General features: G+C 35.4%; 3 protein-coding genes across 6 annotated transcripts; 2 read left to right on the forward strand and 1 right to left on the reverse strand.

Annotated features, from left to right (window-relative positions):
* Positions 1–16,812: 16,812 nt before the first annotated feature.
* On the reverse strand, positions 16,813–20,412 carry LOC122047359 (calcium-dependent protein kinase 4-like). 2 transcript variants are annotated; one of them, XM_042608575.1, is made up of 6 exons: positions 20,075–20,412; positions 19,443–19,992; positions 19,134–19,329; positions 18,925–19,032; positions 18,295–18,357; positions 16,813–17,227 (listed from the first exon to the last, which is right to left on the reverse strand). In XM_042608575.1, the coding sequence occupies exons 3-6, from the start codon at positions 19,248–19,250 to the stop codon at positions 17,096–17,098; spliced, it is 420 nt and encodes a 139-aa protein (XP_042464509.1). In that variant the 5' UTR covers positions 19,251–19,329; positions 19,443–19,992; positions 20,075–20,412; the 3' UTR covers positions 16,813–17,095. The 2 variants fall into 2 exon arrangements, with proteins under 2 accessions (XP_042464509.1, XP_042464510.1); XM_042608576.1 differs by having other exon boundaries at positions 18,298–18,357; positions 19,443–20,409.
* Positions 20,413–25,905: 5,493 nt separating this feature from the next.
* On the forward strand, positions 25,906–30,956 carry LOC122047361. Its single transcript, XM_042608580.1, has 5 exons — positions 25,906–26,600; positions 27,094–27,561; positions 27,681–28,058; positions 28,128–28,195; positions 30,551–30,956. The coding sequence occupies exons 1-5, from the start codon at positions 26,034–26,036 to the stop codon at positions 30,756–30,758; spliced, it is 1,689 nt and encodes a 562-aa protein (XP_042464514.1). The 5' UTR covers positions 25,906–26,033; the 3' UTR covers positions 30,759–30,956.
* Positions 30,957–31,301: 345 nt separating this feature from the next.
* Positions 31,302–51,307, forward strand: LOC122047360 (protein PSK SIMULATOR 1-like). 3 transcript variants are annotated; one of them, XM_042608578.1, is made up of 14 exons: positions 31,302–31,507; positions 31,589–31,783; positions 31,937–32,426; positions 39,351–39,676; positions 39,846–39,938; positions 40,024–40,114; positions 42,575–42,668; positions 44,870–44,967; positions 45,187–45,256; positions 48,109–48,212; positions 49,924–50,040; positions 50,174–50,250; positions 50,340–50,384; positions 50,494–51,307. In XM_042608578.1, exons 3-14 carry the CDS (start codon positions 32,139–32,141, stop codon positions 51,002–51,004), a joined length of 1,914 nt encoding a protein of 637 aa, XP_042464512.1. In that variant the 5' UTR covers positions 31,302–31,507; positions 31,589–31,783; positions 31,937–32,138; the 3' UTR covers positions 51,005–51,307. The 3 variants fall into 3 exon arrangements, with proteins under 3 accessions (XP_042464512.1, XP_042464511.1, XP_042464513.1); XM_042608577.1 differs by having other exon boundaries at positions 31,946–32,426; XM_042608579.1 differs by having other exon boundaries at positions 31,302–31,783; positions 31,946–32,426.
* The last annotated feature ends 20,782 nt before the right edge of the window (positions 51,308–72,089 follow it).

Genomic DNA, 72,089 nt, shown 5'->3' on the forward strand with positions numbered 1-72,089 from the left:
TTTAAATGATATTGTTTTGAGGAATCAATATTATTTCAAATTCAGAAGTTTTGACCGAATATTTGATCAAAGACAGATCAACTATTATTTTATTTGTCATAAAGTTAGGATGACGAGATAATAAAATTAATGAATAAAATCTCCTCTTTGATTTTGTATACGTCCACACTATCGTGGCATACAAAATTCATGGGGATTTTAAGGTGTTGGTCTTGACCAACTATTTTTGTGATTCTTAGGATTTAAAATGTTTGTCAATCCCCTAGTTGTTATACTATAGAATAGACTTAGTAGTCCCAATTGTAATGATTGGAAATAGGACTTGAGCATTTAGGTAGACTGCCCTCTTAGAACTAAGAACAAAATAGGTGTATTTCATTCATTAGTTAATACATGATTAGTAGTGTTATCTACCGGTACCTGGTGTGTAGATACGAGAGCCACTGATCATGTATGCAATTCATTGCAGAGGTTCCAGGAAATCCGATAACTATATGAAGGGGAAGTCACCGTCTACATGGGTACTGCTGCAAAAGTGGTAATTGTTGTAGTGGGAGATGCTTATCCTATGATAGGAATAAAATATGGATTTTTAGAAATTGTCTTTACGTACTAAGTTTAGAAAGAATCTGATTTCGGTTTCTAAGCTATTAAAGAATAGATATTCTGTCTATTTTGATAACAAGCTTGTTATCAAGAAAAATAGAAAAATTATCTATTCTGGTACGTTGGTTAACAATTTATAATCTAATAACTCCCAAGATGCAATAACACATTTTCTAAATAAGAGAAAGTAACCTTCGGAAATTAACCAATCATATTTTTGGCATCTAAGGCTAGGTTATATTAACTTGAGTAGGATTCAAAGGATAATAACCAATGAACTCTTGGGTTCATTGGTAGTGGAAATCTTTTCAACCTGCGAGTCTTACTTAGAAGGAAAAATAACCAAGAAGCTTTTAAGTCTAAGGGGTATGGAGCCAAAGATATGTTAGAATTGGTTCATTCTGATTTGTGTAGACCTTTAACTATCCAAGAAGAGGTTGTTTCGAATATTTCGTCTCTTTTATAGACGACTATTCAAAATAAGGATATATTTACTTGACGTGCCACAAGTCTAAGTGTTTTGATTAGTTCAAAGAGTACTAGGCTGATGTGGAGTAATGTCAAAGTAAAAGTATCAAGACACTACGGTAAAATCGTAGTAACGAGTACCTCTTAGGAGAGTTTAGGAGTCACTTATCAGAAGTCGGGATTTAATCCCAACTAACTGCACCTGGTACACCCCAACAGAATGGTGTAATAGAAAGAAGGTATAAGGCTCTTATGGAATAATTAGATCGATGATGTGTTATTCAAAAAATTACAAAATTCGTTTTAAGGATATACACTGGAAACAGAAGTGAACATAGTACCTTCTAAGTCAGAACTCTCTACTCCCATAAAATTGCAGATTGAGCGTAAGCTTAGTCTGAAGCATATTCGGATTTGGGTGGTCTGCACATGAGAGACACTGATAATATTGGACATCAGTTCACTAGTTTGTGAATTATCTTAGAAAAATGAAAAGAGGTTTTTTAGTCCTTAAAATCGAAAGGTCATTGTTGGCACCAATGCCCGATTTTAGAAAAGGACTATACTATGAACCACGAGCCCATGAGTAAAAATTGTTCTTAAGGAAATTAAAGGACACATCTAATCTAGTACCAACTGTGCAAGATGAAATATCACAAGAAACTGCAACACGTATCACAAATGATACACAATTGTAGAAAGTGTCTCGTCATAGTGGGAGGGTTGTTAGGCAACCTAAGAGATTCATGCTTTGGGAGAATCTTTGGACTTGATCCCTGGTGGACATAAACCTGATCCCCGGATATATGACGAAGTACTCCAAGATAAAGATACAGTATCTTTGCAAAGAGCAATAAATACAGAATTAGAATATATGTATTCTAATAGAGTCTGGGAGCTTATAAAATCACCAAATGGTGTAAAAGTCATTGGGTAAAAATAAGTCTGCAATAGGAAAAGAGGGATAGACAGGAAGGTGGAAACTTTCAAAGCAAGGCTTGTTGAAAAAGGAAACTTTTTCACTGGTAGCCATGCTTAAGTCTATCCGGATTCTTTTATCTATTTAGCAAGTGGATGTCAAGTCAGCTTTTCTTAATGGAAGTCTTGAAGAAAACATCCATATATAGCAACCAGAAGGGTTCATTGCAAAGAGCAAAGAGTGTTGGTGCGGTTAGCACTAACGATTTAACCCAGGTTTTGATGAATGACAAATAGGTTAAGTTAGTTTTGTTGTTGTCTGACACTTTGATCGAGTGTGCAGGAGAAGTCCAGCTAGGTCGATGGGCTGACCGGATAGCTGGCGAGAAGTCCAAGCGGGTCGACGGGCTGACCAGACGCTTGGCGAGAAGTCCAGCTAGGTCGACGGGCTGACTGGATAGCTGGCGAGAAGTCCAAGCGGGTCGACGGGCTGACCGGACGCTTGGCGAGAAGTCCAGACGGGTCGACGGGCTGACCGGACGTCTGGCAGGTAAGTGAGGTAAGTCACTGGAGGGGAGTGACTGCGAGGACGCGTTCCCGGGAAGGGAACATTAGGCGTCGATCCGGCTTAGATCCATTTCGGATGTCTAAGTCGAGATCGTGACTAGATTCCGGTCTCGGAAAGACGGAATCTAAGTCATACTCTTTGCTATTACTTTGTTGAACTTTAATTGTGCTAACAATCTGTTTTACAGGATATATATTTGCCTCCGGACTAACGTTTGTCGTGCAGGACGGATTCTGCGGGAAAACAGGGTCCGGGCGCCCGGAAGGAATCCAGGCGCCCGGGAGGCAAACTTTATCCTAATTGCGCATCGCCACGTGGAGCATCTCGGTTTGAGCAGCTACGTCACATTCCAGGCGCTCGGAAGGGATCCAGGCGCCCGGAACAGCATATAAAAGAAGCCCCAGACAGGAGCTTCAGAATAATTAATCTGAGAACTCTTATACTGCTGGTCTTGCTGCTCGACGTTCAGTGCGATGCCAACAACGCTCCGACAAAGTGCTCCTTCCGTTTTGATTTAATTTCCTTGTCGGTATTGCTTTATTTTCACTAGCATTTCCTGTACTTATTCTGTAATCATATTTCGACTTGTTAGTGATTGCCCAACGAAAGTGGTCAAGGACCACGGGCCTTCGAGTAGGAGTCGTCACAGGCTCCGAACGAAGTAAAAAAACATCTGTGTCTATTTTACTTTTCCGCTGCGTTTATACTCTAAGTTTTCGAATCGATATTCACCCCCCCCTCTATCGAATCTAACGGTCCTACAAGTGGTATCAGAGCAGGTACCACTCTGATTTGGTGCAACCACCAATCAGACCGGGGGTGAAATTTTTTTTCGATTTTTCAGTTTTACACTCAAAACTTCAAACTGGTTTATAACTTTCTATTATTTTTTTGGCTAAATTGGTGCAACATCAATCTAGATTTTTCTACTATTTCTCTCTTCCCGCACTACTAATCCAAGACCAAGTCTTGGGATTTTTTTTCTTCGGTTATTTACCTGTGCACAGAATGTCCCAACAAGAAGGATTCAGCACAGTGCGACCTCCACTCTTCAACGGGGACGACTTTCCGTACTGGAAGAAGCGCATGGAGGTTTACCTCAAAACAGACTTCGACCAGTGGATGAGCATTACGAGACCCTACAAAATTCCAGTGGACAACTCCGGGAATCTAGTGGATCCTGAAGACTGGACAGCAGATCTGAAAAAAAAAGCATCAGCAGAAAATAAAGCGATCAACACTCTACAGTGCGGATTGACAAGAGAAGAACTGAACAGAGTCGGTCCACACAAAAATGCTAAAGAGCTGTGGGACAAGTTGATCGAGCTGCACGAGGGAACGAGCGACGCTAAGGTAACAAAATGAGACCTGCTTTTAAATAAAATTTTTAATATAAAAATGCAGGAAGGAGAAACAGCGAATCAACTCCACGCGAGGATCAAGGACATCCTCAACGGGCTTCATGCGATAGGCCACCAGATGGAGAACAGAGACTTAATAAGGTACGCATTAAACGCCTTTCCACGTAATAGTTTGTGGGCATCAATAGTGGATGCCTACAAAATTTCTAAGAATCTTTCTGAATTAAAATTAGACGAGCTTTTCTGTGAATTAGAATTACACGAACAAACTAATGCTGGAGCCGAGAAAGGTATAGCTCTATTTGCAGGTTCCTCCAAAGAAAAGAAAAGCAAGCCTGAATTTGAAGAAGAATCTGACCAAGACTCCGAAGACGAAGAACACCTGGTGAACTTGGTAAGAAAAATGTTCACCAGGAGAAAGAGGAGCTTCAGCAAAAAGGATCTTCAAAAGATCAGCTCTCCCTCAGAACAAAAGAACGTGACTTGCTACGGCTGCAACAAAAAGGGACACTACAAGAACGAATGCCCAAAACTGAAGTTCGACAAACCAAAGCCAACCAAAAAGAAGGCACTCAAAGCAACGTGGGATGACTCCTCGGACGAATCGGAGGAAGAAGAGCAGAAACATCAGAGCCACCTCGCACTGATGGCCCGCGAAGCCGAAACAGAAAATGAGTCGGAAGATGAAGACGGGTCTGAACCCGAAACAAGCCACGAGTCCGTACTCGTTTCCGAAGGCTCGAATGAGGTATATTTTAATTTAAACAAAAAGTTTTTTAGAATCATCTCTTGTTTAAATAGTAAATTAACTAAAGTAGAAAATCAAAACAAATCACTTCTTGAGGAAAATCAAAACCTCAAGGAACAAATCAAAAATTCAAATCCAACTCAAGATCTAACACTTGAGGAGGAGAATCTATCATTAAAAAATGATGTTAAAAATTTAAAAGAAATGCTAGAAAAATTTACAACAAGATCAAAAAATTTAGACTTAATCCTAAATAATCAAAAAGCATGTTATAATAAAACCGGACTAGGATATAAGTCGAATTCAAATAAAACCTTCAAATCATTAATAACCCAATACAAATCAATCAATCTAGCTTGGGTTCCGAAAGCGTGTCTGACCACGCAAGTAGGACTTAATCAATATTATATACCTAAAGAAAAAATACATTATATAAAATCGAATAAACCAAACCAAAATCCAAAATACAAACCTAAATCAAATTCAAAATCTAAACAGTTTAAAGATCAACAAAATTACCACCAAGTTAACCATAACTATAAAAAGAATCGACACAAGCCTAAAAACAAAATTTATTAAAGGCCAATAATTCAGGGGGATGCTCCAGAATAGCTGGCACCTACAAAACTAACTTACCCGACAGGGTAACCCAAAATTTACCAACCCGGCAGGGTAATTAAGATTAGTTAAAAAGAGACCAAGTTTAACTTGAATCATGGTACTGGTGAAATTTTTGGATGATAGTACGTTAGGGAAGCTTGGGCATTGCATGTCTAGAAAGATATGGCTTCGATCTGGTGCATTTGGCCAAGTGGAACTGACCGAAGCTACCCTTAAATGAATCTTAACCAGTTAGACCAAGATTTAGTACTAAGTTCCGTGGATAGGACTATTCGGAAAACCTCGAAAGGTTGGTTACTTCTAATGATGTCCATGTGACTCACCAAGCTTAGAAGTTTATCCGAAGAATGCCTATTTGTGGAAACCAAAACTAAATCTGAATCTAACACACGTTAAACCAAAACTCCATAATTAAAAATCCAATTTCATCTCACGAAATCATAAAATTCCCTGATTGAAAATATAGATCGGGTGAGATGAATAAGGCTTCAAAAATTTTAATTTTAAACTTAAAAATTAATCTCAAATTTTTTAAAAAAAAATTAATTTCAAAAATTCTAATCTTAAACTTAAAAATTAATCTCAAATTTTTTTTAAAAAAAAAATAATTTCAAAAATTCTAATTTTAAACTTAAAAAATTATTTACAAAATTTTTAAACTTAAAAATTATTTTCAAAATTTTAAACTTAAAAATTATTTTCAAAATTTTAAACTTAAAAATTATTTTCAAAATTTTAAACTTAAAAATTATTCTCAAAATTTTAAACCTAAAAATTAATTTCAAAATTATAATTTTAAACTTAAAAATTATTTTCAAAATTTTTAAACTTAAAATTTTTTTAAATTAATTTCAAACTTCTAATTTTTTTATTTTTAAAACTTAAAAATTAATTTCAAAATTCTAATTTTAAACTTAAAAAATTATTTTCAAAATTTTAAACTTAAAAATTATTCTCAAAATTTTAAACCTAAAAATTAATTTCAAAATTCTAATTTTAAACTTAAAAAATTATTTTCAAAATTTTAAACTTAAAAATTATTCTCAAAATTTTAAACCTAAAAATTAATTTCAAAATTCTAATTTTAAACTTAAAACATTATTTTCAAAATTTTAAACTTAAAAATTATTTTCAAAATTTTAAACTTAAAAATTATTCTCAAAATTTTAAACCTAAAAATTAATTTCAAAATTCTAATTTTAAACTTAAAAAATTATTTTCAAAATTTTAAACTTAAAAATTATTTTCAAAATTTTAAACTTAAAAATTATTCTCAAAATTTTAAACCTAAAAATTAATTTCAAAATTCTAATTTTAAACTTAAAAATTATTTTCAAAATTTTAAACTTCAAAATTATTTCCAAAATTATAAACTTAAAAATTATTCTCAAAATTTTAAACCTAAAAATTAATTTCAAAATTCTAATTTTAAACTTAAAAAATTATTTCCAAAATTTTAAACTTAAAAATTATTTTCTAATTTTAAACTTAAAAATTATTTTCAAAATTTTAAACTTAAAAATTATTTTTAAAATTTTAAACTTAAAAATTATTCTCAAAATTTTAAACCTAAAAATTAATTTCAAAATTCTAATTTTAAACTTAAAAAATTATTTTCAAAATTTTAAACTTAAAAATTACTTTCAAAATTTTAAACTTAAAAATTATTCTCAAAATTTTAAACCTAAAAATTAATTTCAAAATTCTAATTTTAAACTTAAAAATTATTTTCAAAATTTTAAACTTAAAAATTATTCTCAAAATTTTAAACTTAAAAATTAATTTCAAAATTCTAATTTTAAACTTAAAATTAATTTCAAAATTTAAAAATTAATCTCAAAATTTTAATTAAAAAAAAAAAAAATCAAAAACCAGGGGCGGGCGCCCCTGGTATTCCCCTCCGGGGCGCCCGGAAGGAGATCCGGGCGCCCCGCCCTAAAGCAACCCCGGGCGCCCGGAAGGGATCCGGGTGCCCGGAGTCCCCTATAAATAAGGGGCAGCAAGCGCCCCCAACCTTTGCCCCACCAATTTCCACTTTTGCCAAGGTTCACTCCGAACCTCAGTGCGAAAGTACTCTAAAACAAAATTTTCTTACGGTGAAGACGCTGTTGCGATTCAACCGAGGTCGTCAAGTCTATATTTGTCGATGGCTCCTCGGTAAATATTCTTCCCCTCTCTATAAAATTTTATTAGAATTTGTCTTCTCATTTTTTCTTAGAATATTCTTTTATTTATATACAGTAGGAAACGAACAAATACTGGTGCTGGACCCTCCAATGCTAGTACAGACCCTAGGTTTCCCACAGACGAACTTAGGATTAAGTTTGAGTCAACCATTTATAAGGCCATTAGGACTACCTGCATAGATAGATCGTTCTTTCTAAGGTCATGTCCCTCCGCTTTAGAGGTTATAGGCCACTATAACTTAAGGAATCTTGTCGAATGTACCAGTCCAATAAACATAAGTCTGTGTGCCGAGTTTTGCAATAACCTAGTGAAAGTAGACGATCTCACCTATACCACTAGGGCAGCAGGCACTGATATCACATTTTCTCCTACGACTATCCGAGAGTTTTTAGAGTTGCGTCCATCTACTTGTTCTTTTTTGTGCTATCCTCCGAGGGATCTACCATTCGGAGATCCCTACACACATATTACTCTCGATACGATTTATTCGTATTTTTTTTTGGGAGAGAGAGATCCCACTGTGACACAGTTTAGGTCAGTAGAACTTCGGGTCCAGGACTACGCTCTTTATAGGGTTGTAGTCCTTTGCATTTTACCACTGACTACTCGGGACATCGCTGTGATGCGTCCATTCCGTTCATTCTTACTCTATGCCATGATTCATAGGTTAGACATTGATATCAGCTTACATATCTTCTCCACCATTATCTACTCAGCTAGATTCGTGACTGATAGACGAGTCCATATGCCATTTGGTCACATTCTGACAGCCTATATGTCCTCGTTGCACATTGATGTCACTAGAGGAGACATTGCCCATATGACCGAGTTCGATGTTATAGCAGCTCGGAACTTCTCCCTAGCCGGTATCCAGATAGATAGAGATGACGGGACTATGTCTTGGCGGAGGGGGGCACAGCACCAGCCCGATCCAGACGCACAGATGGGCGAGTTCATGCTCGCACTATTTCCAGAGGAAGCCGCACCGGCTCCACCACCGCCCCGAGCTCGAGCTCCACGTCACGCTCCCCGTACTCTAGCCGACCGTATGACCGGACTAGAGAGAGCTATGGTGAGTCTCCAGCAGGAGAACTCTGATTTTCATCGGGACATTCGACGAGAGATAGCCGAGTTACGAGCTGCCGGGAATACCCGACACACTGAGCTGATGGCGCTTCTCCGATCCTTGGGATCTGGACCACCCCCTTCATCATCTCAGTAGATATAGTTATGACTCACTTCTGTAGCTACACTACCTGTAAAATATTTTGAATCTATCTAGTGATATTTCAGACTTACATCAATTATGTTCTATCTTAATAGACTAGGATTCTTTTTAAACTAATTTTAAAATAATGTTTTTTAACTAATAGGTTAAACTTGTCTGTTTTCAAAACTTTCCATTTTTAGATTTTCAAAAACAGTTTTGGCCTCAGACTAGTTTTGAATCCTTAGAAAGCATGTACCCATAGGACTAGTTTTTGAGCATCTCACCAACACCTTAGGCTTACCTTGCTTGTGTTTGACAAACATAGAAAGGGGTGAGATGCATAGGCCAACTGTCTAGACTTAAGATGTTTATTTCAGTGCATCAGCATAAGTCTGGACGTTAAATACAACTCAGATATTAATCAGATTAAAGTTCATCAGTCAAGTCAAACACTGACTGGTTATAATCAACTTAATCTGACTAACCAAGTGAAAGCTACTATCTTCTGATAGTTAGTTAGTACCTAATTGGTTAGACAGCTGGTTACATTTAAGTATCAAGTTCAGGGGGAGAAATTAACTTTATATATTAAAAAAAAAAAAAAAAATTTAAACTAACTTATCTTTAAAACACCAGTTTTCAAAAAGTTAAAATTAACTAAGTTTAATCCCACCTAATTTTTTAAACCTGAGTTTAAAAGTTGAATATAGCAAATTTAAACTTATTCAGTTTTTGTAACATATGCTTGAAAATTCAACTTTCCAAACTTAGCTTTTATCAAATTATCCTTAAAATTTATTTTGGCAAAAATTTTACTTCTTGAAAATTATTCTTACTTGTTTAAATTTTTGCTTTGTTTTTTAAATCAAAGTTGAAAATTTAACATGAAAAATAAATTTGAAAATCCTGATTTGAATATTTTTACACACTTGAAAAGTTAAACTTGATTAACTTTAAATTTATACTTTTCAAAATTCAACTTGTCTCCCCCAAGTCAACTTGACTATTTTTTAACTTGGTGTTAAAAATTGAACCAAATTTAGATATGTTACAAAATCTGATTACTTTTTACAGTAACTCTACACTATGATTGTTTACCCTTGCTTATTTTTGATGAATGTCAAAGGGGGAGGGTTAGGTGGTTAAGTTAGCTAAACCAATTTGAAAATACAAACTAACTTTAAAACCACATAAATGCATGTTGTTTCTTGCATATGTTTTCACTAACTTAACCAGGTTGTCATTCCATCAAAAAGGTGTTGGAGTGTATACTGAAAGCCTAAGCTTTGTAAACATTCACTATGAATAAAGAATCACATTTGGTCAAATTGTCTACATTTGTTTGTAGTTGTTCATTTAATTTATATTGTAGATAACATAATATGTGGTGTCACATATAGAAGATGATGTTATCAGTACCTTATAAATTATAAACAGTAGCTCACGACTAAAATGGAAAGGAACAAACTATTAGAAGGTCGTAGTGTAATTAGGTATTAGTTTATCTTGACTATATAATTACACCAGTACACTGAGAGTGTATTGAGTAGGACCATTTGAGGTCGTTTCTTTTATACTGACTTTATAAAGGAACAAAGACCTCAGTTATTATGGAAGTGTGTGCTCTTAATCCTAATATAATAACAAGCACATATGTTTGATATTTATTTCTTTAATTTATCAATGGGTGAGATTTAGTTCGATGAATCAATAAACTCGATAAGTTGGGAAATGGTATCACTTATAGTGTGTGTTGTTGATTATAGAAGGAAACTGTGTCCTAGAGATACTAGGTTGATAATGTCCTCAAGAGGAGCTCATGAAGATTGTCATGTTAAACCCTGCAGGTGGACTTAGTCCGACATGATAATAAGGTTGAGTGGTACTACTCTTGGACTTAGATATTAATTAAATGAGTTGTCAGTAACTCACTTAATTAGTGGACATTCGATATCTTAAACACAGGGAGACTAATACACTCATAATAAGAAGGAGCCCAAAAATGTAATTTGGGATTGGTGCGGTAGTTCAATGATAGTTCTCTAGTGGAATGAATTATCATTGATAAAATTAAGTTGTGTGTTCGGGGCGAACACGGGATGCTTAATTTTATCGGGAGACCAAAACCAATTCCTCCTCTCGGTCCCTATCGTAGCCTCTTATTTATAGAGTTCTATACCCACCTATACCCACCTTCTATACCCACCCAATAGGGGCCGGCCAAGCTAGCTTGGGAACAAGCTAGGGCCGGCCTAGGTATAATATTGGGTGGTCGGCCCTAGCTTGAACCCAAGCTAGTGGGGGCCGGCCAAATTAAATTAAAAAGGGATTTTAATTTTAGTTTTTATTATGTGGAAGAAATAATTTTTTAAAGAGAATTAAATTTAAAATATCTCTCTTGTAAAAGATCTACAAAAGATTAAAGAAAGAGATTAGATCTCTTTCCTTATTTGTAGATTGATGAGTTATTTTATTTTCTCTTTAAAAATTATCCACATGTTGATAAAATTAAAATTATAGAAATTTCCTTTATCAACCATGAAGAGATTTTTAAAGAGAAATTTTATTTTTAAAATTTCCGGAAACAAATTAGGAAGTTTTAATTTGTTGATTAAAACTTGTCTAATTTATTTCCTCTAGAAGTGGCCGGCCATTAGAGATTAATTGGGGAAATATTATTTTATTTTTCTCAATTAAATCATGTCAAGGGAATTAAGGAAATTTTATTGTAATTAAATTTCCTAATTTGCCTAGGCCAAGGAATATAAAAGAAGGGGTGAGGGTGCCTTCACAAGACACAACCTCTATTGTTTTCTCTCCCTCTTTTGTTCCTTGGTGTGGCCGGCCATCCTCTCTTTCTCTTCCTCTTGTGGTGGCCGAATCTCCTTCTTCCATTGGAGCTCTTGTGGTGGTCGGATACTACTCGAAGAAGAAGAAGAAGAAGGAGAGAAAGCTAGCATCTCTTGGAGCTTGGTTAGTATTTTGGTTTTTCTCCTTGGTGAAGTTTTCCTTTGTGGCCGAACCTTGCTTGGAGGAGAAGAAGGTGGTTGGTGGTTTCTCATCTCGGTAGATCGTTGCCCACACAACGTCTGAGGTTAGAAGAGGAATACGGTAGAAGATCAAGAGGTTTTTCTACAAGGTATAACTAGTAATTTTTCTTTCCGCATCATGCTAGTTATTTATGGAAATAATACCAAATACAAGAGGCTTACGTTCTAGAATTTCGAATATGTTTTTCGAAGTTGTGTTCTTTTGTTTTTTTTCTTTTCCTTGTGATTTGATTGCTCTCTTTGGTTAACCTAAAGTTATTTTAGGAAATTAAATATTATCTTTCTATAAAAGGTTTTGTCTAGTCGGTGGTGGTTGCTCCCATATCCAAGAAGGCCATGTGCCTCGCCACGTCAGTACTGGGAACCAATTATGGAAAATAATATTTAATGGAATTAATAACTTAAGGAGACTTGGGTCGAACGTGTTAAGTTCCGCAGGAGATCCAAGTCAAAACCTAAAAGAACAAATAGATTAAGTTTTGGATCAAACGTGTTAAGTTCCGCAGGCGATCCAAAATTTAATTTAAAAGAATACATGGTAGCTAGGAAAAGGTTCAGACCTTTGTACAAAATTTTGTACAGTGGAACCTATAGGTTTTCCGAGTAGCAACCAACAAAAGAGGGAGATTGTTGGTGCGGTTAGCACTAACGATTTAACCCAGGTTTTAATGAATGACAAATAGGTTAAGTTAGTTTTGTTGTTGTCTGACACTTTGATCGAGTGTGCAGGAGAAGTCCAGCTAGGTCGACGGGCTGACCGGATAGCTGGCGAGAAGTCCAAGCGGGTCGACGGGCTGACCGGACGCTTGGCGAGAAGTCCAGACGGGTCGACGGGCTGACCGGACGTCTGGCAGGTAAGTGAGGTAAGTCACTGGAGGGGAGTGACTGCGAGGACGCGTTCCCGGGAAGGGAACATTAGGCGTCGATCTGGCTTAGATCCATTTCGGATGTCTAAGTCGAGATCGTGACTAGATTCCGGTCTCGGAAAGACAGAATCTAAGTCATACTCTTTGCTATTACTTTGTTGAACTTTAATTGTGCTAACAATCTGTTTTACAGGATATATATTTGCCTCCGGACTAACGTTTGTCGTGCAGGACGGATTCTGCGGGAAAATAAGGTCCGGGCGCCCGGAAGGAATCCAGGCGCCCGGAGGTCCGAGCGCCCGGAAGGGATCCGGGCGCCCGGGAGGCAAACTTTATCCTGATTGCGCATCGCCACGTGGAGCATCTCGGTTTGAGCAGCTACGTCACATTCCAGGCGCCCGGAAGGGATCCAGGCGCCCGGAACAGCATATAAAAGAAGCCCCAGACAGGAGCTTCAGAATAATTAATCTGAGAACTCTTCTACTGCTGGTCTTTAAGCTCGACGTTCAGTGCGACGCCAACAACGCTCCGACAAAGTGCTCCTTCCGTTTTGATTTAATTTCCTTGTCGGTATTGCTTTATTTTCACTAGCATTTCCTGTACTTATTCTGTAATCATATTTTGACTTCTTAGTGATTGCCCAACGAAAGTGGTCAAGGACCACGGGCCTTCAAGTAGGAGTCGTCACAGGCTCCGAACGAAGTAAAAAAACATCTGTGTCTATTTTACTTTTCCGCTGCGTTTATACTCTAAGTTTTCGAATCGATATTCACCCCCCCCCCCCCTCTATCGAATCTAACGGTCCTACAAAGAGCATCTTATGTGTAAGCTTAATCAGTCTATGGACTGAAGTAATGCTTCAAGGACTTGGATCATCTGGTTTAATAAAGTAATTCAGACCTATGGATTTATAATCGAATGAGTTTTGTGTATACAAGAAGTGTGATGGAAACGTGATGGTATTTCTTGTACTATACATAGATAACATTTTTGGTGGTTGGAAACAATATCAAAGTGTTGTCAGTAGTAAGGGTATGGTTGTTCAAACAATTCGATATGAAGGACTTGGGAGAATGCATATATTCTTGGGATCAAAGGGATCGCAAGAAAAGAATATATTTTACTTATCCCAAGCTTCATATATCAAAACAATCCTTGCTCGTTTTCAGCATGTAAAACTCCAAGAAAGGTTTCTTACCTTTTAGGCATGGAGTAGCTTTATCTAAAGAGATGCCTCTGTAGACATCAAAGGAGATAGAAGAAATGAAGGCAGTTCCTTATGTTTCGGTTGTTGGAAGCCTAATGTATGCTATGCATGAGATCAGAAATCTGTTTTGCCGAGCGCATAGTTAGCAGATATCTAAGTAACCCTGGACAAGGACATTGGGTTGCGGTAAAGCATATATTGAAGTACCTTAGAGGCACTAGAGATTATATGCTAGCTTACAAGGCAGATAATCTGGTCTCTGTGGGTTGCACGGATTTTGACTTCCAATCATATAGGGACAATAGTAAGTCAACCTCGGGGTTTTGTGCTTACTTTAGGAGGTAAAGTCATAACTATGGAAGAGTGATAAACATAGGTGCTTTTTCGGACTCTACCATAGAAGCTAAGTATATAGCAGCCTCTGAGGTAGCCATAAAAGTTGAATGACTTAATAACCTCAAGATGGACTTAGATATGAGTTTTGGTTTATCCAAAGATTATTACAATTTATTGTAATAATAGTGGTGCAGTAGCAAACTCGAAGAAACCATGAGTCTATAAGGCAAGTAAACACAATAGAGCGCAAGTACCACCCAATACAAGAAATCATATAAACGAGGAGAAGTTGTTGCCGCCTAGATTGCATCAGATGATGACCTATAGATCCTTTCACTAAGGTCCTTAAGGCAAGAGCTTTTGATGGACATGTTGAAGGGTTGGGAATCAGATGTATGACAGCAGATATGGCAGCTTAGTCTTTTAGTATAAGTGGGAGATTGTTAGGATGTATACTAAAAGTCTAGCTTTTGGTATAAACATTTATCTAGAAATAAGAATCACATTGGTCAAATGTCTACATTTATGATAAATGTAATTGTTAAATTAATTTATATTGTAGATAACATGGTGTGTAGTGTCACACACAGAAGATCATGTTATCGGTTCTTTATAAATTATAAACAGTTGCTCACGACTAAGATGGAAAGGAACAAACCATTAGAATAGTCGTAGTGTAATTAGGTATTAGTTTATCTTGACTAATAAATTACACTAGTACACTCTAAGTGTATTGAGTAGGACCATTTTAGGTAAGTTCTTTTTATACTGGCTTGATAAAAGAACTAGACATTCGTTATTATGAAAGTGTGTGCTCTTAATCCTAATATAATAACAAGCACATATATTTGATATTTATTTCTTTAATTTATCAATGAGTGAGATTTAGTTCGATAAATCAATAAGTCCGATAAGTTGGGAAATGATATCACTTATAGTGTGTGTTGTTGATTATAGAAGGAAACTGTGTCCTAGTGATCTATGTTGATAATGTCCCCAAGAGGAGCTCATAAGGATTGTCATGTTAAACTCTGCAGGTGGACTTAGTCCGACATGATGATAAGGTCGAGTGGTACTACTCTTGGACTAAGATATTAATTGAGTTGTCAGTAACTCATTTAATTAGTGGACATTCGACATCTTAAACACAGGGAGACTAACACACTCATAATAAGAAGGAGCCCAAAATGTAATTTGGGATTAGTGCGGTAGTTCAATAATAATTCTTTAGTGGTATGAATTATTATTGATGAAGTTAAGTTGTGTGTTCAGGGCGAACACGGGAAGCTTAATTTCATCGGGAGACCAAAATCAATTCCTCCTCTCGGTCCCTATCATAGCCTCTTGTATATAGAGATTTATACCCACCACATACTCACCTTCTTACCCAACCTATAGGGGTCGGCCAAGCCAAGCTTGAAGCTCAAGCTTAAGGTCGGCCAAGACCCAAAGGTTGAGCCAAGTTAATTGGTTGGCCATAGCTTGGAGCCCAAGCTTGATTGGTCGGTCATATTAAAAGGGAATTTATTTTTAATTAAAATTATTTCTTATGTGGATATCATGGTTTTAAAAGAGAGTTTAAAATGTAAATCTTTCCTTTTATAGCTTTCTACAAAAGATTAAGAAAATATCTGAAATCTTTCCTTATTTGTAGATTGAAAGGAAATTTTAATTTTGAGAAAACTTTCCTTTTTAACCATGTTCATGATTTAAAAGAGAGTTTAAAAATTAAATATTTCTTTTATAAAGCTTATACAAAAGATTAAGAAGAGATTTGATATCTTTCCTTATTTGTAGATTAAAAGAGATTTTAATTTTTTAGAGATAACATTCCTTTTATCCACATGTTTAAAGATTTTAATTTATAAAATTTATTTTTTACAAACCATCATAAAGGTAAAATTATTAGAGAAATTTTTTATAAATTTCCGGAGACAAATTAGGAAGTTTTAATTAATTAAAATTCTCCTTGTTTATAGCTTAATAGTGGTCGGCCATTACAAATTGAGAAGAAAAAATTATTTTTAATTAAATAAATTTTCCTTTTCATGGCATAAGAATTGCGGAAGTTTTTATTTAAATTTCCTTATTTGTCAAGACCAAGGATTATAAAAGAGGGGGTAGAGGTGCCTTCATGGCTAACGATTCTATTCTTTTTCTCTCCCTCTTTTCCTTGGTGTCGTCGGCCATAGAAGTTCTCTCTTCTTCCTTTTCTTTCTTCTTCATTGGTCGAACCTCATCATCTCATGGAACTTGAAGGTGGCCGGATTCTAACATGGAAAAGGAGAGAAAGGAAGCATCCCTTGGAGCTTGGTGGCACTACAAGAAAAAAACTAATAGACAACGCTTTAAAAGCGTTGTCTATGTGGCTGAAAAAGCGTTGCTAAAAGCACTGTTGTTAAAAGTCTGCTCAAAGACAACGCTTTAAAAGCGTTGTTGTTTGTAGCAAAGACAACGCTTTAAAAGTATTGTCTTTTTTTACAAAGACAACGCAAAAAAAACGTTGTCTTTGTTAAAGACAATACATAAAAAGCATTGTCTTTTTTAGCAAAGACAACAGTTTCACAACTCATAAAAAAACGTTATCTTTTTTAGCAAAAGACAAGAGGTTTTAAATTATAATCTTTTAATACCAAAGACAAATAAAAGATAAATGAAAATGAATCTACTTCAATCAACAACATATTATTAAATAAACAACCAAGATAAATATACAAATTATCATCCTTACACTTCTATAACAAACATAATTATTCGCATACAAAGAAATTTAATTAGGCGACATTCAAAGCTACTCCTATTGACTACATCTTATTACATGAACTTAAAGGATATTGATAGATATTACTTATCCTCTTGACTTGAATGTTCTTTACTTATTGGCTTTAACCATCTTCTCGCTTAAATCCTAAAGCCTTCTTGATAGTTATTCATCAAAGTACTTCCCAGTCACACCCCTGAGGTTCGGATGCAGTGCCACATAACATGCCACTTGTGAGAGTCTTGCTCCATCTGATGCACATGCAAAGTTGCTGCAACAAATTCTCTGAAATCAACAAGTCCATCGGTGTTGCTATCTATCTGTGGAATAACATAAATCATCAGTCCATCAGTTTCGACAAATTGGTAAGGTCGTGTACTGACGCTAGAGAAGGGTTACACGAATAGCAAACGAAAACATGGAAGCAGAGATTTAAGAATGGATAACAAATAGAAATCGGTTAAGGTATGTTAATCACAGATTAAAACTGCACGAGTAAGCACTAGCCACCAAAATAGCAAATAAAATACGGAAACAGAGATTTCTGAAACGAATAATGGATAGAAATCAGTTAAGGTTTTGTATGTTAATTACACATTGAAACTATGAAAAATAAGCTGAAACATTAATCATCCAAATTAAAAAAATGGAAGCAGAGATTTAAGAAATGCATAATGAATAGAGATCAATTGAGGTTCATTTGTTAATTGGTATCGACATTAATTTAAGATGGGTTCTTTTGAGCTTAGGCGGTGTACCTCTTTGTTGTTATGACGCATGCATGATTACTTATTAACAAGACGATTCATTGACTTCAAGAATTTAGGGTCAGGGCAATAGGCCTAACAAGTTCATTTAATTTCATCCTTTTGTGCATAATCATGCGATAGGAATGTGCTGGTGATCCAGTAAACCATTAAAGAATGCCGCAGCTTGCCTTTTGTTTTCTTTTTCATATATATATTTTTTTATATAAAGTTGCTTAATTTTCCCCCAAAACAAGGGGAAAATGTAAGAATGTTGATAAATAAAAATTTTGGAAATAAAATAAAAAAAACTGTTTCCAGTTTGTTTAAACAAACATTAATCACATATAGTGACAGAGATATACATTTTAGAAGTAATGCTGTAAGAAAAGTAGTCTCAGCGCAAAGCAAGTGATGGAACTATCAAATGTACAAACATAGTTTACGATGAATCAAAGAAATAAAAATTATGTATCTATAGCATTCCAATTTGCTAAAAAGAACTACATGTGTTGTACTAGCAATTTGTGAAGTAGTCCATAACAGATTGCTATCAGTATTAAATGCATAATTCAATAGAAACAGTATAGTAGCTGAATCAGCAGACAACTATAATAATGATATTGAACTGAGAGACTTACAACCTGAAGAATCTCTGGTACGCGTGGTCCTCTTAATCGCCAAGGCACATCCTTTGCAAGAGCCTGACCATGACCAAAAAATCATTAACAGCAGAGTCAGAGATAGTACATTTTCCAAATTGATTCTAATTTATGTAATGCGAATGGACCACTATATTGTGTAACACTTAGTAGACACTGGACAATGGAGAGAAGGTAGTCTGAAATGAAAAAAAAGTAAACAATGGAGAGAAGGCAGTACTAAATGAAAAAAGTAAGTACAAGAGTGGCAAATAAAATCAAGAAATATGTTAGACTTAGAGGAACTAAATGCTGCTCGAAGTCATGAGTCTCTCTCTCTCTCTCTATAAGGCAAAACCATGAAATACCTTTTAAGTAAAAAATTATAATTAAAACAAGAAACTAGTTACAATATCAAGTTCCAGTAGCAATGATCCACATGATTGATAAATATATTATTTTTTTTGCATACCAGGTTGTAAAAAATATGCATTATATATATATATATATATATAAAAGCAAAAAAAACCTCAAATCTTGTAAAATAATACTCATAGAGAATATCAGTGTCATGTTGATGCCTAAACCAAAGTTTCCAAAGCATGCAAGAAAAAGTTTATCAAGTCTAACCTGTTTCATTTCTTCAAAACTTATTAAACCACTTTTATCAACATCAATTACTTGAAACTGGTCCTTGAGATCAGCTAACTCTTCTTCATCCAGAATACTAGCTATTGCCTGCATAAAATAAATTAGCGTCTCAGCTGAGAACTTGTTTATAAAAAATAAATAAACTCCTGAGAACAAATATCTACCCTTTAACAGATAAATCATGCTACCTCAGAGTATGCCATGTCTTCAAGAGCAAAGACACAATAAACAGTGATTGCAGAAATCTGCCAATTCCTAATCAAGCTTTGCTTAGCTTCCATGTACCATAGTTTCTTCAGTTTCATCACTAGTTTCTTTTGCCTCGTACCCAATCAAGGAAGCCTCTAGATCATCAATTTTTTCATGGTGCTCGTGCAAAGTCTCCTGCAAAAGAATGAACCATAAAATACAAAGATATATTGAGATGGATAAAGTGATCCTCTAATGATACATTCTCAGCAATAAAATGGAATCAGAGATAAGCCAAAAGCACCAACTTCAATAAGATTGATCATCCCCTGATGAAATGAACTCAGTTTGCCATCCCTATTAGGTCATAAAGGTTCTTCACAGTTATCTGGTCGGATCAAAATCCCTCCAATATAAGTATGTCAAATAGAATGTGGTTCCGACAAGAAATTCTCAAGCTCCATCTTGGTCAGGTAAATGAATCTAGACAACCATTATTTATACTCCTTGATTCTGCGATCTTGATGTGGCGATGCAGTTTTGACGCCCAGCACCGCCTCGTCTTCCTCGGAGGATGCTACAATTGCAAGCTAAGGTGTGCGTAGTCAGATGCTGGATTGGCGCTGTCAAAGTGCTTGGCGCCGGAGCCACTGTCAGAGTGTTCGTCGATCGTCGAAGAGATGGGGAAGGCAACACCTTGACGGCGGGAGCGATAGAAGAGAGAGATCACATGGTGTCATTGAGGGCTTCGACGCCTCCTTTGAGCTCTTAAACGGAAAGAATCCGGACGAAAAATGGTAGCTTTTCCACTCCGAGCAATCGATCTCCTTCTCCTCCGTAAGATCAGGCTTTTCATTTCTTTGTAACCAAAACCAAATTATTTGTCTGTTAAAAAAACATCAAATCGGAGAAAACACCGCTCAAGATTCTTCTTTCGTACTTCATCTGCAATGCTTTTGCCATCATCGTCGACCTTGTCGTTGGCGGTAGAATTAGGGCTCCAGAGTTGGGCGGAGCTCATCTAGTGTGTCTTATCCTTGCAATCTGCTTCAAGCTTCATCCCATTCCCACCCTCCTCTTCGCGATCGCTCTGAATGGATATGAATTCCTTGAAGTTGTGCCTGAGTCGCTTTCCTGAGCAGCGTTCAAGCTCCTTCCGGAGGAGGCGCGGTGCGGAGAAGGGTTTTGGCGAAGATGCGTTTTTCATGGACTTTTGGTGGAGATAGCTGTGGAGGCTAGGTTTTCGTGTAATTTTGAGGGAGGGGAATCGTTGTAACATATATTAAAAATATAATCACAGACAACGTTTCCTTGAAAAGCGTTGTCATTAACTCAACAAAAATACCCATAAACAACGGTTAAATGAAAAAGGGTTGTCTTTAATAAAAAATATAAATTATAGACAACGTTTTTAGTTAAAAATGTTGTAAATAAAAAAAAAGATAATATTTTTTAAAAAAAAATATTATTTTTTAAGTGTTGTTAAATCTCAATTTTCTTGTAGTGTTGTGGTGGTGGCCGAACCACATCTATTCATGGAATATTTGTGGTGGTCGAATCATGCTCGGAGAAGAAGGTGGCTTAGGTGGATTCTCATCTCGGTAGATCGTTACCCACACAACGTCCAGGATAAGAAAAGGAATACGGTAGAAGGTCAAGAGGTCATTAAAGTTTACAAAGGAAGGTATAATTAGTAATTAATTTCCGCATCATACTAGTTGTATTTCTTTTGTATGAATTCCAAACACAAGAGACATTAGATTCTAGATTTTCGGATTTGTTTCGAAGATGTGTTTCTTTTTGTTTTGTTTTTCGAATTTGTGATTCGATTGTTCCTTTTGGTTAACCTAGAGTTATTTAAGGAAATAAATATTAGCTTTCCTTAAAAGGCTTTGCCTAGGCGGTGGTGGTTGCTCTCATATCCAAGAAGGTCATGTGCCTCGCCATGCAGTCCTGGAAGCAAATTTTGGAAATTAATATTTATGGAATTAATAACTTAGATAGATTTGAATCAATAGTGTTAAGTTCCGCTTACGATTCAAATATAAACCATTAAGAACAGATAAGTTAAATTTGGAATCAATGATGTTAAGTTCCGTCTGCGATTCCTAATTAAACTTCTAAAGAACACAATAGGTTATTTAAGGAAATGTTCGACACTTGTAAAAAAAAAATTTGTACAGTAAAACTGATACGTTTTTCTAGGACTAACCAACACTTATGCATAATTTTTTGGTGGAGGTGGATGTCCAGGGTATAAAAGTGGAAACAGTGTCAACCACACTATCAATGGGGCACATATTGATTTGAACATAAATTCGAAGCAATGTCAAAAAACTATGACATTTGCCATTAGATTGGGCACACTAAGGGGTCTTACAAGGTTACGGGCACGAATGCAGCAAGCACACGAGACTCCTATAAGCCATTTGATAGGGTCACAATCAACTAGACAAAAGGCACGCTCATGAAGACGCCAATGACACCATGCTAGTTAGACAGAGACAACAACAATAGCCACTGCTCAGGATTTGGTGCAGGAGCTCTACTGTCTTACAGGAGCCCACCATACTAGAGATGTAGTAGCAAGTCCTCACCCAAACCCTCCCTGAGCAACAAATTGATGCCTAAGATGGACTACCCACTATGACGATAGCAAGCAGTTGCAGTAACCAACAATCAACAGCTAGGGGCAGACTCAAAGCAGAACAAGATCTTGAAGATAGCGAGCATAGACATCAGGCCAGATTAGAGCGACTGGTTGCTCAATAGGTAACCGAGAACAGTTCTCATTTGACCAATCTGACGACATCAACCTTAGGGATGAGCTCGACAAGGAATATTGAAGAGACCTTTGTTGCAACGTCATCCTCAGCAGCTAGCAATGACCAAGGCACCTTAAATACGTTGCGGTTAGAAGATGAGGATGGACACAAGTCTCTAACAAGGAATGAGTATTGCTAGTTGTAATATAAAGGGCTTCCATAAGCTATTCTTACTAAGTGTATTCAATTAAGAGATTGGATGACTTTTATTAATTTTTTTAATGATAGATTTTTATGGAGTTGATAGATTTTTATTAACTTTTATAGAGTTTCACATAGTTATGAAACGAATTCCATGAAGTTCTATATACTTTTTTATAAGATTTTTACAGACATTTGTAAACTTTATGGAAACTATGTTCTCGACGCAGTCAATACTATTAACTTCGTTGATTCACACATGAATACTAGAATTTGATACCAACTGATATAGCGGACACTATCGACTCGGTTGATTAAAAAAAAATCATTAAAAACATACCTTTGCAATTTAAGGATGAGAACCCTCGATTGTGTATTTTTTGTGAGAGAAAGGAACGTCTCGTCTTATGAGAGAAGAAAAGAGGGAGAGGTGTAGGGTTACAGGGGTGTATTTGTTGGTGTAATCGACTTCCAAGGTTTTAATGTCAGACAAATATGTTTAAGTATGCTTAAGTATGGAGCTTGATTTAGGGAAGTCCTAGTTGTAGGCTAGGCAAGGGAAGTCCTAGTTGCAGGCTAAGCAAGGAAAATCTCGATAGATCGTGGAAGCCAGGTGGATAGGTCTAGAGGACCTGATCCTTGGGTAGCCGAATACTGAGGCAAGGAAAATCTCGGTATATCGTGGAAGCCAGGTGGATAGGTTTGGAGGACCTGCTCCCTGGGTATCCGAATACTAAGTCTTGGTGAGTGAAGCCAAGTGGTGAAAAACCTAGGGAGAGATAACCTTAGGTAACGAGAAGTTTTGGAGGAGTGAACTCCAAGCAAGGTTGATCGGATGATTTTCGGTCGATCGCGCACGGTCGACCGGACCAACGGATCTCGGTAATTCTATGTTTAGGTTTACTATTGTATTCTGTATTACTATTATTGTTGTTGGCTAATATAGTATTGCAGGAAAGACCTTAGTGAATCAGGCGATCAGACACTAAGTTGGCAAAGTCCAAACAGATCTGGAGGACCAATGTTTGGCAGGTAAGTTGAGATATGCAACTGGAGGAGCGACAGTGAGGTCGTGTTCCTGAAAGGAACAACCTAAGGTCACTGATCTAACTGAAGAAACCAGGAAGATTTCCAAGTTGAGATCAAGACAGTTCTACTGTCTTATACTATTCATGCATAATATATTATTACTGTGCTAACGTCTATTTTGTAGGTTTATTGTCTAACACTGTTTTGTACGTTTGGTTGGATCGGTCGACCGAACCGGAGAATCGGTCGACCGAACAAGGAGAAATCAAAGCAGTGTTCAAATCAGACCAGAATTCGGTTAGAACTTGATCGGTCAACTGAACAGTAAGATCGGTCGACCGAACCATGATGACTCAGCACAAGCCAGTTCGTCAGCATCGATCAGAAACAAAAGGAAATAGAGCTGATCGGTCGACCGAACCAATCAACCATTAATGCAACATTAAATGTGGATCTCAGTAAATTTCGACGAACAGGGAAGGAGCCTGTTCGGTTAATCGAAAAGAGGGATCGGTCGGCCGAACCCTTAATGACCAGTTAATGCCGAAAGATCGAATCAACGTCAGACTCCAGCCAGGAAGGAAGGGAGCTGGTTCGGTCAACCGAACAAAGGGATCGATCGACTGAACGATAATGACACTTATAAAAAGTAGCTCAAGGTCTGAGGCTAAAAGATATATATACTTTCTGATCATCTCAAAGCTCCCCTCTGCGCAAGCTGCTCGTGCTACAAGTCTTCTACAACTCTTCAAGCTACTCCGTCCGGAAGTACCGACCGAGCTTCAATTTCTACATTTGTCGGTATATCATTTATTAGCTTGCATTGTAATTAACTCAAGTAAGATAGTAGGCTGTTATTATCTTACTCATCTCTTGTACGCACTGCTTCTTTCCGAGGTTTTCGGAAAGAAGAGTTATAGTGAATTACCCATCGGTGCGGTCAAGGATCGCGACCCTTGGAGTAGGAGTTGACATAGACTTCGAACCAAGTAACCGAACGAGTCCCTTTTACTTTCCGTTGCACAACTTTGTTTTTAAAGTAAAAGAAAAGTTTTAAAAGTGTGATATTCAACATTATTCAATTTTAAAAAAGCGTAGGTGGTCATGGTCTCGCGTGATATTTATCTTCAATCAAAACCTAAAATACCTAATTAAATTATTATTTTTTAATAAAATAATAAATAATATACTGGTTCATAAAATTTTTTTTCAACTTCTTAACTTTTATCTTGTTTTGGCTAAAAACAAAAAGAGCATAATGTCTCACTTTATAATTTTAAAAAAAACTTTAATAATATAATTTTAAATCTAATAATATTATAATAATTTGAAATATTTTTATTTATAAATTTGATCTAAATTATCATGAAATGTTGATCAACCTTTTAATTTGGTCAAATTTTTAATAAAGTGTTGTGTTGATAAATTTGGTTAGTAATAAAATTAATAATATTATTATTAATTTGATTAGTAATAATATTATTAAAATATATAAAGAGAAATATATAAAATTTATTTATGAATTTTTAAAATTTAAAAATTTTATAGAATATGTTTAGGTCTAATTTCATTAGACTTTATAAAATTATCTATTAATTAAGTTGAGAGGTAATTTAATTTATTAATATATATTTTATATTAGAACCTAATATCTCAAGTTTTCCTTCCCTATAAGCACAACACCCTCATCCAAATCAACTTCGATTTCAACTTCGACCTGCTCGCGAGTAGTCGATGGAAGCATCACTGACCGCCTTAAATAATTTTTCTATTTGTTTTCTTCCTTTTCGAAGCACCACAAGTTTCATCGAATGACACTCCTCATTCTTTCCCATCACGAGCAATCGAAGAAAAATCTCTACCGATAGCCTGCTACCGTGAGTCGTCACCGGAGAAAAGACTGTAAGCGGTTGTCGTTCTGTTTCAATCGTTGCGATTTGTTCTTTGCGATTATAACGTTGGAGAACGACGTTTCAAAGCAATCCACGTTATTTACTGAAACTTTGGAACAACGTGAGGCGTTCCCATACCGGAACTCCCGTTCCAGCCATTCCACTTCCGTTCCGACGAACCATGGCGAGAGCACTCGACAAAATGCTTCAGAGGACTCTCAGCTTCACATGAAATGTATATTGAGAAGTTGACGGAGACCGTCGAGAGGTTGTAAAGGAGCGAGAAGATAAAGGTATTATTTGTAAAAAATTAAGATTTAAAATCTATAAAAAAATTTTAATGGTGAGGAGAAGATTTTTTATTTTATTTTTAAAATTGTACAAGTGTTTCGTAGAGCTCTTATTATTTATAATTTGTATCTAAGGAATTTAAAAAAAAATTCATAAATGTATTGGAACTTTGACTACCAAAATATCTTTATAGAGTTTTACTTTTAAAATCCATAAAAATTATTTAAAGTCAACATTAAATATACCTCTTATTTTGTTGGAGACTAAATTGTTAAAAGGGGACATAAATCATTAAAGTAAAATGCCTTCCGATTTGTTTATCTATATCGATCCCGGTCCTTTTAGTATGGTGCAATCGTTAAGATATGAATATTACCATATGAAATCAGTCGAAATTTGGTATATCTGAATATGTCTTTCATTATATTTACTAATAATTAGTAATTATTTATTATTTACTTTTTTGGTATTGGCTTGATGACGAATTTGTATTGGCGATATTGAGCCGGGTGAAAGTGCTCTAATTTCGGTTGATAAATACAAATGGAAACTGACCGCATCCTTTAGTAAATTGCCGTTTTAAATAAGAAAGAAATAATCAATACGGGGACAGACCCCAGTTTACACCTCCCGCCGAAAACCCTAATCCTCTCTAGTTCCCTTCGTGACTCCCTCCTCCTTCTACGTTTCTTCATGTACTCCAGTAGCAACAGCGGAAGTCATGCGCAAGCTCTGGCGTGGAACACCCGTACTATCTGTTGCCGGCTGCCTTGAGACCGCAGTCGCCAGACCGCTCCTACTCGCTCCAATGCAATCCCTCCGCCTCCCTCTTTCTAGCTCCGTCTCCACTCTCGTTCCTATCCGTCGTCCCTGCAGGAACGCATGTCCTGCTTTCCGATTTCCAGAAGATGCGCTCAGTCTCTTCGGACCGGCTCGAGCTTCTGCTTCGGCTTCCTTGTCCCGCGGCGGATGGTCGAGGAGTTTCAGGACGGTCGAAGCTAAGAGGACCCGGGAGAAAGGTGGGGACTTGGAGAGCACTTCCGAAGTGGAACAGGAGGAGAAGGATGGGGTTATGGACAGGGATAAAAGAAGTGGGGCAACGCGGCAGACAACCATAAAACCGGTGGACAGGAGGGTACGGGAAGGAGCTTCATTGGATGCTCCCGCTCCCCTGTCACCTAGCTTAGAGTTGTTAGCGATTCCTGGGGTTGGGCCTCGGAATCTAAGGAAGCTGGTCGACAAGGGTTTTGAAGGCGTGGATCAGCTCAAACAACTTTACATAGATAAGGTGTAGGATGTGCTTCCCCATTGAGTTAATTTTAGCTGTTGCAACCTGTGCTCGGAGTTCTATCCACTGTGCCGCATGCACACACGAACAAACTTCAAAAGTTTAACTAATACGTCCCTTTTGGAATTCCCTGTGAATTTGTGAATAAGGGCAAGTTTCCTGTTATGTTCATTTGCTCATGAGTTCACATACTTGGTGTGAAAAAGCTACGGTATCTTTATGATAACTTGGCTTGGTATAGTTTCATTGTTTAATGCCATTTCCTTGGTTGATATATGCATTTGCATTCAATGTCCTTTGTATTGCATATCATAAATTTCTTTCTTATGTTTCCGGAAGTTGAATTGCTAATATGACAATTTGATGGACTGAATTTCTTCCAAGTCACTGCGTATGCTATAGCAAATCTTCTGGAACGTGTCCATCCTTCAGTGTTTGAATTTCCTTTCGGAATAGTCAGGTGATTTCCCTTACTTAATTTTTGTCTTGGCAGGTTGTTGGTAAATCAAGCCAGAAGATGGTTGAATACCTAAAAAGCTCCATAGGTATCATCCACAAAAACCATGCAGAGAGCATAACCTCCTTTATCAAAGAAAAAGTGGAAGAAGAGTTGAAAGATGATACTACCAAGTCTAATATCAGGCTTCCACCTAACAATAGACTTACCTTCTGTGTTGAAGGGAATATCAGTGTGGGGAAGACTACTTTTCTTCAAAGGATAGCTAATGAAACAATTGAACTACGTGATCTAGTGGAAATAGTTCCTGAACCTATTGCCAAGTGGCAGGATGTTGGTCCTGATCACTTCAATATATTGGATGCCTTCTATGCTGAGCCACAAAGGTACGCATACACCTTTCAGAATTATGTATTTGTAACGAGGGTCATGCAGGAAAGAGAATCAGCTTCTGGAATAAAACCTCTCAGGCTGATGGAAAGAAGTGTCTTCAGTGATAGAATGGTAAGCATACTTGTGTGATAAATTAATAACTTGAGCAACATTTTCATTTGATAATCATGGTCATTTAGTTCTTCTTTGGATTTTGTCAAGTCTTGATGCTGATTATCTTCTGTGTTTAGGTATTTGTAAGAGCTGTTTATGAGGCCAAATGGATGAATGAAATGGAAATTAGCATCTATGATTCATGGTTCGATCCAGTTGTATCGAGCCTTCCGGGGCTAATTCCTGACGGGTTCATTTATCTTAGAGCTAGCCCTGATACTTGCCACAAGCGTATGATGCTGCGTAAGAGAGAAGAAGAAGGAGGTGTCAGTTTGGACTACTTGAGGGATCTACATGAGAAACATGAAAGTTGGTTGTTCCCTTCACAAAATGGAAAGCATGGTGTATTATCAGTCAGTCAGTTGCCTCTGCATATGGATAAATCTGTACATTTGGATATTAAAGGTCGTGTGTTTCTTTTAGAAGGTGATCATATGCATCCAACTATCCAAAAGGTGACTTTCACTTTTTTTACCTATAAAAGAAAATTATTCAGTGAATCTAAGAGTTTTATTCTTGATCAGGTTCCAGCTTTAGTTCTGGATTGTGAACCCAACATTGATTTTAACAGGGACATTGAAGCCAAACAGCAGTAAGTTCTGAAGTATTTTCACCAAATATTGTGGCCTGACTGCTTCTTTCCCTGTTTTTGATCACACAGTTCGATTCTTGTTAATCTTCTTTTAATATTTTTATATTTTATGTCCACTACTCTCCTTTGTTGTACATCTGAATCATGTCTAGTGCCTCAACTTAAAAGCTGTCATTAGTACTATTAGGATGCAAAAGCAGGCACCCTCCACCATCATGCATAATTTGGATACTGGAATTGCGGTGAATTTCATCTGTTTCATTATTTAGCCTGCTTAGGGTCATCATCTCTCGTGTGTACTTAATTGAATGGGGCTTGTTGTCCATTTAGATCAACATTTTTGCACACTGATGCCTTAGTTATTGGGTTGAAATAATTTCCTCAAGAGCTAATTTTACATCATTCAAAAAACTAGAATGAACATATTTAGGCACTCAAAAGAGCCGCATCCTAAAAACCAATATAAACAAACACCTAAAAACTATCATTATCATCATTATCAAGCTGTGGGAATCCCAACTTGTTGGAGTTGGTTACATGGAGTGTATCCAAGTATGTCACTAATAATATTCAGATAAATTAAATTACCATTCTACACCAGCTAGAGTTTTGTTTCATTTCCTTCTCTCTTACCTCATCAGCTTTATTTTTTTTTAAACTCATCTAATTGTATAATTCATTGGTTGCCTTTAAACATGTCTAATATCTTCTTCTCTCTCTATTGTTCATTTGATCATCTATCTACTATAGAAACCATCTAAAAACAGTGTCATTAGGGAAAAAAAAATTATCTAGAGGATGGAAATAGAAAATATGTTCTAGGGTGGTCACTTATCCTTGTATGTTTAGTTTTGTTGTAAAGAAATTTAAAATGATTTTTAATTAGATTTTATTATAGCAAAAGGTGATTACGCTCATTCCAGACATCCCTCACAGTCCGACTCTAGACGTCCCTTACAGTCCGTCTTCAGGTTATGTGAAGGAAGGTAAATCACGGGATCAGCTTATAATCGACCGCTAAGTGGCTAGAGGGTGGAAGGAGCTTTTTCCTGAGAGCATGCGCCCGTATGCTGGGGATTGATCCCTACCTCGCAAATCTGCCATCCTCTAGCAACTGGGCATCCCGTGGGGATTTTATTGGTGATATAAAAGAGATGGTACAACATTAGATCAAACATAACTCATGAGCTAATCTTTGAACCATGCTATTTATTTATTTTATTGTATCTTATATTTTTATAATATCTAATAATATCGTTTCATTACAATAAAAATTTATATTATCGAACCATTCTAATCTACTTTTTTTTTATTACCATATTTTTATTAGATCTTTTTATATTTTTTAATCATCATTATTTTTTTTAAAAAATATCTTTTCTTTTAATTTAGACCAAGCAGGGCCTAAGATGGGTAGCCATCTTAGTTTATTTTACATTATCTATTTATATATCTGCAAACTTAAGTTTTTGTTTCATTTATATTTATATCTATTTGATTTACAGTAACTTGGTTATCGTTCCTTATTTTACAATATCTAGGACACATTGGTGTCGTGTATTGAAGTCTTTTTTTTCCATGTTAAATGATCATTCAGTGTCAACTACTTTTGCTCACCAGAGTAACTTTGTATATCCAACGCAAGAGCATGCAGAAATATTTTCTAGCAAATAGTTTTCATTGGCACAGACAGAGCTTAAGATGAAAATCATGCACGGGGCAGGTTCAATAAATCAACTGTTAGTACTCAGTTTTTTTGGGTGTTTCTGGAGATTAGGAATGATTAAGTGGTTGGTTGTTGAACCAATTGGACCAGTGAGAATTTTCAGATGAGGTTGGTTAGCTTTGCATACAATTTCCAACTAAATTATTTTACCATGGTATCACATATGTAAATCAGACAAATTAGTCAGTGGTTATACTACTACGTTAAAAGAAATAATACCTGTTGAGCATTATACGTGGAAGGCTGAAAATTTTCTTATCTAAATAATTTATCCTAATTTATTTAAATCTTGTCTGTCCTATCATTAGTTTGTCATCCATTTGTTGTTATAGTTGACTTGATACTTTGATATGATTACTCTTATCGAATTTAATATGAGTATTGCATCATACTAAGCAAAAAAAAATCAAGATCAGTGAGTCAATGGGGGAACTTTAATCTTGCTTAAGGTGAGGTGGTTTGATAAATTTGAAGGAGGGTACCATTTTGGAGGTTTAAATAGGTTAGGATGCAATTGCTAAAGTTAAAATGTCTGGATAGATTACTATACCGAGTTATAAAGAGGATCGGTGTTACTAAAATGAGCGAATTGCTTTCCATGTCAAAAATCTGATACTTTGATCTTGTAGGTACGCACGGCAAGTTGCCGAGTTCTTCAAGTTCGTGAAGAAAAAGAAAGAAGCTACATCTGCAGAAAGAAACAGTGACTCAAAGAGCAAAAGTCATAACATATTGCTTCCCCAGGAAGGTGATCTGTGGATTCCTAAAGGCTCTTGCCTACCTGAATCTGTCCTAAAATCCATGGACTTGAAGAGAGCAATGTCCATCCTCTCGTAGTTGATGTCCTAAAAATGAGAAGCTTCTGTCGATGTAATTCACAGTGCTGTCGATGATGTAAGTTTGTAATTTCTACGAAGAAAATTAAAGATTGAACGGTCATCAGTCCTCACGTAAACAAGAAGTTAGAATTTTAGGCTCCTGTTCTGTAAATGGTAGATGGATGCTTGTATGATAGATAATTCTCCAGATTTGTTATTTTGTGTGTTCTCTTTTGCCAGGAATACTCTGCAGAAAAGAGAAGATCGAGCCCTGCTGTGTGCCCGAGAATGCAAGCGGCCAATGCTCTTTTGGCTGTGGAATTGAACTGGTCAAAACTATTTTGTTGAGACTTCTGCCACACGTTATGGACCAAGCACAACCACCCCACAAGGGAATATATTTTCTTTGGCCTCGTTTTCTCAAGTCCATAGTCCTCAAAAATATCTACGTAGAGAAAACTAAGGGGAAGTTAATTGTATAGGCCGTAGAAAAAAAAAGAAAAAAAGAAAAAAATAATTAAGGAGTATCCAAATTGAAGACGGAGTCAAAGAGGACTTTACTGTGTTTTGAGCTTGATCAGCTTCCACTTGTGTCCCTCCCTAAACGCGTGCCGAGCTTCGTTCATGTGATTCTCTGCCTCCCGATGCCGGGGAAGCGTAAAGATGCGATCTTGACCGATGGGATGAACTATCAATCAATCACTCACTGACTCACCAGAGCAGTTTACCCTTTTCGTTCGTTGTTGCTTGATCGGTTTGCGGCGACAGGTGCGGTCCTTTTCTATATCGCCGTTCCTCCTAGTGATGCGCCTGAAAACTGCGATTTGGTTTTCTTCTTCATTTTGTAAGACTTGATGGGCGTTCGGGGCTGACCGAGCGTGGGGCTTGCCTAATAAGGTTCTCCTGCCGCGGCGGAGTTTGTCGCTCCCGTGGCCGGGGGAAATCGATTCTTCATCGTTCGGAGAAGCCTCGAATCGATCGTTGGCTGTTTCGTTCTCCCTACTGTCTTCTTCCTTTTTGTCCGTTTCTGATCGTTTCGAGAAGGTGTGTTACTGGTTCTCACTTTCAGATTCACGATGTGTGGGTGCTTGAAAATTTGCATTTTTTTCCTCTCTTTCTTGTGCGTGTGTTTGTGTGCGTGTGATTTATGATTATTTGGAGAATTCGACTTCGACTTCTAAACCAGTTTGTTCCTAGTGTTTTTAGGTGCTTCATGTTCGTGTTCATCTGTCAAAGCTGCGGCCTGGTTCGATTAACTCTTCACGTCATATTTTAAATGCTCCATAGAATCGTTTCTTTTGAAGGACAGCTTCTTGTAGCGATTTTTGCTGAGATTACTGCAGAGGTTTCTGGCCTGTGAAAAGGACGAAGAATTAGAGTTGACAAAATATTCGGTCAAATGGGCGGAACTTGTTCGAGAAGATCAGCCGTGGATAAATCGCCTAGTGATACACTGGACCCCAATGGACGCAGGAATCAGTCAACAACGAATCAGTCTCGCAAGACGCAAAGGAATACAGTGGAAGAAGCAATGGAGAAGCAGCTGCACGAACAACCTGTTCCTGGAAACTCTCCCGTCACTTCCGCAGATGAGACTGAATCACAATTCTCTAGATCTGCCTCGCAGAATTCCTCCAGGCTAACCAATTCTAAACACAGTACCTCTGTGAAATCAGGGACTACCAAGGCAAGCTTGTCTGATGTTCTGGTTTTAATTTATTTTTTCAAGGACTGCTAACACAATGAATGATTTGATACCTTTTCCATCATCATATTAAGCGAGATGAGATGGGTTACAATGTTTTTCTTTTTCTCACCATTTTCAGTGATTGTGTGGATACTTCATACAGTGTGGCAGGACAACAAATGGGACAGTTTAGATGAATCAGTCCAAGAATGTCATAACTATCATTTCTGCAAAATACCAATCTAATGTTGCAGAGTAGTAAGTTAGGAACTTTCTGCCCAGAGGAATAATAAGGGGACCAAGGTTCGAATCTCAAATGAGATAAATATCCTTGTGGTCGGTGAGTGTTCATAAATTGTGCTCTGGATTTACCCAGTAGGCGAATCAATGGGGAAGGTTGTCTACATCCAGGGTGAAGCCCATACACCTAAATTATCAAAAATAAATAAATAAAAGGGTTAATAACCTTTTGGAGAGAGGGAATCCAATCTTTTAGGGAACCAACCAAATCTTTGACATAGTGCATTATAAGTCATGGTTCATTTTTTATGCCACCATGTTTATTTTTACCACTCAATTTCTTCATTTGTATTTGTGCATACCCTTTCTACCATTGTGCATGTCTTGAAAGAATTCCTAATATAGCTTGCATGCATGTGTTGTTTGATCCTAGATCAGCAAATTGACTTCTTTCTTGGTTAATTTAGTTTTTTGGATTTCTGTGACCTCAATTTAATTTTAATTAGGAAATTTACCATCTATCATTATGTCCAATCTTCTGTCTTTGTGCTTAATCTGATGTTTATTCTGAGAAGTACTCACTCCACTAGGCCGTTAAGACTAGAAGATTTCTCATATGGATCATTGTGATATCAGTGTTTATATGGAATAAGGTGTCCTATCCTATGCATGTTGTTGATTTATTGATATCTGCTTAATTCAATTTTGGGTTAACATAAAAAAAGAGGAGTTGTTTTAATGTGTGGCAAGTGTAACACTCTTCTTTATTCTCACATAGAGTTTGTAGGCTGATGTTTATAGACTTAAATGAGTGAAGCATTGTTAATTAAGTTTAAGCATTTGGAGCCAATGGTTGGACCTAATAAATTAATGGGTCAGCTCTCTTTATTGGGTGGGCTGCAAGAAATTGTATAAAAATGGACCAGATTCTAAGCATTGTGAGATATTTGACAAGAGTTGTTTTAGCACCATTAGGCCTCATATAATAAAAGATTAACCATGATCCTAGGTTGTGTTGGACTTCATGTCTCGATTGACTTAGAAGAGTGAACTGATATTCCTTTGGGCTTAAGCATTTTGGTCCAATGGTTAAGCATAACAAAATAATGAGACACGTCTCTCATTTGGATGGATTTCTTTGAGGAAATTAATTCTTTTTTTATTGAATGTTCATACAAGACTATTAAAGAAATAACTTGGTGGTTTTTATGTTTCCATACTGTTGATGGACTCTTTGATCTATCCTGAGAAACTAAGCATCAATGTTTCCACATAATTATTGTTTACTTGGAAAGAACTTATGAAAGTTATTTTTAAAGATGACAAGTTATAATAATTTTAGTGATGTTTAAAAGACATGATATGATGTATTTTAACAACTATTGGGAATATAACCAATGAATACTTGTAAGGCTGCAACTGTAATTTTGCACAAAGAGTTACTATGAGACTTTAATTGTTTCACTCAAATTGTTTTTGATTATTTTTTTTCCCTTTTTGATTGATATAGAACTTAATACTACAACAACAACAACAAATCTATTCATTGAACATTTGTCATAATTTTACAACCTAACACAACCCTTCTCCTTTATCTAGGTTTGGGACCGCTCATGATTAGTTCATCATGGGCGGAGTTGGTATAGAACTCAATGGTATGATAAAAATGAGTGTGGATCTCAAGTGGAAAAACCTTACATGAGTTTTTGATAAGAATTTTGCAGCCAACTCCAAAGAGTTTGGACTAACACACACCCTGATGAGGAGATGAGCATGGGAGAAATTACTTCCATTTTGAAAAGATCAAGCCCAACTTTTGCGCCAAAAAATATCATGATTTTTTTTAATGAAGCTTGAATTATTGGTCATTTGAATTCCTTTATTAGGTTTGATTTAATCGGCTTGATCATTCTTAGTCAATGGACATCATTGTATTGTAAAAAATTTTAAAGTTAAAAAGATAAAAAAAAAAAATAAATGTAAATAATTATGGAAGATAAAAAAATAGATTTAAATGCAATAATTTCTGTCTATAAAGTATTGCTTGAATGGTTCTTTTGCTTCCCGACTTTTGGTGCAAATCCCCAACTCTCCAACTTCACATTCCAAATTGAGACTTGTACATCCCTAGAATTTTAAACCTTCATTATAACCACAAGTGTAAAAAAAAGAAAAATCAGCTTCTAACTTGTGATTTTACCCCTATTGTATCATCACCATCAATATGAAGTTACTTGTGTCCCACTATGTGGGATCAGCCACATGAATGTTATCCATATGTTATGCAACATCAAGGAGAGAATAAAGAAATTTCATTCATAGATAAAGGCTGAGCACTTTAAGAGTTACAATCATCCATAGGAATGAAGACATGAACTAAGCATAGTGCATTGATACATGATGGGTTAGATAAAAAATTTCATAATAGTGGCTTGATAGTTGATACATGATGCTTTGAAACATTAGATGTAAAGGACCAATATAGATGAGAATGCTAAGACAAACTGTAGGGTCAGTCGAATTGATAAACAAAAGAGTTATGTTATTGGTTGCACTTACATGCAGTTAGGTGTAATCTTGATTGATAATAAATAAGAAAAACTAAGGTACAGTTGTATGAATGTGGTCAAAAGATAGATTATGAAATTGAATGACTTGAACTAGTTAGAATTAAATATGTTTGAACTAGAGGGAGATTAATGTTAAAATTTATGTAATATTTTAGAACAATCTAGATTACCTGGATGCTAACAAGAATTATATAGCCTTGCACATAGCTTAAAGAGGATATAAATTTTGTTCCCTATTGAATAAAGTCTCAGTGTGCCTATCATGGTTTAAAGTGCCGCGCTGAGACAGTCGAAACGGGCGAAATATCTCGTTCCGCCTGGCGACCGACACCGACACGATCCCAGCACCAAACTCACGACAGCTACGATGTGTTGTGCGATGTCATAGCAGAGGGGTCGCTCGACTTTGCAACAGCAGCGGAGGGGTCGCATAACCCTTCCATTGCCGTCGCGAAGGCATCGCGAAATCCTATAGCTGCCGCAGAGGGGTCGCACGACCACCACAATCGCCCTGGAGGAGTCATGTGATCTCCACGACCATGGCCGAGGGGTCGCGCAACCCTGCAGCAACACCAAAGTCGCGCGAGCTCGCAAGTGATGTCGAATTACAGATTTTTTTAAATTAAACTTAAGTTAATTATTTTAATCAATTCCTAGCTATGATGAAGATAATCTAAAGTGGTTTTATTAAACCCTAATAAAATTATCTAATTAATTTTATATTTCATTTATTTTAATTTAAAAATTATAATAATTTTTTATTTATTTATTTATCTATTTTCATATCTTTTCCTTTTTTAAAGATTATTTTTTATATTGTTTATTTTTTTAATATTTATGTTAAATATTTAATTTTTTAATTAACATATTTTATATTTAAAAAAATACCGAAACTATATCGGCATGGCACGATACGGTACCAAAACCGTATCGTTTCAGTCCAGGATCGAAACCTCGGCATAGGTCGAAATTTTAAACCTTAGTGCCTATAGGCCCACTCCTATAGTTTTTGTTTTCAAATGAGGATATACGATCCATATAGTCCACCTAAGTTGATACAAGTTAGGACATAGTTGCTTTTTGTGGTGATGGTTTTGTTTTTCTATATTCTCAATTCAATGCTGAATTAGTTGGTGATATTTTATTCTTAGAGTCAATGTATCATGGTTTTCAAACATATTAGACAACTCTAATTCAGATTGATTGAGTTGGGTCAGGATCTACAATGATCTATTTGATATTTTTTGAGAAATAAATCCATAAATTTATTGAAACGACTAAAATATATAGAATCCAATTGAAATTGACTAACATCGCTAAGGTAGTAAAAAAAATAAAAAAATAACAACAACCAAGCCTTATCCCACTAGGTGGGATCGGCTATGTGGATCCTTTTACGCCATTGGGCTCTATCCCCTACTATATCATCATCTATATTTAAATAAATTTTATCTTGTTTTATTGTTGCTAATCAAGTTTTTTTTGTCTTCCTCATTTGATGTGCATGTTTGTCATAGTTTCACATCGCCTAACTGGAGCATTTATTAGATATCTAAGTACATGCCCGTACCATCCTAAACATCTCTCGGAGTTTTCCCGCAATAAATGCAATTGCGCTGTCCCTCTAATATTCTAATTTCTTATTCTGTCTATCCTCGTATGTCCACACATCCACCTTAACATCCTCATCTCTGCAATTCTCAAGTTCGAGTCATAGTCCAACATTCAGTTCCATATAGGTCTAACTACGGTTTTATAGAACTTTCCTTTAAGTTTTAAAGGAACTTTACGATCACATAAAACACCCGACACTCTCGTATTCTATGTAAGACATTTCTCTCAATCCCTCCATTGTTTTGCAAAAATGATATTAAATATTTAAAGCTCTTACTTCCAGGCAACTCGTCATCTCCTATCTTAACAATTGTCTCATTATATCTAATATTGCTAAATTTAAATTCCATATATTCTGTCTACTTAAAACCTTTTCCTTCTAGTGTTTCCCGATTCTAGCTTAGCATTTACTCCTTCATGTGTTTCATCTACCAAAATAATATCATTTGCAAACAACATGCACCACGGTATTGTGTCTTGAATGTGTGTAGTGAGTTCGTCCATAATTAGTATAAAAAGATAAGGACTTAGAGCTAATCCTTGATGTAACCCTATTTTTATTGGAAATGTTCAGTTACTCCGTTTGAAGTACTCTAGTCGTTATATCCTCATATATATCCTTAATTAGTTCAATATATGTTACACTAACACTTTTTTTTTCTAGAATTCCCCATGTAATTTCTCTAGTAAAAAAACATAGATGAAAAAAAGCATTATTTTCTCAAACTTTTAACTTGGAGTCTTGGATTACAATGAGGTGGTGAAGTCCTACAATGAAATGTTTAAATGCAAAGATGGAATCAAATTACAAGAGGACATGATATTTGAGTCTCATCATCCAACTTGAAAGCATCAACATATGGCAATGGATAGGGAAATGCTCAATGGAGCTATGTGACTTTGGTGAAAGTGCGATAGAGGTGGACTCACAATGAATTTATGTTATAAAGAAACTCATGATAGTGTTTAGGATTGACATGAGGAGTGGTACATGGTCCACATGGAGAGATGCAAAATTGGTAATAGTTAGGTTAGCATAGAAAAATGAAGGGATAACTCGTGTCCCAACGCCACCAAATATTAGATATTATTCTCTTTATACCACTGTTTGTAAATAGTTATAATAATTAATAAGCTTTAGATTGTATTAAAGAGGCACTAAACCATAAAAAGGTATTATATAAGTATTAATTAGTGGTTATGTTAACTAAACTACTAATGGTTTTGATAGATCTGTAATAAAGGGTTAGTACACGTAAACAGAGCTATTAAGAGTTTGATAGATCTGTAATTAAATTGGTGTAAATGATTGGGTAATTTTGTTTAAACACACTGAAAGAATGATCCTAATTTTGTAGACAGTGTTAATGTTCCATAATGTAAAATATCTAATATAACTTTAAAACAATGTTCTAACAAAACCAGTGTTGTGAATGATTCTTTTTACAACAATGCTTCATAAAAACTGTTGTTTCAGGGGTAAATTTGAAATGTCTTTTATGGTGATTTGATAGCTTGTTAGGAAATTTGAAAAAACAGAGCCTTGTTTGGGTGCTATTTGTGCAGAAGGACTACATTTGGGATTTTTCTCCTAGAGTTACTTAGGAATATATTGTAGTCACATATATAAAAGTCTAATAGTATTATTATGTACTTATGTATATTAACTCAATTAGTATAGTACTAAATAAAATGATATATGAAACAATTTTATTTTTCTCTTTTTTTTACTGATTCTGATCTTTTTGATCCTACAAATCAAATTTGGTTGAATACATTGTCTGAACCCTTCAAGCTTGATACTGATATTACTCTTGACAACCCTCTTTTGAATTTTGAGGTATTTTTTCTACTATATTCTGTTCCTGTGCTTTGAGCCATTGTATCAGAAGGGTGAATGCAAATAATGTTTATCACCAATTGTCTCTTTCAATCATGATTCCGAGCCTAATAATTTTAATAATCTCCTGTGCTCTTCACATGTCAAAAGAGGTGTAAAACTATGAATGACTACTGACTAAACAAAAAATAGATGCATACTGCAGAATTGAGATGACAAGGAATCTAGGTAGTTTAGATGCAATTTGCCTCATTTGTTATAGGTTCATGAATTATTTTGCCTCATTTCTAGAAGTGTACTTTCTTCCTAGGTTGATGAATTTCTGAATTTTCTATACATTGCAATTTTGTACTCCTGATGTTATCTGTCAGTTACATTTTGCAACACAATGAAAGGAAAGATGATCTAGCTTGTTTATTCTTATGCTGTCTTGCTTAAAAAAAAACTGAACACTTTGATCTTGAATATTTCTGTATTTACTCTACTTCTTATCTTTTATATTCTGCTTTCCTTCATGAGCACTTTTAACAGCCACAACTATAGAATGTTTTGATTATAATTTTCTTTGCAATGTGCTTGCACCTTATTCTTCCCTTGTAATTCTCGATTGTATACTTCCCTGTTATCAATGCATATCAGTTACACCTTATTGTATCACAGGTTTCAGAAGTGAGTTCTGTTTTGGGCAAAGCAGGTAGTATGGGGCTTGGCAAAGCAGTGGAGGTATTGGACACTCTTGGGACTAGTGTGACAAATTTGCATCTCAGTAGTAGTTTTATGGCAGGAATGTCAACAAAGGGAAACAAAATAGCCATTTTATCTTTCGAAGTTGCCAACACAATAGTTAAAGGATCCAATCTTATGCAATCAGTTTCAGAGGAGAACATAAAGCATTTAAAGGAAGTTGTTCTTCCCTCGGAAGGTGTACAACATTTGATATCTAGAGATATGGATGAATTGCTAAGCATTGCTATTTATGACAAAAGGTACTTACTTTGGGATGTCATTCTTCATTCATTCATCCCATAGGTAAGTATGCAACTTATGATTAAACATATTCTCATGAATTTCACAATAAAGGTTGGCCATATCCAAAGATATGCCTTAGGAAATTAACTATTATTTCCATTCATTCAAGATTTTTTTTTTCAACAGGGAAGAGTTTGATGTCTTCCGTAATGAGGTTGTGCGCTTTGGAAATCGTTGTAAAGATCCTCAATGGCACAATTTGGAGCGCTACTTTAACAAGTAAAATTCCCATCTTTATGCCACAGAATTAAAATAACCAGTATCACTGCCCACACAATTAATTTATATTTTCTATTGATATCAGTCTGACATCAGAACTCACACCTATAAATCAGCTGAAAGAAGCAGCAGGGGCAGCGATTGAGCAACTTTTAACATTAGCTCAACATACAGCTGTGGGTACACTTAATTCAGTAATCATTGTTATTGTAATGTTTTCATTTCATATTCACAATATCTGATACTTATTGTTTACTGACTTTTATGGAATTAGCAAGGGCAATTTTCATGCTTATGTTTGGTTCTGATTATTTTTATACTCATGATGCTTTTGAGGTCTAATAACATGCTTAAGGGTTATGCCCTTTTGTGGGAGACAATAGCGTAGATCTAGATGTTTTTACAATTCAAGAGTTTAATTGAGTATTTTTGTGTGATAGTGTTACAAGAAAATTTTGTTTTTACATAATATATCTTTTGTTCATAGAAAGAGAATTGGTCACACATCATTCTCACAAGAGAAGTTCTGTAGATTAGTGACATCAAAATGTCGATATTATTTATGTTCTGCGGGATTGTTTTTTGTGCTTCTCAAGAAACAAGATTTAACTTACAAGAATCACCACATTGATGGATATAAATATTATGTGTTAGTTGTGCTTTCAGCATCTTACTGTGAACATATGATCCTTGTTAGTGAAAATCATTCAATATAGGGGTTGAGTCATGCACAAATTTTCGCTAGGAGTCTTATGATTATAGCATATGATTTGTAGGGAATATGCTTACAGTATTATCTTTTACTGAATTTCATCAATCTAGTCTTCACTCATAACAGCATGTATTGACAGGAACTGGCCCAGAATCCTTGTTTCCCATCTGTTTGGTGTATAGAGGCTAAAGGGCCTTGGTTTATTGGCCTTTGACTCAACCATAGGTTAGCTCATCATAATTCAGTATGAGGTACATTAGTGCAGCTGTTTAATGTGACAGTCGATCAAATTCATTACAGAAGGGACCAATTCTACTTGCACGAATGCTGTCTAGCTTGGTATAGCTCATCCACAGATCATAATGGAATTTGAATTTGTGACCAGCTTGATCATAATGAAAAAAGGAGAAAAAGAACTTGTCATCTTAGTAGAAAGGAGATTATCAATGTCTTACTTTAAAGTATCATTGTAATGGTGACCTTGTTCATGCTGATATTGTACAGGTTGGCATGGTTCACACTGATGTTGACCTTGATTTGGACTACCTTCCGATCTCATCTCATTTGTGTTTACTTTGCATAAATAAAAATATATGAATTTCATACTTTATTTTGATAATATTGAATGAATAAAAAAAATCTAAAACGAGATAAATTGTAACATGTGTTCGTGGTATCAATCTCCCTACTACTAACACATTAATAGGAACCCCTACTAACAACAGACAAGGTAAATCCCATCCATTTCTAAGACCTAGACGAGTTCGTAATTCATTTGGTATTGAAATTGATTTTGCTAATTTTCCTTTTATCTATATTGATTGATATTGAAACCTTGGTTTGTGCTGGCACTAGTACTAGATTGGCAGGACAGACACTATGGTATTAGGTATGGATAAGGAGAGGTGTTGGAGCTCTGGTGGGGTGGGATTGATTACTATGACTCAAACCATTGTTGCAAAAAAGCTGTGAATAAAATATGTCTATGCCTCCATATGTTGATATCATGTCATATTATAATTTTGCTTTGATTTTCCATTCTGTACAAAGTTCGATGTTGAGTCTCTTAACTAGTCCATACTCATGATTGTGTCTTGATTACTTGTGCAATATATATATATATATATATTTGTTTCTATTTGTTTCCCTTTTATGTGGATTGATTTTTCTCTTTCTTTATCTTTTGCACATGTTCTCATGATTATTTTTAGTCCTTGGTCAATGGATTCATTTAAAATCTCATCAGTTCTTAAACCTATTATATACTCATGTGACTCTTTCACGAGTAGTAATGTTGGAGAGATTCTGGGGCGATAAGCTATTTATTTATTGCCATAACTGAAATATGTAAGGATTGAGTAAACCTATGAAACAATGATGTTTCTCCTAATTTTTTTGAATTAGCTGATTCCTGTACCTCTTGGACAAATAGGAGAGTCCATCCACTTACATAGATAGAAGCTAAAGATCACCATTATGTAAACAGTCAAAAGGTTCTTGTGGTAGAGAAATTCATACACGAATGTGAAATTTTACTAGAAGCCTTTGGAGTTTAATTGATTTATTCCAGGTGTGGGATTCATACAGTTTGAAATTCTAATCAAAATTGTAAGAGTTGAACTGCTTCATTTCAGCAGTTGGGAGGTCTTACTAGCCTATGTCAGTATGTTGATGTTGGTTTTTTAAGTAGGGTTACGTAGGTTCAATGTGTTGTATAAACAATAATTCAATGTTCATGCAAAGTGATTGCTAACTCGTTCCTAGTCATTATAGTGACTTTTTCTTTTGGTTGGGCTGATCAGTTATTCCAGTTGGTATTACATAAGTTTGAAGTCTTATATGAAACCTTTAAATGCTATCTTATGCAATTTTGTCATTTTTTTTTTATTTTCAAAAGTTTCTTACTAATTTCGTTATTCTATAGGAATTATATCATGAGTTTCATACCTTGGATAGATTTGAGCAAGATTCTAGGAGAAAACAGCAAGAAGATGATAGTGCAAGTGGAGTTCAAAGAGGTCAGCCTCTCATCTAGGTTATTAACATTTATTTTTGTTTTCAGAAACTGTTTCATGAGAAGTTTTTTCTATTTTGTTTTCATGAGCAACTGCTGGTTGATCTAGTATTTTATGCAAACACACCCATCCTGTTGAGTCTCGGATTATTCTCCCAACATTAAAAGATTTTGTTCTTTTTTAATTTCTATTCACAAAGTCCCAGCACAGGATTAGATTCATCTGCATAATTAGATTGCATAAAGATACTTGAATGGATCAAAAGCACTATGAAAATGCTCCCGTTATGAGTTATGCAGATGGTAGTATATATATCCTTCCAGTGTACCAATTTAGTCTAAATATTCTAGCCTCTTCAGGTACCTGAATTTAAGTTCAGATCATTTAATATTTTTGAATTATCAAGTGCTTGCATGGAGAACCAAATTCACTTCTAATATTGCATAGTATATCATTGCAAGAAAATGACCTGGCCAAGTGTCAATTCATTTGCCCACTATTAGTTGTCAACATTGACATCTCGTGCTCAATCCAAGTTTCATGTTAGCTTAAGTTAGTTGTATGATTTTAAAGCACATTGACATGTATTTTGAATACTAATCGGAGTGTGATTGCTTGTTTTTTCAGCTTATTCAATTCGTATAGATCATGAATTGAGGTGCCAATGTGTGTCAGTCAACACAAGCAAAATGTACTATTTAGCTGAGAAATTTTAGCATCGACATGAGAACGACAACTCATGGCGGAAATGGAGAGAGAGAGAGAGAGAGAGGAATGATACAATTTAAATTATTTCACTACATTCCTATGCTTTTTGAAGGTTTTATAAAATAAAATACAAAAAACAACAAAATGATATTTAATATTAAAATTTTATATTGAATGCTCATGAATCAATTTTAAATACAATTAGATACACTTATAAAAATATATGTTTATTTTAGAAAAATTTCATCCTCGACAATGAAAGCTTCTCAGTCTTTAATTGCTTCAATGTTATAGAATTTGAAAGCAAAGTATATCTCAATTTATAAAGTATTAAAGTGTGTCTTATTCCAAACTTCTACCTTCAGAAATTGAATAGATCATAAGTATAAATTATTATAAAATGAGAGAACTTTACACTTCATGACTAAAAAATAAGACTTGATTGGTTGGAATTTTTTTTATTTCTAAAGAATAAGGTGATCAAATTAATCAGCAAATATAAATGAAAAAAAATAAACATTTGTTATTAGTAAGCTAATTAATTATTTAGTAAACAATTAATTACAATGAAAATTTAATTAAAAAGTTACAATTTATATAAAGTAAAATTAATAATATTATTAATGATTCAATTCCTGGAAATAGCCTCTTGCAAAAAGTAGGGTAAAACTGCGTATAATGGATCCTTCCCCGGGACTCCGCATGGCGGGAGCTTCGTTTACCGGGCTGCCTTTTTTTTTTTATTAATGATTCAATTAAATAAGTATCAAAATCACACTGGTATGACACAATACGGAAAATTATATTGTTCTAGTTAAGAGGCTGAAACTCAGGGACAACGCATAGTTTTCCACTTACGTACTGTGTCTCACTTTTCTCTATGTGGATTTATTTTGTATTATTTTATACGGTACTTTGTTCTATTCCTTTTGCCACCTCGCACCTCTCCTTTGGCATCATTTGTACCTCTGCTACAATGTCTTATGTCATTCATAAGAATCAACTTTAACACTGTCGCAACTTCTGAAGCCTTACAATTCCATGATTAATCACTGTAGCAGTCATGTTTATCAGATTACTTTTTATTATTACCTGTGGGGTTGGAATAGTAAGTTTGTTTTTTAATCAAATATATGCATGGGATGCTGAAAGGCTATGTACCCAGTCAGCATTCTCTGTCACTGAAACTTGAGATCTTACTCAGGTCAATAATATGAGATATTCAGCTTAGTCAGCAAAATAATATGAGATATGGGGTTGTAGGTTGCTAACCCCAATATGATGTGGAGGTACAATCGTTCAGTTTTGGGGCAACTTTATGCTCATATTGATGTGAACTAACATTCTTCTCATATATGCTAACATTCTTTTCATGCTACAATAACCTAATTGGCTTAAACATACATTCCTGTCACAGCTGTTGCTATGAACACTGTAACTCTTTATATGCAGTTTTATTAACAATCATCATCCTGAATGTATTAATTGATATATAGGGGATAATCTCCAAATTCTAAAGCAAGAACTGAAGAGCCAAAGAAAGCATGTAAAATCCTTGAAGAAAAGATCACTGTGGTCCAAGAATTTGGAAGAGGTAAGTGGATATGTTGCTATAAGGTGCCATAATATGGTAATATTACATTGCTAATCACCATACTATGTTATTTGACATTGACTTTACAAATTATTGATTTAATTGGCAACCCTTTGGGAGTTTATATTAATAGAAGTTAAGACGTTAGTAATATATGTTAGAAACTGGAAGTTCCTTTCTGTGTTTTGTAGGAAAAAAGTTGACCTTGTTCTATTGTAGGTACTGGTGAAGCTTGTAGATATTGTCCATTTCATACATTTGAAGATTAATGATGCATTTGGAAATTCTGGTACTTGAATTAAACTTGTCTCAGTTTACTTTCTATTTTGTTCCCTTCACTAGCTTCAACAAGTATTACATTCTTGTGTTGCTTTATTCATGAGTCATGACTACTTTTGGGTCTTAACAAATCTTCAATTTTTCCTATCTTTGATATTTCATTATGCTTCTGCAGTTCCTGTGATAGGACATAGGCTGGTTTAGGGAATGTTCTTCCAAAGTGCTTTAGTGGCCCAAGGCACTTTGAGAGTGAATTAAGCGAATGATTAATACTATAAATGTTAATATTAACTATTATAGTAAAGTAAATACATTTTTAGTATACTGTAAAATAGTATTTAATATTTGAATTAATATTTTATTATCACATATTGAAAATATAAACTGTTTTATGATTACCATAATCATTTAAACATATCAAGATAATAAAGTCACACAAATTATTCAATTATTAAATTATTCTATAATCAGCGTTGTTATTTTACTATCAATTAAGTAATTCAAATAATTATACTATAATGATTGTAACAGATAAAGTAAATGCTATTTCACCATGAAATTAATTATTTAAGTAAATATAAAATCCTATCACAATAGTTTGACAAATAAATATGAATATAAATATTGCATAAAATATTTATTTTTGAAAATAGTTGTCATAAAATAGTAGTAAAAATTTGAGATGTAAAAATAGTATACTTTATATTTTAATTAACAGTATACATTTTAGTGTTACCAAACACTACATCAAATCAAATTAATTTTGACTTGTTGATTACCAAATGCAACTACTTTTTCACAATGCGTTTCATCACGAGTTTATATAGGAAATGTACTTTTGAATGCAAACACAATGCCAAAAGCCATATTATAAGGGTGTCCACTGACATGTTATACACTATCTCATGAAATGTGAAACAATCAATCAAACCCTCAACAGGGACGGGGCTAGGAATTTCACATTATCTTTGTTGGACTACATTTCATGCCTATACCCGCATGTTTTGATAATTGATTTTACATTTTGGTAGTGATTTTCTGTAGGTTTATTTTGATTATCTTTTAAAATTATTTTCAACTTTTAATACGCTTTGGTCGGGAGGATGGAGATTGATCAGTACCAAAAGCTGGTAGTGGACCAAATTATTTTTTATTTGTCATGTAACTCTGATATATTATGGAAAAATGTGTACTGTCATTATGCCTTAGTTGCACAACTGCACTGCAACCAAAGCCATTAGTATCTGTATATTCATAATTCACATCATATGACATGCTATGGTTCACATGTAAAGTAATATGGTTCTCACACATGAATTGGAATTTAAAAGAACCATTATGATTTTGTTTATACTAATACAATTCAGTACCAGAATCTTAGTTTACATAATTCTAGAAATTAGGAAGAAAAGCCATTCAAATGTGAACCAACCAATCAAAAGTATGCCTTATTGAGGCATTAAATTAACCCCAATATGTTCTATGATAGAAGTATAAAGGTTAAAGAAAATGAAATCTCAAGGTTAACACTGACATAGAAGAAGAAAATTTTATAGAGTTTTGACAATAGCCAAGGGGTACTTGATACATAACAACAGATTGATAAATTCATACATCTTGTCACATTGATATAAACTGACAATTAGGTAAAATCAATGTAGACTTAGAATGTAGTTGTTTTCATTCCTCCCTTTGTTTCCATAACATGGTTGGTGTCTTATTTCTTTCTCTCTTCATTTGTGTTGATGCTATTGAGTCTGAGTCAAGAGAGAGGGCGGAGTCAGCATGATTTTTCTAGGTTAAAAGTATTTGAAGATGAAATTTTCTATTGTTCATTTCATGCATTCTTAATGGAATGAAATAATGATACCTTGCTTGTGTCATAGATACAAACCTATATATATATTTTTTTTGTCATGAATCAACATTAAATTATTCTATTATGTTATGCTATTACATAGAATACTATATTGGTTTATGCATTATTGGATATCATAACTTTTCCATGTAACATAGAATTATTTTCTTCAGGATTTCAATTTGACCTTGAAGATTTTTTAGGCATGAGTCTGACTCTATATATGTGTGGGAGGGTGGTATCTAGATTATTGTTTCAAGTGGGAAGAATGTTGAACATTTTATTGTTTTAAAATCAAAACATTTACTGGCTAATTAGTATGGGAAATAAGTATTTGTTCAAGGAGAAGACTGGCTCAATTTTTTGAGCAACACTACTGCATATATTATTCAATATTTGGAATAAAAAACATTGTAGTCTTAGCCATGGTAGATATGGATGTAAAGAGTATATAGTGGATTGGCTTACATTTTGTCAACATGCTCTAATGAATATCTAAAACTTAGGTAGTTGTAGTTAGTCTTTGTTGAATGTTTAATTTTCAAGCTCTGTACTTATCCTCTACCTTCTCATGACATCATGTTGTATATGCGGCTGTTATTTCATATTCTATGCCACATGTAATTTTAACCAATTAAAAGGAGTATGTTTCAGATTTAATGGTTGCAAATTCTAGGTAACTTTAAAGAACATGGCAAGGAAAACATTGTATGTTAATAGAGCAGGCTTCCATTCTCCCCTTTTGTTTATGCTTATCTCAACATCATACCAAACATCAACCAATTTTCCAATTGTCTTTCAGTATTATATAATTAGTTTTGTTGCACAATGCTTTCCAACATGTCACTTGGTCAATCAACATGTACATGAGAGTTCTTTCCTACTCAGATAAAAGGGACAAGAATTTATTAAGATGGACCATCCATACATGAAATTTGGTTTGCTATTTACACATGGCAATAGTCTGTTTTTGATAATTAAAATTGCAATTCATCGAATTGCAGATACTTCTAAACCGGCAGAGCCGAGTACAAAGTTTCAAAGAAGATTAGGACCTGCTGGTCTTGCACTACATTATGCAAATATCATCACTCAGATAGACACCCTTGTGAGTTGTTAGTTTCATTGGTTTCAAGTTTTTTCTTTTTGCTCGTTGCTAGCAGCTTCTTGGTTTTTGGTTTGCTTATAAAGATTCTTTTTCCAGATCATTTCCTATTTAAGACCTTCCAAATAATCAGCATTGATTCTATGTAGAATTAAGTTATCATAGCTAGATTTGGTTATGCTTATCTTGGTGTATTTAGCTTCATATTCTTTTGTATACATCTGTTGATGGTAAATATATCCGGCAGCTGCAATTGCTCGGCTGCGTCATCAATTGCACACACTGTATGGCGTTCCACCTCAATATTTGGCATGCTGTAGTTGCTTTGCATTTTTTTTTAGTTAAAAATAAGAGGAACAAGCCCCACGTATATTTTAAGATAGAATATAGTAAAGCTGCACATGGCTGGATGATCTCACAAAAGAGAATAACCATAAATGCCAAAAAATAAAACAATAGAAAATAGATTTGAGGAAAAGTTTGTTACTTGAGGAGGAGCCCAGATGGAAGATGTGCCTTGTAGCCAATTAAGAACAACTTCAGGGAAGCGGGATGCATGATGGCGTAAATGATGGTTATGCTCACACAATTTCATATATGACCATCCAAGCATGAGTCCACAGCCTCTCTTTTTTGAGCTTCAGCAAAGGATCTCATTGTGTTGTTCTACTGTAGAAGAGAAGCTGTGGGGCTATAAAACTATGAATTATCATGAATCCATATAGCCGATCCCACCTAGTAGGATAAAACTTGGTTGTTGTTGTTGTTGTAATGATTCCATTTGGTCATTAATTGATCAAATCATACAACAACAACAACAAGCCTTATCCTACTAGGTGAGATTGATTTTATGGATCCTTGTACACTATTGGGCTCTATCCTCTAATTGATCAAATCATGATAAATTTTATTTAGTTGCATTTTATTAAATCAAATTAGAAATATATATTTATCTTATTCAATAAGAAAATGTATATGCGTTGTTAATTGTTTTTAATATAATGTGAAACTATTATTTTTTTTTTACTTTTTTAATTTTCAATACACCCTAATTTTTTGGAGGTTGAATGGATATTGCACAACTTTAGTGTTTGTTTTAGCAAATTCAGTTTTCAGATGTAGTTTCTTATTTAAGTATTTTTACATTGTTTGATGAGTGAATATTATACATTATTAGTGGCTTCTGTCTATTGATTTAATATGCTATCAATAATGTATAACATATCTGAACTAACGTGCCACAGGAGGATGAGTAATTCTATTTTACACATTATCCGAACTGATTGTATCCAACTTCATGATAAGCATATCTCATGTCCTATAGAATAGATATGGAGTATCTCTTCTAAAAGATGAGCTGCAAAATGGCATCAGATTTAAGTTGGTCTCTTTGTTCAATAGGTTCATTAGATAAACCATGCTAATTTTTATACCTGGGGGATGACAGAACCTTGCAAATCATTAGATTCAATGGTTGACCAATATAAACTTGTCTTATTTTACAACACTCCATATAACGATGGACAAAGTACCATTTATGTAGTTTGAGATGGTCATTGCACTCCAAGAGCTTTGGAAGCAAAGAACCTATTAATTATTTGCTTATGTAGCCTGCTCATAGACCAGAAATTTCCTTGATGAAATGTTAATGTATGAAAATAGTGGATAATCTTTTATTTTGTTAACTTATCCTCTAATTATCAAATACCAATAGGTCTCACGGTCAAGCTCCGTGCCCCAGAATACAAGAGATTCTTTGTACCAAGGATTGCCGCCAAATATAAAGTCTACATTTCGTTCTAAGTTGCAATTATCTCAAACAAAGGAAGAGGTATGCTATTGTTTAAATGTGTGGCTCATCATCATTAAAGACCTTTACTTGTTTGATATAGTTCCACCAGGATGCTAAACACAATAACAGATTACTTTAGTGCTACTTTTTTTAAAAAAAAAATCTTTTGCAGCTTTCTGTTCCTCAAATCAAATTAGAGATGGAAAAAACATTGCAATGGCTTGTGCCATTTGCCAACAACACAACCAAGTAATTCAGCTTGTCATTTGAGTCATCCTCTAAACTTTTAATTATCGTCATGAATGCTTATCCATGTTATTTGACTTGAACTTAACCAGGGCTCACCATGGTTTTGGTTGGGTTGGGGAGTGGGCAAACACTAGGTAATAAACCATTATGCTACAACTAGATCAGTCTCTGGTCATTTATTGACGGATCATTACTAGCCTTTATCCAGGTTTTCCTAATTTCAATTGTGTATCTTCCTTTCAGTTCTGATATAAGTCAAAAAGCAGGTGGTCAAGTAGACTTGCTCAGGATAGAGACACTGCATCATGCGGACAAGGGTAAGACTGATGCGTACATTCTTGACTTAGTTTTGTGGCTTCATCACCTTGTTCGCCACTCCAAGTCTGCAAATGGAGAGATCAAATCTCCTATCAAGTCTCCAGTTCGTTCACCCACAAATGGATTGACTCCCTCACCAGCCTCGACAACACACAGCTCGCCGAGTTCCACTCTCACCCAAGAAGACCAAGAAATGCTGCAATACGTGAACATTAGAAAACTAACCCCTGGAATTAGCAGAAGTCAGGAGTTTAACATATCAAAGTCTAAACCGAGTAAGCACAAGAGATTGAGCAAGAGTAACAGCCATTCGCCAACGAGCTGCAGCAAGAACGATTTCTTCACGACAAGAAGGCCATCATTGCTTCCGGTCATTGACTTTGATATTGACAGAGTAAAAGCTATGGACGTGATTGATAGAGTAGCTGATATATAAAAGCCATGAAGTGGCGACGAGCCATATCTGGACTTTGCAGGTCTATCTTGATCCAAGTCCTGCTCTTGAACATCTGGAGCACTACCACAAGACAATGTCAATATGCAGCAAATATTTTCATGGTGTGCAGAATGCCGTGAGGGCACGGTGTGTTTAGTTTGTATCATTTCAGCTTGTGGGTTCAATCATAAACAAGGGAGAGAAAAATTTCATATAGTGGTACTTTCTTCTATATGTACAAGGGCCTATAGATAATATTTCTAATAATCAAGTTCTAAATGTATGGGTAGTGACTTCTGGACATCTCTCTCTTATCCATTAACACATTTTTGGATGCGTTGCTGAAGGGAATTTCTCAGAAGATAATCTCCAACTCCTTAACAACCATATTGTTAAGGAATCCTCCATGAGAGTGTCCTGTAATGAGAATCGATTATATGAGTTCAAATTGGAGCAGGTTAATCCTCCATATCAACTCCAATGAGAGTCATGGAGGGAGAACCCTTTCCTCTTCAATTCATCCCCTCAGCTTTGAGAGCACCGCTTCCTCGGCAGCAAACAACTGATGAGGAGCTCCCTAGGGTAATTTGTATCCAAGATCTCCCTGTTATGAGCATCTCCTCAATGTGCCAGAGCTGAGCCATAGAGCGAGTGGTCCCTCTTGGTTTGCCTCATGCAACTTTTGTCAATCTCTATGGACTTCAAACCATTGAGCTATTAACCTAATCATGTCAAATCAATAATCTAGAGCTACTCCAACACCACCTCAGAACTTCTCATCTTGTAATCCCTGGATGTCTCATATTATCCTTCTCTTATCTCTTTAAATCTCCAAGCTACTGAATGTGTCGCCTTAGCCATGCCAAGCAAACATCCATACAAGCTCTCCAAGCTCCATGTAAACATCCATAGAAGCTCTTCAAGTTTTATGTGTGTTCCTAAACGTTATTACACACTCAAATACAGACATCAAATATAATAACAAGGTTTGACTTAAATCATCACCCAATGACTAGCCAACCTCGATCTACTAGGCCCTCCTCTTGCCTAACCTTGTCGCCAAGTATTTTCACTAGGACTTTGACCTGTTTAGCTTCACCATTAGGGCTTCCACTTACCCAACCTTACCGCTGGAGCTTTCACTTATCAACCTCACCACTATGACTTTCACATATGTTTAAAATTTACTCCTCTAAGATCTCTACATGTTCCGAGAGTTTACTCTAAAATTTTCACACCTACCTATAGTTCACTAATCCAAGATTTTCATACCTATTAAGTATCCGATCACCTATAATCTACCTAGATTTCCTTCCTTGCCAATATTGATTAAACTTCACAACCGATAAGCATTTGATCACTTTTAACCTATCTATATATCCTCCCTTGCCAACATGATGGGAACAAATCACAAGTGCACGCCTACCATCAAGTAAATAAAAAAATCTATCCCACAGGGACTTTAAAATTAAGTACCAGTCGGAATTGTAAAGCAGGTTATCTAATCAATCGTAAACCACAAGAGTTGAGAAAGAAAGAAAATGAGTTATGAACACATGAGAAGTCATAAAAGAAATCATAATTTGGAGAAATGATTCTAAGATTTTGATTTTATCACGATGATTGTTGACACGCTAAATATTATTTACTTTTTTACCTCAATGTTTATACACATGCAGATGGTCTATCCCAAGGTGCCAACATTGACTTTTGGAATTATACTGGTGTGCCTACTCAAATGTGACACCTACTTTCAAGCTAACCTTACTAAAAGCGATTGTTTTCTAAGGGAGGCTCTTGTCACGATGTCTCACGGTTCTCTAGGTGCCCTTGTAAGATTGTGGATTACTTTCATGACCAACCCCTTACATCTCTGTCTTTATAGATCAGAAATTTGGGTTCACCTTTCGGTCCTTTCCCATGTCCCATGGAATATTAAAATGCGCAATTAGTATCATAATCATGTATGCACAATAAAATCGGATCATGAATAAACATATCATGCGATAAAGAAAAATAAATAAATACAAAAAATGAATGTCAATAATATATTGGGTTACTCCCTCATCCTATAATCTAGAATACTACTATATAGAGATAAAGTTATAGCTGAATGATAGAGAAGAAGACATCCTATAAATCGAATCAAAAAGAAAAGAGAAGAGGACGCTTAGTTGTGTAGTTGTTGGTATCTTCGGAAGAATCTCCAAGCTCTATAGTGGACAGAAACTTCGACAGCTCCTTAGTGCGACTCTCCTAGGGCTCCCTGTTATGGGGAAAATCTTCCTCCCTCGAACAAAAGCTTTTAGGTTTTTTTATAGCCTTTGGAATTAATTAAAATAGAGGTAGATACCAAAAATACTGAGGCACCACCGTCATGCTATGACAGTGCTAGGAGGCACAACCGGGTCATGCCATTCCATGCGGCTAAAGTCGGGGGTCAAACATGACCGTACCGGCAGTCACGGCTAGGCCATGCCCGATGCTGTGAAGAAAAGCATGATCGTGCCTTGTTGTACGACTTGGGCGTGTCGGATTTTGAGAGGTTCAACACGACCATGCTTTGGGACACAACCTGGGTGTGTCGAATTCTGACTTCATCTTTTTTACAGCTGAATGAGGCACGACCAACCTGTGTCAAGTGTTGTAGTTTTCATTTTTGCTTCGTTCTTCATCTAACTTTCGCTAGAGGTTAACACTCATGTAATGGGACATGACTAGAGCGTGTTCCTCACTTTGAATTCATATTCCAAGGCTTTTAGCTCTGATTTAACTCCAATTTCATGTCCTGTCAATTAAAAAACACAAGGAGTAGATATCCAAATAAAAAGAGTGAAAGCCATAAAAAAAAGATACAAGTATGCAAGAAATGTGTTAGTGCAATCAACCTCCAGGATTTAGATGCTTAACAATGTACCTAAGTGTAGTCTAATTGAACAAGGGTTAATCCAAACATGACTTGATGTTTGGAAGTGAAAAGTCTAATCATGACTAGATGACCAACAAAGAAAGTCCTAGCTAGATGTTAGGCAGGTGAAAAGTATACTGAGTGACTAGTCCTAACTGGAAGTTAAGTAAGGGTAAGTCCAAACAGGTAAGGGTCATCGGATGCTTGGCAAAAGAAAATCCTAACAGGAGGTTAGGTTGGTGAGAAGTTTACTGAGTGGCTAGTTCTAACTAGAGGTTAGACAAGAAAGTTCTGGTCAAAGGGATTGGGTAGGAGGTCTTGACAGATCGAGGACATTGGGCGGGAAGTCCTGGGGGTCAAGGATACCAGGCAGGAAGTCTAGATATGTCGAGGACCAGAGGTCTAGCAAAAAGTCCTGAGGGTCAAGATCAAGCCGAGCAAAAGTCTAAGTGGATCTGGAGGATGATGGCTTGGTAAGGAGTAGACTTTAGGTGGTAAAGTCTTGGAGGAATTGACCCCAAGCTAAAGGTAAGTCTAGTAGGTTAGATAGATTTACAGAATTAGACTAGGTTGCTTGCTTGTGTTTTGTATGACTGTTTTGTAGGAACTTGGAGTTGGAAGCAAAACATAGAGCAGACAAATACAATCGGAGGTAGATGGACCATGCCTAGGGTGAACCAGAATTGCCTTGGGTCGAACCGGACCCAAATTGATTCGATTGACTGAACTAGTGCTTTGGTAGATCGAATATGTTCAGTAGACCGATCCCAAGGATTGCCAGATCGATCGAGTTCGATTGACCAAGTTCGAGTTCAGACGCAAATCAGTGACTTGGCTTAGTTCAATGACCAAAAAATTGATTCGATCGATCGACTGGGTTAGGTTGACCAAATTACTAAGTTGTCAGAAATGTTGACATGGCAGGTTAACATGGAAACTGACATGAAAAAAAAGATTAGGTTTAACTTTATGATGTGGACGAGAATAAAGATTAGTCAAATGATGTGGATAAAGATAAGACTGACTTGATCCAAATAAGAGTCAATCCGATAAGGATTTAATACAACTCTATAAAAGGAGACGAATACTCTACATTCAAGAACAATAATTCTCTACTCTTCGACTTTCTGACTCTACTATCAAAAGACGATAAGGCACTACTCGTGCAATCAGGGAATTGCCAGGAGGGCACTTAGGACTTCCAAACCGATCGATGACTAAGTTTGTTTGTATTCACAAGCTGCAATTTATTTCATTCTATTTGTACTTGTGTTATTAATTTGTAAGTGGTTTCTCTGCCTCTGGAAAAGTTCAAAAAAGAGATCTAGTGGACGGACGTTTCCTGTACTTAGGCTTTGAACTTATTGACTATGGGATTGGGAACCAAGCATAGTTTGCAAAATCGCGATCCGGATTGTAGGATCGTACGATCCTACGATCCGGAGACCCAAAATCAATTCAGGATCGTGCAGAATCGAGTTTTGTAGCAAGATCGCAGCAGGATCGGTAGGATCGGTAGGATCGTAACAGGATCAGAGCAGAATTGGAGCAGGATCGGTGGAAGCTTTGAGAGGTCATAACTTTTGACTCGGATTGAAACACGAGACCTATAATATACCAAATCAAAGCTCGTTCAGAGATCTTTAATAAATTTCAAAGTTTATCCTTAACCACCCTATTTCAAATCCAAAAAATATCATTTAAATCCTTTTCAGATGCCCAGAAGATTTTATCTTTTTTTATTATATTTTTTTCGTCTTGTTAGGGTTTTAAATTATTTAAACATATATTTAATTATTTTTGAGTTAGTTTTTTATCAATAATATTTTGTCATTTTCCCCCAAAATGATGAATTTTTGGATGTCTATTGTCTAGTATTGCATGACATCAACCAGTCTTTAGAAGATTATTTTCGGCGTTCATATTTGAATCAAAGGATCCAATAACTTTTGTTATGTACGTTAGGTGCTTTGTTGACCTTTAAATTGGATCATCTTATAAACCAAGGAAATATTTTTGACGTTGAATGTGTTATTATTATTGTATTAATAGAAATTTTATATTCTTTCATTTTATAATATGAAAATATAAATATTATTACTATGTGAGAATAGTAGTTAAATTACTAGTTAATTTAAATTTGTACATGTTGTAATGTAATCTAAGATGTTGAGTGTAAATGATTGCATATATATGCAAAATTAGTTATCTATTTATATGTAAATGAGTTTTTGAAGTATTTTTTTTCTAATTATTAATCATGTATGATAAGATTTTAAGGGTTTTTTTGTAGGATTGTACGATTCTACGATCCGATCATGACCGATCCGATCTTGACCCTAAATCGATTCTGCATAGGATTGCGATTCTACAAACTATGGAACCAAGTAAATTCGCGCGTCTCTTTTTGTCCTTTATTATTTTTATTATATTCCACTGTGACTAACCCTAATAGATCGAATGAACGACGAAATGAAAATAAAGAAGATGAATCAATATTCACCTCTTTATTAATCACACAGGTCCTATAATATGCTAATGTGATGAAACAAAATACATGTAAAATAATACTAAAAATCATGTATGAAATACACGTATCACAATACCAACTGGACTTTCTAGTATTAATTATCTAAGACTTGGACCTACTTAAATTTCTCCCTTGCTCAACATGCTATTGTACTTTTAACTTCTATCAACACATTGATCTAACCAATGTCAAATTTTAATGATATTATCCATTCGAAGTTCTTCTTCTATTAAGAATCCTATTTGATATCTCATCTCTAATCAATAATCATATTATCAAGTGTTGACGTAATTTATTCATGCAAAGGTGTTATTGTCAATAGACTTCTATTCCCAGTGGATGGGGAATACGTCTTTGGTTGCATCAACTTCTCTTTACAGGTACTTTTATTGCTATGCAAAGTCCCCCAGGATTTTAGTGTTGCTGCCAATAATCATATTATTCAAACATATTACTTAAATATCAAATCTTAGATCACTAGATTAGTCAAGTTTGAACATGGGCTAATTGCATCAACAACACACATATCGAATATGGTGGCATGATTTAAGTTAAAGTCTTCGTCTGAACATCAAAATCTACCATTTGAAACATCATTCAACCAATAATGAATACCCTCTAAAAGTCAAAACACTTGGCATAGTCAAGTATCAACAAGAAAATAATATAAATATAATCAATAAAAATATATCATTCTTTTATGTGTGAAACTTAAAGTATTTGAAGGCATAGGAAGCTAAGTAGTCGTTACAGTATCCATATCAATTTTTCTATCTAAAATATATAATTTAGGGTAAAAAAATTACTTTATTAAATTTAGATATCCATTTTTTAATATATCATATATCAATTTTTATATTTCTTCTCTCTTTTCTATAATCTTTAGTGAATAAAATTCATTTCTTAAATTTAGAGAAGTACTATTCATAAATATATAATTTAGAGAATGAATAGAGTAACTGATGTAAAGATTTTTTTAGTTACATTATCTAAAATTTGGGTAAAATCTTTGAATAAGGTATATGATGTGATGTTTTTATCTTCTTCCCAAAATTTTTTAATTATATAACATATTATAATAAAAACTATCTCAAATATATATAATTTTATCCTTAACTGTTAAATGTGTTTAATAATTTTTAATATATATGTCCTATGAAAATAAAGGTATTTGGATACATTCATAACATAAATAATATAGAAATATACTCTAGTAAAAAATATAATTTAATACCTTAAATTTTTCAAGAGAATCATTTTGATAATCAATAGTCTCATGGAAGATTTTATGGAAAGTTCAACTTATTTATAGCATTATGTGATAACATTCTATGTCTTAATCATTACACCGTCCCAGGAGGTAAATCACGGGTGGCTACTAGCCATTTGTGCAAATGGTCAAGACATGGGGGAAGTTATGCTCGGTCACGCCAAATTTCAACCCCAAGACCTCATGTGACACACCGCCCCGAGGGGATGCTCTAACAATAGCTGGTTCTTCAAAGAATTTGTTTAGTATCATTTTGTAAATAAATTTATCAACTTGGTGGATAAATGATTTTGTACTTCATTTATGAGATTGAATCTTGCTCGTGACAAGTGACAGCTTGCTTTTTTTTAAAAAAAAAATTAGTAAGAGCAAATAGTTGAGGCAATATATATATATATATATATATATATATATATATATATATATATATATTCAGATTTGATATGTTAGACGACGCTTTGTGCATGATCACGAGTGACACATAGACGTGACTTTGCCAGCTCGATTTTTCTACAAATATAATATTCCATTTATTCTCTCTCCCCTCCCGTCTGCAGTTCAAACCCATGTCGCTCTCCAAAATAAAATTAAAATCTCCCTCGCCGCTAGCTCTCCCACTCTCACTCCCTCCCTCCGTCTCCGTCCTCAGTCGTCCGACCGATTAAACTCTCCCGCTGGGAAAGTTTAATGTTAAAATCTCTCCCTCGCCGCCCTCTCTCTCCCTCGCTCGCTACCTCTGTCAACGTCCTCCGTCGTCCATCGTCCCTCGTCCCTCGCGCTCCCGGCGGGAAAGTTTCACCGCCGTCTTTAATCGCACAGTGGGTAATTTTTTTTGTACAAAGATTAACCCTAAAAATATATAATTGTCTCTCTATATCAACCAATGACAGCTAACTAGGTAAGTCCTTTATTTAGTAGCTATACTTTTGTACAAAGATTAATCCTAATAATATATAATTGTCTCTCTATATCAACTTGCTAAACAAATGATTATAAATTATTTCCGCTGCTGTAGCGCCTTAGCCTTGGTTTGTTGCGATGTGTTGTAGCAACTACCTCGACTAATAACTACTACACCGTGTAGCAGCTACCTCTACATGTAGGTGGCAAAACCTGTGGCAGCTAACTCCATAAATCCTTATTTTAGTGGTCATATTTGTGTTCAAATAGTAACCATAAAAATATTTAATTGTTTCTTTATTTCAACTTGCTTAAAAAATGATTTTAAAATATTTGCACTGCTGTAGCGGCTTTGCTTCGGTTTACGGCGACGCCTTGTAGCAGCTACTCTACATGTAGCTGCCACAACCTGTGGCAACTAACTTGGTAAATCCTTTTTATAGTAGCCAAATTCTTTTGTACAAAAATTAACCCTAAAAATATATAATTGTCTTTGTATATCGACCTGATAAAAAAATGATTACACTACCAGATAATAGACAATGCTTTAAAAGCGTTGTCTTTGTTGGTGGAAAAGTGTTGTTAAAAGCATTGTTGTTAAAAGTCCACTCAATGACAACGCTTTAAAAATATTATCTTTTGTAGCAAAGACAATACTTTTGCAACGCTTTAAAAACGTTGTTATTTTTTTTTGGCAAAGACAACATTTTTGCAACGCTTTAAAAGCGTTGTCATTTTGCGAAAACATCATTATTGCAATACTTTAAAAACGTTGTTGTTTCTTGGCAAAGACAACCCTTTTGCATCACTTTAAAAGCGTTGTCTTTTTTGCAAAAACAACATTATTTCAACGCTTTAAAAACGTTGTTATTTTTGGCAAAGATAATGCGGTTGCAATGCTTTAAAAACGTTGTCTTCTTAAAATAAAAAAATAAAAAAAATCTATTAACAAAATCTTTTTTTATATTTACAAAACTATTAATTTTCTTTTACCATGTTCTAATTTGAATTTGACATATAAAATAGCATTTAATCAGCTCGGCTAATGATTTCAAACTCAGACCAAAATAATAGAATTCAACTACAAAGTATTAGTATTTACAGGAGAATTCAACTATACACAAAGACTAAATAGTTCTGTTTCAAAGTAGATAGTGACATTCTAATTTAAAACAAAAAAAGCACAAAATGGCTAGCTGGCCTCGAAGACAACGATCTGCATGCTTACTTCTACTAGATATACTGATCAAAAAGGATTGTCGGCTTGAGACTAGGACAAAACACCTACCACTGTGTATCTGTCACAGAAAATAATACCATCAGTATTATGGAAAAGAAATTTTCGATGGTAAAAGCTGAAAACCAAGGTCATAGTTCACACCATACAATAATTTTTAAGAGAAAAAGAATTAAACATAAAATGACGGGAATAGAGCAAATGAAAAATACATGTGCTACTTTGTTTCCACCATGGAAATATGGCAAAAAGAATAGCATAATTGGAGATGTAGTGCTAGGGAACAAATATTAGAGAAGCTGATTTTCATATATAGATATATATAGTTAAGGAACAGAGGTTGTTTAAACTGGTTCAATAAAACCCAATCATCTGGTCATCCACTTAAACCCAAATCTTTGCATTCGCACAAGAAAACATTTATAACTATCTGAAAAGGTACGACAATCCCAAATTCATATTCCACAACTCTTATTTGGCCTAGACATACCAAACTATTTCCAATCACTCTCTTGGTCATCCTCCCTCCCTTCACATGTTGGCAACTTCTCTGTATGCTGAGTAACCTTCCTCCTATGCTGACACAATTGGGAAGTATCAACTGAAATCACACTCATCTTGCTTAATCCCAATTGTGTGCACACTACCAAAATAATCTGAGCAAAATTTAACAGTCTCTTCAGCAATATAACATTCAGTTATACACCCTTCAGGCTGATTGCGATTTCGCACATAACCTTTCAAAATCTTCATGTATCTTTCAAATGGGTACATGTACCTATACCAAACTGGTTCACATAATTTCACCTCTCGTACAAGATGAACAGTTGAATGAATCATTATATCAAAAAATGATGGGGGAAAATACTTTTCAAGATCGTCACAATCTCTCTTTGTATATCATCCAACTTTGAGACATCTATCACTTTATTGCATAACCCATTGAAGAAGAAACACAAGCTAGTGATAGTGTGTCTGACATGTTTGGCAAGACTCCACGGATGGCCACTGGAAGCAATTGCTGCATTAAAGTGTGGTAGTTATGTGACTTAAGGCCAATAAGTTTCAAATCTTTCATCGACACAAGATTTTTAAAATTGGATGAGTAACATGTCGGAAGTTGTATTCCAAACAAAGAATTCAAAATCATTCTTTTCTCATCCTTACTAAGTGTATAACAGGCTGCTGACAAAAACGTTCTCTTCTCCCCCATCCTTGGTGCCAAATATATCCTCACATTCATTTCCAAAAGGTCGAATCTCGATGTTACTGTTGGATCGTGAAACATCGATAGAGGGGGGATGAATATCGATTCGAAAAACAACGATTATAAAAGAGTTAAGCGCAGCGGAAATGAAACAGCTTAGACAGATGAACACAATGTTTTTTACTTCGTTCGGAGCCTGTGACGACTCCTACTCGAAGGTCCGTACTCCGTGAGCACTTTCGTTGGGCAATTCACTAGCAATTCAAAATAATGATTACAAAGGCAGTACAAGGAATGCTAATGAAAATTAAAATAAAGTTATACCGACAGAAAGAAAACCATAAGGACAAGAGAACGTTGTCAGAGCTTCGTTGGCGTCGTTGGAGCGCAGAGCAGCAGAGCAAGCAGTCTAAGAGTTCTGAGTTGATCGTTGTATTTTCAGCTCTGCCTCCGCCCCATCTTTTATATGAAGCTCGGGGCGCCTTGGATCCCTTCCAGGCGCCCTGGTGAGACGTGGCAAGTCCAACCAGCGAGCTCCAATTGGCGACGCGCGATCAGGATAATTTTTGCCTCCAGGGCGCCCGGGTGCCTCCAGGGCGCCCGGGTGCCTCCCGGGCGCTCGGACCTCCGGGCGCCCGGATCCCCTCCGGGTGCCCGAACCACCTTTTTCCAGCGAACAACTTTCCTGCAAAACAAGGTTAGTCCGAGACAAATATATATCCTGTAAAACAGATTGTTAGTGCAGTTTAAAGTTCAACAAATTAATAGAAAAGATTATGACTTAGATTCCGTCTTTCCGAGACCGGAATCTAGTCACGATCGCGACTTAGATATCCGAAATGGATCTAAGCCGGATCGACGCCTAATGTTCCCTTCCCGGGAACGCGTCCTCGCAGTCACTCCCCTCCAGTGACTTACCTCACTTACCTGCCAGACGTCCGGTCAGCCCTTCGACCCATCTGGACTTCTCGCCAGCTATCCGGTCAACCCGTTGACCTAGCTGGACTTCTCGCCAAGCGTCCGGTCAGCCCGTCGACCCGTTTGGACTTCTCGCCAGCTATCCGATCAGCCCGTCGACCTAGCTGGACTTCTCCTGCACACTCGATTAGAGTGTTTAGACAACAACAGGCTAACTTAACCTGATTTGTCATTCATCAAAACTTGGGTTAAATCGTTAATGCAAACCGCACCAACAATCTCCCCCTTTTTGATGGAATGACAACCTGGTTAAGTTAGTGTAAACATATGCATAAAACAACATGCATTTAATGTGGTTTTAAAGTTAGTTTGTATTTTTAAATGGGTTTAGCTAACTTAACCACCTAATCCTCCCCCTTTGGCATTCATCAAAAAAAATAAGTATGGATTAAGTAAGCATCAACATAGACTTTAGACAAAGTAAGAAATAATGTCAAGTTAATCTGGGGGAGTTAAACTTTTGAAAACTTGTTTAAAGCATTAGCTGTTTAGAAAAATAGCTAAGTTTAGATAGTCTGATTTTCAAACATAATTGTATAAGTTCTAAATTTCAATATCAAGTTTAAATTTTCAAAACAAGTTTCAACTTTGAAACGCTTTTCAAACATAAGTTTACAAATTTAAAATTCTAAAACTAAGTTTTAGATTTAAGGAAACAATCAGTTTTAAAACTTTAAAATTTATTTTTCAACAAAAAGATTCAATTTTCAAAATTAAGGAAAAATGATTTTGTAAACTTAAGTTTTTAAAAAAAATCTATTTTTCACAATTTTCAATATCAAAGTAATTTTTACAACTAATTTAAATCAAATTGTCAAAATTAAGTAAAATCAAATTTTAAGAACTAGATTTTTAAATTCAATTTTCAAAACTAAGTTAAATCTAATTTTCAATAAAAAGTAAAACCCAATTCTTAGAAACAACTTAGTTTTATAAGAGTTAGTTTTCAAAAATGGGTTTAAGAAATTTTTTAAGAAAACATTTTTCAATACGAACATAAAAAGTATTTGCTAAAAATATTCAAAGTAGAATAATTTTTAAAACAAAGGAGTTTTCAAAATAATTTTGTAAAATTCTTTTTCAGAAATTTTCAAAAATAAGTTGAGTTTAAACTTTTGATGAAAAAATAAGTTTAAAATTTAATTTGAAAAACTGAAGTAGTTTTATATCTCCCCTTGAATCTGACATTAAATCAAATGTCTAACCAGTTTGTTACTGACTGACTTATCATAAGATAGCAGCTTTCACTTGATTAGTTAAGTTAAGATCAACCTTAACTTGATTAATATATATTTTGTATTTAACGCCCAGACTTATGTCGATGCACTGAAATAAGCATCTTAAGTCTTAGGCAAGTGGCCTATACATCTCACCCCTTTTTATGTTCGTCAAACACAAGCAAGGTAAGCCTAGGGTTTTGGTGAGATGCTCAAAACTAGTCCTATGGGTACATGCTTTCTAAGGATTTTGAACTAGTCTAAGGCTAAAAATATGTTTAAAAATCTAAAAATAGGAAAGTTTTGAAAATGAAATATGTTTTAACCTATAATTTGAGAATAACCATTTTTGAAAACATTTTTGAAATTTGAAACTCCTAGTCTATTAGACACATTCCTAGTTTTCTACGTAAATGACTAAATTCATTTTCAGGGAGTGGTTTAATGAATATGTCAGCTAAGTTTGACTTGGACTCAACGTATTTGAGCTCAATGTCACCCTTAGTAACATGATCCCTGATAAAGTGGTGTCTGATTTCAATGTGTTTGGTTCTTGAATGATGCACTGGATTTTTTGTTAAATTTATTGAACTAATATTGTCAATTAAAACTTTTACATTTGTGATTTTTAAGTTGAAATCTTTTAAGGTGTGCATCATCCATAATAATTGGGCTACACATTCTCCTATGGCTATATATTCTGACTCAGTTGTAGATAGTGCAACACAATGTTGCTTTCTACTAAACCAGCTAATAAGTGATGAGCCTAGTAGTTGACATCCACCACTTGTGCTTTTGCGGTCTAATTTGCATCCAGCATAATCTGAATCAGAATATCCTATTAATTCAAAGTCACTAGTCCTAGGATACCAAATTCCTACGTTTGTTGTTCCCTTAAGATATCTAAAAATCCTTTTGACTTGAGTCAAATGGGATTCTTTAGCACAGGTTTGGTATCTTGCACACATACTAACTGCAAATAAGATATCAGGTCGGCTTGCAGTTAAGTAGAGTAGACTGCCTATTGCACTTCTATAATACTTTAGATCTACTGGTTTTCCATTTGGGTCATTGTCTAAGATTGTGTTTACTGCCATGGGTGTTTTAATTTCTTTTGTATTTTCCATTCCGAATTTTTTAAGTAATTCTTTAGTGTATTTATGTTGATAAATGTAATTTCCTTCATTTGTTTGTTTAATTTGTAATCCTAGAAAATATGTCAATTTTCCTACTAAACTCATTTCAAATTCTTGTTCCATTAGGTTGATAAATTCTTCTAAAAAGTCTGAGTTAGTTGAACCAAATATTATATCATCTACATATATTTGTGCTATAAATATGTCAATTTTTAGTAATTTAACAAACAAGGTTGGGTCAATTTGACCTTGGTTGAATCCTTTGGATGTTAAGTAAGATGTCAGCTTTTCATACCATGCCCTAGGTGCTTGTTTAAGTCCATATAATGCTTTCTTTAATTTAAAAACATAATCAGGATGTTCTAGATTTTCAAATCCAGGAGGCTGACCTACATAAACTTCTTCTTTTATTAGTCCATTGAGAAAGGCTGATTTAACATCCATTTGATATAGTTTGAATCCCTTATGGGCTGCATAACTTAGTAACATTCTAATGGATTCTAATCTGGCTACTGGGGCATAGATTTCATCGTAGTTAAGTCCTTCAACTTGACTGAACCCTTTGGCAACTAGCCTAGCTTTATTCCTAGTAATTTCCCCAGATTCACTTAATTTGTTTCTAAATACCCATTTTGTTTCTATTATTTTCTTATCTTTAGGTGGTGGTACTAGATCCCAAACTTCATTACGCTCAAATTGAGCTAGTTCCTCTTGCATAGCGATGATCCAATCTGGATCAAGTAGGGATTCAGCTACAGTTTTGGGTTCAATTTTTGAAATCAAGGAAATTTGACTTAGGTTCCTAAAGGATGATCTGGTCTGAACCCTTAGGTCTGGGTCACCAATTATTTGATCAGTTGGATGGTTAGGGTTGATTCTTATAGTTCTAGGAGGTTGATTTGCTTGAGTGTGTTCATCTTCTTCATGATCTAGGGATTGATTGGTTTCTTCAGAATTATTATTTTCAACAGGTTGAAGTTGAGTTTGTTCTTGGGTTTCTTCAAATTTTACATTTGTGGTTTCCTCGATTTTTAGCGTAATTTTATTATATATTCTGTAATCCCTACTGTTTAGAGAATATCCTACAAAAATTTCATTTTCTACTTTAGTGGTAAATTTTCCTAAGTGTTCTCTAGTATTTAAGATGTAGGCTGGACACCCAAATACTTTAAAATATTTTATGTTGGGTTGTTTGTTATAAAATATTTCAAAGAAAGTTTATTATGTCTTTTATTTAATGTTGTTCTATTTTACATATAGCAGGCTGTACTTACAGCTTCTGCCCAAAAATATTTAGGTAGGTTATATTCATTTAACATAGTTCTAGAGGCTTCTAGTAAAGTTCTATTTTTTCTTTCTACAATTTCATTTTGTTGGGGGGTTTTAGGACACGAAAATTCGTGATGGTAGTCATTCTCAAGACAGAACTTGTTGAAATTATGATTTTTAAATTCTCCCACATTGTCACTCCTAATTCTTTTAATTTTAATATCTTTTTCGTTTTCAATTTGTTTGCAAAAGTTCGCAAAGATTTCAAAAATTTCATCTTTATGTTTTAAGAATTTAACCCAAGTAAACCTAGAATAGTCATCTATTATTACTAAGCAGTATAAGTTTCCATTTATGGATTTGACCCCATGGGAGTCAAAAAGGTCTAAATGTAGAAGTTCTAATATCGAGTAGGTTTGTGGTTGATTGGTTGGTTTGTGAGTGGATTTTGTTTGTTTACCTTGTTGACAAGCATTACATATGGTTGAATCTAGGTTAGGTAATTTCGGTAAGCCTCTCACTAGTCCATTTAATTTGCTTATATTTCTAAAGTTGGTGTGAGACATTCTCCTATGCCATAACCAAGTATCTTCTTTTTGTGTTAAATAACACTTAATTGAAGAGGTGGTTAAGTTGATAGCATAGATGTTGTCTTTTCTAAAACCTTTTAGGCTTATAGTAGGATTATCTAGATGTTTGATTAAACACTCTGTGGATAGAAATTTAACCTTATACCTAGTATCACACAATTGACTTATACTCAGGAGATTGTATTTAAAATTCTCGACAAGTAGAACATTTGTAATTATGAAATCTATTTTTAGTTCAATATTACCTATTCCGATCACCTTGAGTTTGCCATTGTTTCCAAAGGCAACTGTTCCTAAGTTTTTGTAGGTGAGTTGAGTGAACTTGGTGTGATCTCCAGTCATGTGTTTGGAGCAACCACTGTCCAAAATCCACTTGGTTTCCTACAATGAGTAGGATTTAAGGTTAGTCTTAAAAATAGTTTTTCAGGTTAATTTAGTTTTAAAATTAAAAATAAATTAATCGTAATTCGTTTTAGTTATTTAATTCGAAATTTGATTAGTTCAAAATTTAACTAATTCAATTCAAAATTTAATTTGATTAATTTAATCTGAAATTTAATTTAATTAACTTAATTTGAAATTTATTTAATTCAAAATTTAATTTGAATTTTAATTCAAAGTTTAATTTAATTTTAATTTTAATTTTAATTAATTTGATTTGAATTTTGATTTTGATCCTTAGTCATCTCACCCGATCTAAGTTTTCAATCAGGGAATCCTATAATTTTGTGAGATGAATTGGATTTTTAATTATGGAGTTTTGGTTTAACTTGTGTTAGATTCAGGTTTAGCTTTGGTCTCTACAAACAGGCATTCTTCGGATAAACTTCTAAGCTTGGTGAGTCACATGGACGTCATTAGAAGTAACCAACCTTTCGAGGTTTTCCGAATAGTTCTATCCACGGAGCTTAGTACTAAACCTTGGTCTCACTAGTTAGGATCCATTTAAGGGTAGCTTCGGTCAGTTCCACTTGGCCAAATGCACCAGATCGAAACCATATCTTTCTAGACATGCGATGCCCAAGCTTCCCTAACGTACTATCATCCAAAAATTTCACCAGTACCATGATTCAAGTTAAACTTGATCTCTTTTTAACTAATCCTAATTACCCTACCGGGTTAGTTAGTTTTGGAGGTGCCAGCTATTCTGGAGCCTCCCCCTGAATTATTGGCCTTTAAATTTTCGTTTTAGGTTTGTGTCGATTTCTTTTATAGTTATAATTAACTTGGCGATAATTTATATTTTGTTGAGTTTTAATATTCTTAAATTTTGATTTGTGTTTTGATTTTTGATTTAGTTTATTCAAGTTTATATAATATATTTTTTCTTTAGGTATGTAATATTGATTAATTCCTACCTGCGTGGTCAAACACGCCTTCGGAACCCAAGCTTGATTAGTTGATTTATATTGGGTTATTAATGACTTAAAGGTTTTATTTGAGTTTGACTTGTATCCAAGTCTGGTTTTATTATAACATGCTTTTTGATTGTTTAGGATTAAGTCTAGATTTTTTGATCTTGTAGTGAATTTTTCTAGTATTTCTTTTAAGTTATTAATTTCTGTTTTTAATGATGAGTTCTCTTCAAGTATTAGATCTTGAGTTGGATTTAAATTTTTTATTTGTTCCTTGAGGTCTTGATTTTCCTCAAGGAGTGATTTGTTTTCATTTTCTATTTTAATTAACTTACTATTTAAGCAAGAAATAATTTTAAAGAATTTTTTGTTTAAATTAAAATGTACCTCATCCGGGCCTTCGAAAACGAGTACGGACTCGTGGCTTGATTCGGGTTCAGACCCATCTTCATCTTCCGCTCGTCTTCCGTTTCAGCTTCGCGGGCCATCAGCGCGAGATGGCTCTGGTGTTTCTGCTCTTCTGCCTCCGATTCGTCCGAGGAGTCGTCCCACGTTGCTTTGAGAGCCTTCTTTTTGGTTGGCTTCGGTTTGTCGAACTTCAGTCTTGGGCATTCGTTCTTGTAGTGCCCCTTTTTGTTGCATCCGAAGCACGTCACGTTCTTTTGTTCCGAGGGAGAACTGATCTTTTGAAGGTCCTTCTTGTTGAAGCTTCTTTTTCTCCTGGTGAACATTTTTCTTACCAGGTTCACCAGGTGTTCTTCGTCTTCGGTATCTTGATCAAAATCTTCTTCAGATTCAGGCTTGTTCTTCTTTTCTTTGGATGAGCCTGCAAATAAAGCAATACCTTTCTCGGCTCCAGCATTAGTTTGTTCATGTAATTCTAACTCACAAAAAAACTCGTCTAATTTTAACTTAGATAAATTTTTTAAAATTTTGTAGGCATCTACGATTGATGCCCACAAGCTATTACGAGGAAAAGCATTTAGTGCGTTCCTTATTAAATCTTTGTTTTCCATCTGGTGGCCTATCGCGTGGAGTCCGTTGAGGACGTCCTTGATTCTTGCATGCAGTTGACTTGCCGTTTCCCCTTCCTACATTTTTATATTAAATATTTTATTTAAAAGTAGGTCTCTTTTGTTACCTTCGCGTCGCTTGTTCCTTCGTGCAACTCAATCAGTTTGTCCCACAATTCTTTAGCATTCTGATGTGGTCCGACGCGATTCAGCTCTTCTCGTGTTAGTCCGCAATGCAGCGTGTTGATTGCCTTGTTTTCTGTTGATGCCTTTTTCCTCATGTCCGGAGTCCACTGTTCCGTGTCTAGTGGTTTTCCGGAGTTGTCGGTTGGAGCTTGGTAGACCTTTATAACGCTGAACCATTGATCGTAATCCGTCTTTAGGTACACCTCCATTCTTTTCTTCCAGTACGAGAAGTCATCCCCGTTGAATATGGGAGGACGTACTGTGCTGAAGCCTTCTAGTTGAGACATTTTGCACACAAGTAAACAACGGAAAAAATATCCCAAGACTTGGTCTTGGATTAGTAGTGTGGAAAAAAAATTATAGCAGTATCTAGTTTAGTGTTGCACCAATATAGATTTAATTGCGATGACAAAAATTCCCAAATTAACAATAATATCAATTTAGAATTAAGCGTAAAGAGAAAAAAATATTTTCAACCCCTGTCTGATTGGTGGTTGCACCAAATCAGAGCGGTACCTGCTCTGATACCACTTGTTGGATCGTGAAACGTCGATAGAGGGGGGGGTGAATATCGATTCGAAAAACAACGATTATAAAAGAGTTAAGCGCAGCAGAAATGAAATAGCTTAGACAGATGAACACAATATTTTTTACTTCGTTCGGAGCCTGTGACGACTCCTACTCGAAGGTCCGTACTCCGTGAGCACTTTCGTTGGGCAATTCACTAGCAATTCGAAATAATGATTACAAAAGGCAGTACAAGGAATGCTAATGAAAATTAAAACAAAGCTATACCGACAGAAAGAAAACCACAAGGACAAGAGAACGTTGTCGGAGTTTCGTTGGCATCGTTGGAGCGCAGAGCAGCAGAGCAAGCAGAGCAAGCAGTCTAAGAGTTCTGAGTTGATCGTTGTATTTTCAGCTCTGCCTCCGCCCCATCTTTTATATGAAGCTCGGGGCGCCCTGGATCCCTTCCAGGCGCCCTGGTGAGACGTGGCAAGTCCAACCAGCGAGCTCCAAGTGGCGACGCGCGATCAGGATAATTTTTGCCTCCCGGGCGCCCGGACCTCCGGGCGCCCGGACCACCTTTTTCCAGCGAACAACTTTCCTGCAAAACAAGGTTAGTCCGAGACAAATATATATCCTGTAAAATATATTGTTAGCTCAGTTTAAAGTTCAACAAATTAATAGAAAAGATTATGACTTAGATTCCGTCTTTCCGAGACCGGAATCTAGTCACAATCTCGACTTAGATATCCGAAATGGATCTAAGCCGGATCGACGCCTAATGTTCCCTTCCCGGGAACGCGTCCTCGCAGTCACTCCCCTCCAGTGACTTACCTCACTTACCTGCCAGACGTCCGGTCATCCCTTCGACCCGTCTGGACTTCTCGCCAGCTATCCGGTCAGCCCGTCGACCTAGCTAGACTTCTCGCCAAGCGTCCGGTCAGCCCGTCGACCCGTTTGGACTTCTCGCCAGCTATCCGGTCAGCCCGTCGACCTAGCTAGACTTCTCCTGCACACTCGATCAGAGTGTTTAGACAACAACAGGCTAACTTAACCTGATTTGTCATTCATCAAAACTTGGGTTAAATCGTTAGTGCAAACCGCACCAACAGTTACTCCATCCTTTGTTTTCCTGGAATATCAAGTAACGTACCGATGAGACTTTCACAAACGTTCTTTTCAATATGCATCACATCAAGAACATGTCAAACGTGTAGATGCTTCCAATACTGAAGTTCAAAGAATATTGATTTCTTTTTCCAGCATGATTTTACATCATCCTTCTTCGATTGAATATTCCCATTGATTTTTCCCCAATGGCAATTAATTCTTTCAACTCTTTCAAAAACTTCATCACCACTCAATGGTTTTGGTGCAGGGGTAAACTCTTGGTTTCCATTAAATGCCTTCCTTTGCCTTCGATAAGGATGAGTTGCAGGTAGAAACCTTCTATGGCCTGTATATGACATTTTCCTACTATGTTTCAACCTTTGTGAATAGGTTTCTTCACCACAAATAGGGCAAGCATGATATCCTTTTACAATACATCCTGACATGTTCCCATATGCAAGGAAGTCATTAATAGTCCATAGTAAGACAACTCTAAGCGAGAAAGTTTCTTGTCGATATGCGTCATATGTTTCAACGCCTATATCCCATAAGCATTTTAAGTCATCAATTAGAAGTGTTAAGTAAACATTAATATCATTTCCTGGTGGTTTGGGACCAGATATCAACAATGTGAGCATCATAAATTTTCTCTTCATACACAACCATGGAGGAAGATTATAAGTGATCATTAAAACTGGCCAACAACTATATGCAGAACTCATTGAACCATGGAGATTAATCCTGTCAGCTAATATGGCCAATCTAAGATTTCTTACCTCAGTAGTAAAATCTGGCCACTTGTGATCAACTATTTTCTAAGATGGTGCATCAGCTGGATGACGTAAGTATCCATCACAAAGTCTTTTATCAGCATGCCAAATCAACTCCTTGGGCATCTCCTAATTTCGAAACATTCTTTGAAATCTTGGAATAGGGGGGAAGTACCATAGAACCTTTGCAGGAACTCCTTCCTTTATCGTATTTGTTTGGCCCAACTTCCACCTTGACATCCCGCAAGTAGGGCAATTGATAAAATTCTCATACTCCTTCCGATATAAGATACAATCATTAGGGCAAGCATAAATTTTCATGTAATCCATCCCTAATGCACATAAGTTTTTCTTTACATCATAAGAAGATAACGACAATTCATTGTCATCTAGAAGGATTTCTCCTAACAAACTAAGTAGGTTAGTGAAACTTTTATCACTCCAACTATATTTGGCCTTCAAGTTGAATAATTTCACAACTGTAGATAACCTTGTAAATTTAGTGCATCCATGATATAAAGGTTTCTCGGCATCTTCAAGTAGCTTATTGAATTGGGTTGGATTCTCGGCATATCTATTGGGTCCTTAGCAACATATTTTTGTTCATCTGGCCCTACTTGATCACTATCATTCTTTGAGTTCCCTATCGTAGCTCTTTCACTGTGCCATATCCATATATGATATGTCAAATCTATACCATTACAATACATATGTGCTCTGATAGTTTGTACATTTCTCTTCTTTAAATTATCACATTTTCCACATGGGCAAGGTATTGCGTTACGATTATTAGCGTTTGTCATTGCAAATTGCAAGAAAGACTCTACTCCAAACTCATATTCACGTGATAGTCTATCATTTGACATCCATTCTTTGTCCATTCTTGTAACAACTAAATAACC

This window comes from Zingiber officinale, chromosome 2B, assembly GCF_018446385.1.
Source record: "Zingiber officinale cultivar Zhangliang chromosome 2B, Zo_v1.1, whole genome shotgun sequence".
Taxonomy (NCBI): Eukaryota; Viridiplantae; Streptophyta; class Magnoliopsida; order Zingiberales; family Zingiberaceae; genus Zingiber; species Zingiber officinale.

What these genes read in the sequence shown, in the direction of transcription:
- LOC122047360 (XM_042608579.1), top strand. Translation starts at nt 32,139, where the DNA reads ATGGGCGGAACTTGTTCGAGAAGATCAGCCGTGGATAAATCGCCTAGT. An exon ending in TGAAATCAGGGACTACCAAG is followed by an intron (nt 32,427 to 39,350) that starts GCAAGCTTGTCT and finishes ATTGTATCACAG; the next exon opens with GTTTCAGAAGTGAGTTCTGT. An exon ending in TGATGCATTTGGAAATTCTG is followed by an intron (nt 45,257 to 48,108) that starts GTACTTGAATTA and finishes ATCGAATTGCAG; the next exon opens with ATACTTCTAAACCGGCAGAG.
- LOC122047361 (XM_042608580.1), top strand. Translation starts at nt 26,034, where the DNA reads ATGCGCAAGCTCTGGCGTGGAACACCCGTACTATCTGTTGCCGGCTGC. An exon ending in TGCATCCAACTATCCAAAAG is followed by an intron (nt 28,059 to 28,127) that starts GTGACTTTCACT and finishes ATTCTTGATCAG; the next exon opens with GTTCCAGCTTTAGTTCTGGA. An exon ending in GACATTGAAGCCAAACAGCA is followed by an intron (nt 28,196 to 30,550) that starts GTAAGTTCTGAA and finishes TTGATCTTGTAG; the next exon opens with GTACGCACGGCAAGTTGCCG.
- LOC122047359 (XM_042608575.1), bottom strand. Translation starts at nt 19,250, where the DNA reads ATGAAACTGAAGAAACTATGGTACATGGAAGCTAAGCAAAGCTTGATT. An exon ending in GTTTTGAAGAAATGAAACAG is followed by an intron (nt 18,358 to 18,924) that starts GTTAGACTTGAT and finishes GGTCATGGTCAG; the next exon opens with GCTCTTGCAAAGGATGTGCC. An exon ending in TACCAGAGATTCTTCAGGTT is followed by an intron (nt 17,228 to 18,294) that starts GTAAGTCTCTCA and finishes GTTATTCCACAG; the next exon opens with ATAGATAGCAACACCGATGG.